Source organism: Onychostoma macrolepis, chromosome 01 (genome assembly GCF_012432095.1).
Source record: "Onychostoma macrolepis isolate SWU-2019 chromosome 01, ASM1243209v1, whole genome shotgun sequence".
NCBI classification, from domain to species: Eukaryota; Metazoa; Chordata; class Actinopteri; order Cypriniformes; family Cyprinidae; genus Onychostoma; species Onychostoma macrolepis.
Window position 1 is genome coordinate 41,789,671 of NC_081155.1, and position 72,089 is coordinate 41,861,759.

Here is a 72,089-nt window from a genome sequence, read left to right on the forward strand (position 1 = left end):
CATAATCAGAACACATTAAGTGTGTGTAAATGATAACAAAATTTTAATTTCAGAGATGAATAGTTCACACACACACACACACACACACACATCTCACCCTCACTCTCAGTTTGTTTCTTCATCAGAACAGATTTGTAGAAATGTAGCATTACATCACTTGCTCACCAATGGATCCTCTACGGTGAATGGGTGCCATCAGAATGAGAGTCCAAACAGCTGAGTAAAACATCACAATAATCCACAAGTAATCCACACCACTCCGGTCCACCAGTTAATGTCTAATGGCCAAAATACACAATTCATAATAAGACTTCCTCCAGTGAAAAAGTCCAGTGAAAAAATCTACTGTTGTCTCTCACATAAAAATCCACCAACATATTTGTTTAGAATTGTTCTCACTTGTACACTGTGTTTGATCTGTGCATATTTCATCTTTTTCACTAGAGAAAACCAAATTATTGATAGTGGACTTTTAGAGTATTTTAGCTGGAAACAATGGTTTGAAGTTAAAAATGTCTTAATGATATATTTGTTTTTTGACAAACACTTCACTTGTTATTCACTTGACAAGATGTTAATTGATGGAGTGGAGTGGTGTGGATGACTTGTGGATTATTGTGATGTATTATCAGCTGTTTGGACTCTCATTCTGACGGCACCCATTCATCGCAGAGGATCCATTGGTGAGCAAGTGATGTAATGCTACATTTCTCCAAATCTGATGAAGAAACAAACTCATCTACATTTCGGATGGCCTGAGGGTGAGTAACTTTTTAGCCATTTGTCATTTTTGGGTGAACTATTCCTTTAAGGCCAATGACATGAAGTAGAGAGTGAGGAACATTGTTTTGCCCTCTGAAAATAGCAGAGGAGTTTTGGGGGTGTATTGTGCATGAATATTTCACAAGCTAGAGGTCCATTCATTTCTTTTGACTTCTACTTGGGTTCAGCAATCTCCTCAGACCAAATCTACTGAGAAAACACCAGCACAACACAAACTGAATGAAAAGTACTACCAAAGCCATGAAATCAAGGGAGCACTGAGATGTATATGAAAAATGTGGTTGCAAAGTGCCATGACTTTTATTAGAGATTATGTCTTCCTAGATTTTCATATCTGATGCCTTATGAAGATGACAAATCATTCTCACACCCTCAGGAAGTGACTGTGAAAGAAATAGATGAACACTGATAGCAACTGCCTGGTGTCAATGCTAATGTCGTATCCATTCATCTACGTAGCTGACACCTTCTTCATGCAACACATTAACTCATTCATGTTAAATAATTAGGCAAATCTTAAATTCAAATCAGTTGCTTATCTATATCAACCTAGCAGCTTCTTTTGTATGAACACAGTATGAACACAGCATCAGAATGAGAGCTGATCTAAGTCTGGAGTGGAATTCACTAGTTGCCAGAAGGCTGCTCACAGGTTGGAAATAACAGCTAAACCTGAAGACGGGAACCTGAAGATTTATTTTCGGACATGATACATAGTAATACAATACTTTTACCTACCTTTGAGTAGCGTATTTAAACCTTATAGAAGGATGACTTTCACACATGCATGTTGATATTGTTGGTTTACGAGAAATCTCCATAGGCGTAATGGTTTTTATTTTCCATCGCCCTTCACCAACTACACCTAACACACCATTCAGTATGTTTTTAAGCCTTTTGAATTTCGGGGACATATGCAGTGTCCACATAAACCACCTTTACATTGTAATAACTCTGTCATACCCATGTCATTATACAAATTTGTGTCCCCATAAACCACCCAAACCAGTGCACACACACAAAACATATCCATGCCACATTTCAACCCCAAACCATTCAAATGTTTTGGGGTCCTTGATTCGTCAGAAATCTTTCCAATATGCTGATTTGGTGCTATATATATGTGTGTGCACACACACACACACACACACACACACACACACACACAATATATATATATAAACTTATATTAATATATTTAATTTACTTAAATGTATTTAACATAACAAAACAGGATACACACACACACACGCACACGTTTTAACAATTTATTTAAATCCACTCTAAAATACTCTACAGGGACATACATATTACATATGCAGTTAAATACATGTCCAAAAAAACATGGACCAGTGGCATACAATAGATCTTCACAATATCAAGCATATCACTCAGTTGTTATGGGTTTAAATAACAATGTCTCCGCCATACAGTCATGGCCAAAAATATCGGCTCCCTTGGTAAATATGATCAAAGAAGGCTGTGAAAATTAATCTGCATTGTTAATCCTTTTGATCTTTTTTTTTTTTTTAAATCACAACAATCTAACCTTTCATTGGATAATAAGAATTTCAAATGGAGGGAAATATCATTATGAAATAAATGTTTTTCTCAAATACACGTTGGACACAATTATTGGCACCCCTAGAAATTCTTATGAGTAAAATATTTCTGAAGTATATTCCCATTCATATTCACAATTTTGAGCACTTCAGGGTGATTATGAACATGAAATTATCCAGCCACGGCTTCCTGTTTCACAGAAATATAAATAGGAGGGAAAACAAAGCATAAATTCCCTTAATCATCCATCACAATGAGAAAAACCAAAGAATATATTTCTGATGTGCAGCAAAAGATAATTGAGCTTCACAAATTAGTGAAGTGGCTTTAAGAAAAGAGCTAGAGAAGTGAAAATTCCAATTTCCACCATCAGGGCAATAATTAAGAATTTCCAATCAAAATAAAATGTTATGAAACTGTCTGGAAGAGGACGTGTGTCTATATCGTCCTAATGCACAGTGAGGAGGAGAGTTTGAGTGGCTAAAGACTCTTCAAGGACCACAGCTGGAGAATTGCAGAAAATAGTTGAGTCTCGGGGTCACAGAACCTTTAAAAAAAAATTGTCAAACAGCACCTACATCACCACATGTTGTTTGGGACGGTTTCAAGAAAAATTCTCCTCGCTCATCCAAAAACAAACTCCAGCATATTCAATTATCAGACACGACTGGAACTTCAAATGGGACTGGCTTCTATGGTCAGATGAAACTAAAAAATGAGCTTTTTAGCAGCAAACACTCAAGATGGGTTTGGTGAACACAGGGATAAAAAGTACCCCATGTGTACAATGAAATATACTGCTGTATTTTTGATGTTGTGGGCCTATATTTCTGCTGGAGGTCCTGGACATCTTGTTTAGACACATGCCATCATGGATCAAATACCAACAGATAAAAAATCAATATGTGACTGACTCTGTTAGAAATCTTATAATGGGCCATGTTTGGATTTTCCAACCGTACAATAATCCAAACACAAACCTCAAAATCAACACAAAAATGGGTCACTGAGCACAAAACCAAGCTTCTGCTGGCCATTCCAGTCCTCTGACCTGAACCCTATAGAAAATGAGTGGCGTGAACTGAAGAGAAGAAGCACCAACATGGAGCTGGGAATCTAAAGGGTCTGGAGTGATTCTGGATGAAGGAATGGTCTCTGATCTCTTGTCAGGTGTCTCTAACCTCATCAGGCATTATATGAGAACATTTAGAGCTGTTAAACTGGCAAATGGAGGTTTCAAAAAGTATTGAATAAAAGGGTGCCGTTAAGTGGCCAATGTGTATTAGAGAAAAACATTTATTTCATAATGATATTTCCCCCCATTTTAAATTCTTATTATCCAATGAAAGGTTAGATTTTTGTGAATTTTTTAAATAAAAGATCAAAAGGATTAACAATGCAGATTAATTTTCACAGCCTTCTTCGATCATATTTACCAAGGGTGCTGATATTTTTGGCCATGACTGTATATGACGGCTACCTATGATAGCAGACAAAGCACAGTACTTTGCTTACCGTTTAGCCCTCTTTTTGGGCATCCCAAGTTGTTGAAGCCAGTCTGCGTGTGTCCTAAGCTGCCAAATATGGAAACAAGTAGTTGGCCTCGATAACCTATCTCTGAAATAGTATTTAAGAGTGGTTGATATTTAATGACTTTGATCATAAAAGCTTCCTCCATACTAGAGTCAAAGTTGCATGCCACCTCCAAAACAAACACCTTTCTACACTCCTCACACACACACACAAAATCAAATTTGTAAAATAAATAAATGTTTGTATTTGGAAAAAAAAAAAACTCTAAGTATACTTATTTATATGTCATTTTAGATATGTATGTTGTGTTTGTCACAAAATGATTTCCTTTTTCTTTTCGTTAAAGTTTGTAGTGAAATGTGACAGGTTTTGTGAGATTCACATGAATACAGTAATCATTCAGTGCCATGCTATATATCAAAGCACCACAGGATTAACATCCGATGCTATCGTTGTACCATGGCACCTCAATAGTACTTTTGTAAAGGGATGTTTATTGCTCCCAACTGGTGAACACGCTGGGATTCCATGAGCATAATACCTGTTCTCTGTAGCTCCACATTTGCTAATAGTAGCATTGAAACCACTGACTTATATGTGCTGACTCATGCACAACTACTCATCTCATATTCACATTCGGCAAATGCCGTAATCTGTCTTAAAAACACCCCAACTTGGGAGTAAGTGCACCTCGGAGATAAGCTTTTCCAATTCACCTTCTCTCAACCGGCCAGGTAAGTTCTCTGGTTTGCAGCTTAGACCGTGATATGAAATAAATCAGGCCTCAAAGCAAGAGGAATAAATTGCATTTTTCAAAACCTTTCCCTTATGGAAACAGATTTACTCTTTTTCTTTCTCCCTGAGCCCCCTTCTTCCGACTCCAAAGAAATAGTGCTCCATGGCGGCATGGCTAATCCTCCAACCAAAACATTGTGAAATTAGAAATTGGCGGGACACAAAGATTCCAGTGTGAACTCGGGAGCCGTTTGAAAGGGCTTGAATGACTAAGAGGTTGCCGGTGCACTTGACAGGAAACCCGTACCTATTGATCGCAGAGCAAAGTAGATTTCCTACCCTGCATTGTTGGCCTCTAAACCTACAGTAAAGCTATTTTTAGCTCTCGCTATCCTGGCCAACACAGAGATGAATGTTTTAAAAGCAGGCGTAGGGGAATCCATAAAGGGATCCCTGATTGATTTCTGCATAAAATCTGCAATGCCGTAGCATTTAATGCAACTCTAATGCAGTATAAACCAGAAAATGACATGAAGATTGACGCATCTGTTGCATGGATCGAAGCTTGAGTAGAAGCGGTTAAAGATGTTTGTTTTAGATCGCTGCATGTCTGCTGGTTTTGGATCCCAATTATACACTCAACATCTAGTGGCGACCCAATACAGTGTCAGATACACTTTCATAAAAAAAAAAAAAAAGGTTCCAGAGCTGTCATTCGGGAAGTACACTTTCACAGGGTACATTTTACGTACTTATAAGTATCTAAAGTGTACATATTAGTAGGCGATATAAATGATACATAATAGTAACTTTTGAAAAGGTACTGCCCCAGCTTTTACACCTTTATTTCTGTACAAAACTAAACAATAATGTACTTCTAAATCTAAAAAAACAAACAAACAAACAAAAAAACAAAACAACCTAACAACATGCTAAACTATTAATGTGACATACACTACCATTAAAAGGTTTTAAAAGAAGTCTCTTATGCTCACCAAAGCTGCTTTATTTGATCAAAATAAAGTAAAATCAGTAATGTTATGAAATGTGAACTAAACTGTTTTTTTTTTTTATTTGAAAATATGTTTTATAACTCATTCCTGTGATGGCAAAGCGGTTAAAGATAAGGTGCATTTTGCCTCAGGCCTGTTATAAGAAAATATAGTAAGGGTCTCTGTCATTAACCTTTGAAAGATTGCGCGTCTCAGTGGAACAACTTCTGCTCTGATAAATTGTGAAATAAAGTAGTTACTCGACTGCTGGCAGTATACAAATATAGATGTGTTTTATAGCTAACCTGGCATCAGTTACCTCCCCCACACTGTTTTCCCCCCCGAAAAACTCACGCTGAGTTAATGGGGTAATTTAATTACCTTTCCTGTAAACAACAACTTCCTCCACCGACAGCATCCACTAGATGGCACTGTGATCTTTTCCGAGCTCCCGCTCTTTTCTCCCTCTCCATCCTCCTCCTCCTCTTTTTTTTTTTTAATATAAAACAAAGTAATTGCCTGCGGCACAGTTCAGAAAGCTGCAGCTACAACTGACGCAGATCTTTCAGAGGCAGTCAATCATTATTCATCAGAAGAGCGTGCCTGTGTGCGTTATTTGTGCAGTCCTGTGCTCTAAATGCAACCTAATGCCGGCCGAGTGCGGGCTACAGGTGAGCTGTCAGTGTCTCCTCGGCACCATTCATCACGCAAGTCACCCGTTAATAACGGGAAGAAGAAAAATTCCACGGGTTTGTGATTCTTTTTACGTTCTCTACGTGAACGGCCGGGGCCGGAGGGCAGTACGCTTCCTCCTCGGCTCGACGCTAAGCAACTTTGCCGTCACTCGTGTTCGCTCACGTAAAGGCGACACCGTCGGGCTGACAGACGCTGACACTGGGCTAATTAACGGGATTGTCATTGCCGCATGATGCGGAGACAGACACGATGGTAGAAGGGAAGAGTCTGTGATGGAGAGGGAGGAAATGTGAACACGAGAGAGATTGGTAGAGCGCAACCCTGCTTCAGACAGAACGAGAGAGAGAGAGAGAGAGAGACTTGCAAGAGTGTGTAGGAAGGTCGCCGGCGCATGCGCACACGCACGCACGTCCAGACGGGGAGAGTTGCAGAGAGCTTTGCCAACACATCACTCTCTGTTTCAGCATCACCTCCGTGATCTTCCTCCATCTCTTCTAGTTTTTTTTTTTCCTGCAAATCCTGTTTCTCAAAACAAGCCAAAACGACTTCCTCTGCTACGATTGGGAGTTTTCCGAAAACTAGGTGGGCGACCATCTGGAAAACATGCACCATTGGACGAGTGAATTGACCTGTGTTTTGATCAGTGGGTCTCATCTGGTTTTTGCTTTAGGATCCCAATTTTACACTGGGCATCACATTGCGACCCAATACAATATACATTTTTTTTAAGGGTACAAGACTAAACTAAAATGTAAAATCTATGAATGACCCAACGGTATGCAGAATTATTAATATAACACACTACCATTCAGAAGTTGTTGAAAGAAGTCTCTTGTGCTCATGAAGACTGCATTTATATATGAATACAGCATTGCGAAATGTTTAACCTGGTCTCATAAAAATACGTACCTCTGCGCACTTTTTGTGCGACAGGGTTTTACGTACCTTGCTGCACGTTTCGCCGCAGTTTCAAATAGAAATGTCCACTGAGTGGCGCTAAAACACAGGTTCAATATGTGAACCCTGGCACGTTTTATTACGTAGATATTGGTACATATTGCTGTTTTTTTTTTATTACGTTGCTTCAGATACTTATTGCAGCGGTTCAGGATTCAAATATCCGGGGACTGTCGCTAAAGGTTAATGATCTATGGTGTTGGAAATATGCCCTACACCAAATCCAGCCCTAAACCTACGCAATAGTGTTAACAAATGCAAAACTGATATAAAAACTTAACAGCTGATGCAACTGTGCCATTTCAACTTCCTTTTAGGCAGATTTGAACTGCTTTGGCGAACCATAGTTACACGGGATTCGAACCGATGCTTCTCGTCTCTTAACGCCGGTTTCACACCGCAAGCGTGAGCGGCGCGTGAGCAGCGCGTATTTTTTTCGGCGCCCATGTTAACAAATGAGTGCATTCACACCGGCAGCAGGAGCAGCGCGTCAGCGTCAAGCAGGAGCGTCGCGTGAGCAGCGCTGCAGCGATGGTTTCGGCGCCGAGTCTATTTTTGCTGCGCCGCTCACGCTCAATTAAAGTGACAGCACACTTTTGATGGACAAAATAAATATTTCACACAAAACGTGCTAAAAATGCACAGAATAAGCATGTCTAGTGTGTTTTAAGACGAATTGGAGTATGTCAGGAAAGAAAATGAACAATTAAAAATATGTGTAGAATATTTACCCATTTTAACTTGTTTTTCATTTTTAATTGCCATAAGCAAATTATAACTTAAAGCATTTTATCAAACTCACAACGAACAATTCATCTTGCTCAGGATCTTAAGTTACAATGGAGTATATACAGTAGGCCTACATAATAAATTCATTATTCATTCATTATTGACAGCTTCTATAAGAAATGGAGATATGGGTAAAAGTATATATTATTAAAAAATAAATTAAAAATTAAAAAAACAGTATAAACAGCACTTTCTATATTTGAGTATGACTGAAACATCATGACAGGAGCTGTTTTTGTTGTTTACCATTTACAAGCGAATCCCCAAGACTTCAAAACTTTCATAAACAAAAAAGTTTATAACTGACCAACTTCTAAAAACAAATTTATCGTTGTCTTTGTAAAGAAATATGTCGCTTTGGAGCCGCTGCTGTGACGCTGAACAAACGTTTCCAGTGTGAATACTCTGGCGAGTCTGCAGCTGCAGTGACGCTGTAGTTACGCTGACGTGGCGCTGCCGCGAAGCTCACCCCTGATGTACACTGCACGCATCTGCGGCGCATTACAGCTCCGGCAAAGTTTTGTACCGTCCTCCACGCGGTGCAAACTCACACCAGGAGCATTTCAGAAGCGAAGCGGCAGGGTTCGCGTGACCACGTGTTTGCCAGTTTAATTGATAATTTTTGGAATTATCCTTGTAAAAAAGGATTATCGGTGTCATAACAATGTGTGTTTTTCAACTTTGAGGATGAAAATCATCCATTTCTGACCTCCTAGCAAGGATATAGTGATGTGAAATATGATCGGGAGTCTGCACAGGGTGTTTATTTTGAAATTGATAGGATTTTTTGACTTTTATTTTGCATTTGCTGTGCGGTTTAGACGCCGCGTGCGTCAAAAATAGACTAGACGCCTATATTGACCCCTGATGTACACTGCACGCATTTGCGGCACGTTACGACTCCGAAGAGGTTTTGTTCCGTCCTCCACACGGTGCCAACGTACACCAGAAGCGTTTCAGAAGCGAAGCGGCAGGATTCGCGAGACCACGTGATTTGCCTGTCCGACATTGTTTTTCTTTATTTTCTTTTTCTTTTCTTTTCTAAGATAGTTGGCTAAATGTTTATGTTTTGTCCGTTTAATTCCGTTTACTACTCATACAACTCCTGCAATTAAACTCCATGCCTTTTTTTTTTATTGTCCTTATAATTGTGTCATATAACAATGTGTGTTTTTCAACTTCGAGGATGAAACTCATCCATTTCTGACCTCCTAGCAAGGATATATAGTGATGTGAAATACGGTCGGGAGTCTGCACATGGTGTTTATTTTGAAAATGATAGGATTTTTTGACTTTTATTTTGCATTTGCTGTGCGGTTTAGACGCGGCATGCGTCAGAAATAGACTAGGCGCCTATATTTAGCGAAGCGGCGCGGAGAGCCGCTTCTGGGACGCTTTGAAACATGCCGCGGCGTCTGGTGTAAACACAAGCATTGACTAGAGTGGCCGCGATCAGCTCCGGTAGCCGCGTCGGAGCCGTAACGCGCCGCAGATGCGTGCAGTGTACATCAGGGGTCACGCTTGCGGTGTGAAACGGGCGTAAGTCCGTCCCCGAACTCCGTGAACTACCGAACAAACTTATCATCTATGAAAACCCATAGATATTAGATATGAAGCTGGACGTGTGCGATGCTAATGTTCAAAAGCATCGGTTTAGCTTTCATGTCACGCTAAAAAGTGCACCCAGGTACGTAAATGCCATGAGACCACGTGTTATAACAATTTAAAATGACAGTTTTCTATGTAATATACTTTAAAGTGTAATTTATTCCTGTGATGCAAAGCTGAATTTTCAGCATCATTACTCCACTCTTCAACCTTCAGTGTCACATAATCATTCAGAAATCATTCTAATGTGCTGATTTTTGCTTGTGCAGAATTTTGACAACATGTTTTTCATTAGAAACTGAATCAAAAAATTGTTTAAAAATTTTAATAACACAATTAACAATATTGCTCACAATATTATCAATAATATAAGAATAGTAATGCCAATAAAAAAACAAAAATATTAAAACAATAAATTTGATAATATTTAATCCTTTATTAAAACTTAAGAATTATTGATAATTTAATGAAATAATAAACAATTTAAAATGTAATAATTTATTCACAGTTAAGATTATGATTATAAACTGTAATCACAATAATATATTGAACAACAATAAATAATTATTAATAATATTAGTAATCATCCATAAGAATTTAACAATATTATTAATCATATGATTACTAATATATGAACAATATTCTCATCTTTTGTTTTGTGAAATGCTTCGCAAAGTATCGGTTCAAAAGAATGATTCATTCATCAACCAAAATTCTGCAATGCGACAGGAAACTTAAACGACAGGCGCGTTCCTTAGATAGTTATTTAGTACAGCTTGAGAGAAATGGCAGATTCAAATTATCTGTTACTTTGGAGACTGTCAAAAAAGTCCATTTTTGAAGCAATACTGCTTCACACAGCCAAATGTCTGTGATTTTATGAGGAGCAGTCCAAGCAAAAGAAAGGTCAAATACATAGAAAGACACCCACAAGATCAACACAGCAGGGAGGAAAGGAAAACAGCAAATCTGAATTGTAAAGCAACACGCAGAATTGCAGGTTTTAGGGTCTCAGAGCAACTTTACTTGCAAATTTCAGTATTTTCAGCTATGTTTGACTTCTAAAATGAACTGGGGAAAACAACACACACAAAGGAAACAAAACATGCCCACAGTCAACATTTCCTCAGTATAACCATGTAAGACATATAGACCGACCAAACAACATTATTAGACTAACCAATCTTTTCTCGAGGGGAACTTGTGACAGAATGAGTCATTCTACGGTGCAACGGACAAGTGATTTCATGATGAGAGAATTCATATAACCCATTTAGAAAAGCCAAAAGGCATGCTAAAGTTCATTTTCGAAACAAACAGACTATCAAAGATTAAAAGCTACCAAGAAAATTCAATACTCTGGTATAGAAAACTTTTCAAGTTTGGGATGAGAGGTTTGATGGATGTTGATCTCATCCTAGCCTTACAGTTACAAATTTTCCATGGTAACCCCCGACTTCGCTGATTGGTGGATCATGTTTTGAGATTGTGAGTAGTCTGATACTTAACATAGTACACTGTTAGACATTTCAAAGGGTTTTTACAATAACTTACTGGCAACACTGCTGCCAGTAAGTTACCGTAATTAAGATTTACAGTAGCAAACTGTATTTGATTTACAGTTGCAAACTGTACTGTTGTACAGTAAATTACTGAAAAAAAATCCAATTAATCAGTAGGGTACAACGGGGCAAAAGGCGCCTTTGATATTATTTTTCATCTAAACCACTAGATAGCACAAAAACATGTCGTGGCACTTTCCAAAACATTCGCTTTTCAAGATGAACGTGTATATCTGTCTGATCCTTGACACGATCATGCGCAGCAGTGCAAAGTTGATTCTGTGCTTACTTGATCTAATATTTTATGTTTTTTTTTTTTTTTTTTTAATGTTGTAGATTTAAGTAGCAAATGAGAATCGCTAAAATTAATGCATATATTTTGAGACAAATGTCTTCTTTATGATTTCCAGTTTTGTTTAAGATAATTAAAGCAACAGTTTTTAAACAACAACAGTATGGTAAAAAGTATGGTATTTGGGGTAAAAAGCGCCCCTGCTGTTGGGGCTAAAGGCACACAGTAATTAACATGATAATTAATAGATCACTGACTTTTCCATTTGTTGACATGACATGATTAGATTCAGATGGTAAATCATATATTATGTTGGGTGTCCATATTAGAGATAATCACCATGTTTAGAATGAAACCATCATATTTAAAAACATGATATTAATCATATCATATAATAAAATATAATTTGTTGTTACTACTGTAAATATATATTCAATTATTATTGGATGTCCTTCAATACTTTCAGAATCTTTACTTATTAAAATTATTTTGTTTCATTCATGATTTTGTCTGTATTTTAAAATATATATTTTTTATATTAACATATTTTATTGACAGTATATTTATTGAACAAAAAGATTTTATTTTTCAAAACAAGCAGAAAATAGTACAAACTTTGCTAACGTGATTGTTTTGAACAAGTATTAACTTAACTAATATTTGTATCAATACCGTGTGCCTTTTACCCCATGTGTGGGGTAAAAGGCCCCCCTTGCTACCTCATACATTTATAAGAATTTTAAACAAAATAAACAACTTGAATGATTTATTTTCACACAAAATCTGTTGCTCCATTAATGTTCAACACAGCGTATATATTTTTTTCTGCAATTATACATTTTAGGCGCAGTGAATAGCACATTTTTTTCTTAAGAGGGGCCCTGTTAGCCCTGTTGTACCCTATACTACTGTAATTCATTCATTTTAATATAGATTTGATAATTTTTTTTATATAGAATTAATTTTATTTTTACTCTACATAGGTACTACTGGCATTCTATTAAAACAGACACAATTAATTACAAATAATTACAAAATATAAAATTCTTTATTTAAAACATTGCATGTATAACACAGTGCAACTTCACCATTTTTGCTGTCTTAGGACGTTTTGCAGTGCATTATGTGGTGTCCTCTGGATTCATCCTCACAAAGAATCTTTAGGCAACAGAAACATAATGAGGAAAAAGACAAACAGCCAAAGAATACATAGCCATCTGCAAGACCCAGGTAAGCTGACAAAAGTAGTTTGAAATGACAGCACAGTTTACCATAGTAAAGTTTGTTACCGCCATGTTACTAGGTTAAACTGGTGTGCAAAAATCTGACACAAACATGCATGTAAGGGATAATCAACGGCTAGCTGTGCATTAGTGATGGAAATTTTGATTCTTTCAAGAGATTCGTTCATTTTCAGTTCGTTCACCAAAATGATTCGTTCAGATTCTTTCACTGATTTGTTCAGTGACCATTTCTTTATATTACATAAATACGCCAGCAAGTGGCGAAAAAGAGTGTATTATGTGTTATTATGTCTTAAATCAACGAACGTAGGCCTACTGTATTTGTTACAAAAAAACTGATTTGGCTTTATTAAAATATGTGCCTAATCTACTCATTAAATAAATGAATAAGTATAAATAAATGGTTCAGATGAACAAACCATAAGGTTTTCTTGCATAATTAACATTTTTTAATAGTTTGGTCAGACGTTTACACATTCATAAATCTGGGATTATGTTAAACGTGTCGTGGAGTTATGTTCTGTATGTTAAATATGAATATATAAACAAGCGTATGTGCACAGTATGCGCTTGCATCCGCTTTCTGCTGATTGCTGAACGAGACTGACTCAAATGACCGACCTACCCGGTACACATTCGTTCACGAACTACATGTACCAGTTCGTTTAATTCATTCACGAACGAGATATCTCTCTCGTTCAGCCTCAAAACAGCGACTCGGTCAGTGATGGGCGTGTTCGTTCAGTAACAACCATTCGTGAATGAAAAAAAAACAAAACAAAAAAAAACAGTTGTTGAATGATATGGCGAGCTCAGCTCCTGTAGTTTGGCATATTTACAGCAAAGAAATAAATTTACACTTTACCATTGTAATGAAAACTGAACCAGGTGTTTTAGACTTAGTTTTGTGGTATTTTTTGCACTTTGAACAATTCTCTCAAGATCTCTCTCGTTACTCGTTCAGTAGCCTACTCTGTACAGTAGTGAATTGTAAATTGTAAATAAAACCGGTAAATTGTTCAAAGTGCAAAACATACCACAAAACTAAGTCTAAAACACAGTATTGGGTCAGTTTTCATTACAATGGTAATATGTAAATTTCTTTCTTTGCTGCAAATAAGCCAAACTACACGAGCTGAGCTCTACCTGCGCGCCATCATTATCGTCCAACAACTGGTTCTTTATGTTCACGAACGAGATATACCAGTTCATTCAACCCGTCCACGAACGAGGCCTCTTTCTCTCTCGTTCAGACCCTAAAGCAATTCGGTTTGTGAAGGGCGTATTCGTTCACTACATTCAACAAATCACATGCTCCTTCACATCTCATACTGGAATGCTATTGGCTCAAGGTTTAGTCAGTCTTTAACAGGATGAAACAGTCAGCAGAGCTAACAGCGCCACGCTGCTCTGAAGGGAGGAATTTCAGTGAATGAGAAATATGAGTCAATAATCCGCATTACGTGAATGAGAACGATTTGTTCGCCAAAAAGATTCGTTCAAAAAGAACGATTCGTTCACGAAGGTAGCATCACTACTGTGCATTATACGATTTGAATGCAGGATGTGGAGGCAAAGAACCACCCAACGTGCAGCGATTTGATTTGCATTCAAATCGTTTAATGCACAGCTAGCCATTGATTATCCCATTTATGCCATGGTCATTTCCCAGCATTCACATAAAGATGTTAATAATATTTGCGCTGCAATATTTGACCGGAACGATAAAAATTATGGTTATTTTCGTCTGTATTACTATTCAACTGTAATAGGAAGCGCATTAATATAGAACATGATTAAACTGACCTGGAACTACCTGTGCAGTTAAACAAATTTAATCAACACCTGCTAGCCAATCAGAATCAAGTATTCAATATTCAAATATTTTTACCTTGCTTGCTGGTCTTATTCTCTCGTAAGGTGCATCGACACACAGCGCAGATGTTCTCCGGAACTCTTCAACTCTTGCGGGTTCATCCCCGGACAATAAAAACCCGCGACTCAATAAAAAACAATATAACCCATTATATATACTATCTACAGTGGATGCGGACAGTAAAGTGATGCCCCGGTATATTTCTGACGTACAGATGTACTCCAAGCACTCGCGCTGTTTCTGACACGAAGTACAAACGGATTTTCCAATCATTACAAGCAATGTAACACGTCCAGTGTAGTCAGTCCCAAGCTGTTGTGGAGTTGTAGACACGGTGTAAGTTAGAGCGAATCGTGTCAATCCAAATGTAAGAAATGAGGAAAATAAAACAACAAAGAATGGCTTCAAAGAGGCCGTTACAGCAAATACAGTAGTATACAGCAATTAAAAAAAATACGGTAAGTCTCTGTATGTGGAGTCTGACATCACAGAAAATTCCCATGATGCAAAGGGTATTACAGTTATTTACTGTAAAGGGAATTTGCAGTATTATACTGGGTGATATAGAGTAAATAACGGCAGAAATTACAGAAATGTCTAACAGTGTACTTAAGCTTTGCAATGCTAAATTTCTACTTTGAGAAAACTACTGTTGAGCATATCTCCTACAAGACCGGTTCCCCAAAAACATATGTCAGATGTCCTCTAGTAAGTAAGCAGTCATTTAACAGATGCTTTTCATTTTTATTTTGAAACAAACTCACTTTAGCTGCATCACATTAGCAGTGAAAGAGATGGCTCACAGGCTCAAATCATATGGAAGAGTCTCATAGCATGATAGAAAATGATTCCCGCTTGTGCTTTAGTAAAGAACTAACACCTATTAGACAAATTAACCAACCTTTCATCTCCTTGTTTGTGTGCATTACTTCACTCTCGTGAAGAGCGCTCGACCTTAAAGGGTGTTCAATCAAAGTGCTGCCCAATGGGGCTCACACTTGTCCGGCAGACCTTTAAGGTTTCTCACTTTGCATAAAGATTAGTAAGAAGTGAACTGTTCATTTGTGACCTGAAGATGAAGTGGATGTCAGCGTGGAAATGGTGATGCTTATATGCCGTTGTCTTTTTTGTCACACAGCCACGATTATGATAAACTACCTTGATCAGGTAATCCCAGAAGAAATTTTCATAACTCAGAAGTTGCCGTTCCATAGCTCAGGATACTTAATGTGTTATTGAAAAACTTTATCTCGGATCTTTCTTCTAGTTTCTTGGGAGAAATGAAAATAGATGCAAATTACACCATTACGGACAGTAAATATACAAAGCTTTAAAATGAAAGTGGATAGCAGTTCTGATAATTTGAGCTTGGAAGAATTGAGAAATATTCAAGTTTACAGTATATCGAGACCAATTTGTGTCACTGTTGTGATCTCTTCTGAAACTCTTATTAGGGCATTTTCCAACACAGGCACATTGGAAAGATTTCACAGTGGTGAAATGTCTGCAAAATGATATTATGTTGTTTCCTTCACATTTTGCAGCAACTTTGGAGTAAAATATCCAGAGAGTGAAAAAGTAAAAAGCTTGTTTGGTTTTAAAACACATTAATGTGAATCTGGCAGTGTTTTAAGATGATTGTTGTCTATATCGTGGCAGTTCGGAAGTGAAATGTCTGGTGAGTGGTGCAAAAAGGCTAATGCTATATCGCATTTAAAAATAATGCAACCACCTTCGACCTATACACTAAACCTAACCGACAGTGCTGACAAAAGAAAATATGACACAACTATTTATTTATTTATTGAAGCAACAATGCCATTTTAGCTTGCTTCCACAAGACTTTTGTATTGTGACTTGCTTTTCAAGGGACTCATGCCTGAATTTTCATTACAGTACCAGGTGGACTGCCGAGCAACTTTACTACTTCAAAAAGCCATATATATGGAGCTGTCCATGCACTCTCAGAATTTTTTTTTTTACAAAACAGTTTTTAAAAGGTATACCCCTTAAGGGTGCATAGTACCTTAAAGGTGCACACTAGTACCTAAATGGTACATATTAGTACCTTTTGAGAGTGTACAGCCCCAGTGAGAGCTTTTTTCTGTTTTTGCAAGTGTGTGATGCAAACTTAAAAATGTATTTGTTTACAAATAATGCACGATGAAAAAAGTGTTTTGAGGTCATAGTATTGCACAAATAAATGTTGATGGTGTGTAACTCCAATGTTCATTTCAGCCGGAAACTACAGTGAATTGTAGGTATGTGAATTGCAAAAATGTAAAGAGGCATGTTTTTCAATTGAGTCAATGTTGGCCTTTTCTTATAGGAGAAAATCCAAGCAAAAGGCTCCATTTCATTCCTGTCTAGGAGAAATAATGGAGATATTATAGATGTCATTCATAAATTGTACTTCCCCAAACAGTGGGAACCTCATATACACACTGAGATGACCACCATCCATCCAGGGTTTCCAATCAGTGTTACACACCCCAAAGGCATACATACACACAAAGTAATGGTGCGTTTTTAGACAACACTGACATATCGATCAAGACTCGACTGGAATGATACACATTTGTGCCACAACAGCTTGTTTAAAAATTATTGAACCCGTGTTGAAAGGATAATAGGACAAATGCCACATGCTGACCAATTACGGCTTTACAACAACCATCAAACTTCTGGCACCCAGGGGACCAACGCCGCTGTCTGTATGAAAAAAAAAAGACGTATGAATCAATGGCCAAATCTTTATTTACCAAGCTTCTGGAAAAGAGTGAACTGTCTGTCTTTCCTGCTCTTCTGTATGATGGATGTCCAGCATGTTTGAGATTACTTCTAATGAGACCTCCGTGTTAACATGCGTCTCATATTGTCATGCCGCTCAAGGGGGATTTAAAAAATGGCTGCTTTTTCTTGCGCAGCTAAATGCTCGCCATCCATTTCACACTGACAGTGACTGCTGCATGATGGCTGTGTGTTCTGAAAGCCATCATAGGCCGAAGAAAAAAATGTCAACTATGAATATTATATTTCTTTTAATACCAAAATGTAGTGACAACTATAGATCAATTTCGAATGCACTATTTTAATCACTATTAGTGAATGCACTTCTAAAGTGTCGTGTCTATTGTCAAACTCTACTGGAATCAGTTATAAACTCTGTTTACTTCATGTGAGGAATGCTATTTGTATGACATGCAAAGATTATGTCTAGGCAGATCATTCCAAATCCTTCCCTACCTTAAAAGGCAACTATGCAGGCACTATGCAGCAAGACAGCTTACTAGGTTTTTGAATTTTTGGACCTTACCACATATTTAATTTTTGCCAAGGCTACATCTATTTGATCAAAATTACACAAAAAGCATTAATATTGTGAAATATTTTTAGCATTTGAATTATGTTTTGTATGTATATTTGTTTTTGAATGTATTTCATAATGCAATTTATTCTTATGATGCAAAGACGCAAAAAAAAAAATCATTCTAATATGCTGATTTGCTGCTTAATATTTTATTTTATTATTTTATTTTTTTTGATAACATTTGTTAACATTATAACATAATGTCTTTACTGTCATATATATATATATATATATATATATACGCACACACACACACACACACACACACACACATGTTCGATTTTGTGAAAAGTGGGGACATCCCATAGGCTTAATGGTTTTTATAGTGTACTTACTGTATGTGCTATTGCCCTACACCAACCCTACACCTAAACCTACCCCTTACAAGAGACTGTGCATTTCAACTTTCCCCAAAAAAACCTCACTCTGTATGATTTATAAGCGTTTTGAAAAGTGGGGACATGGGTCAATGTCCTGAAAAGTCACCTTCACCTTGTAATACCTATGTCATACCATTGTCATTATACAAATCTATGTCCTGAGTTTTCACAAAAAGGCACACACACACACACACACACACACACACACACACAGACACACACATACACACACACCCACACACCCACACACAACCTTTTGTGAAAGCAAAGTGATCTGTTTTTGTCAAGGCTTGTTATTTCACCATTATCTTTACTAACAATTTTCATACAAGCAAAGCAAATGCCAGCATTTGACAGCTCAGTTTGGCTCGCTGTCGCCTCAAAGAAACACAAAGAAACATGAATCAAATAACTGCTCTTACTCTTTCTGCTTTTCTGTCATTCTTGGGTCACTTCTTTTTCGAACAACTTTTCTTTCCCTATCTCACACGTCAGCAGAGTTACAATTAAAAATGTCATAGTGTAACGTGAACCCTCAATGTTAGCAAACATAGTTTTGTTTCTTTAAAGGAATGACACTTCATTAAGCTAGTCTCTTATAAAGCCTCGGTTTTTAGGTTAATTAGCATTGGAAGCTCTGATGCTTCTCTGATTTTTTCCCCTTTAACTCACCAGAGGAGCTCTTGTGTTTAATTAGGGCTGTGTGGTACGCCAATAAACAATGTATTAGGAGACTAGGAGACAGCAGATAAGTGCCTGAGTCATTACCTAGGGTTCATAAGCTGTCTTGATGTACAGTCGTAATTGCAGCAATGTGGCCCCATTTGCGACGGGTGATCTCTTTGCAGATCTTAAAGAGTTTATATTGGTTTATTGTTTGTGGTTTAGAGAGCAACCTTCCGTTGTCAGCGGGTATACTTTATTAGACATTAGCGGTGACTCGTCTTCCACCTGTTTGAATCACCTTTTGCCTGTAGGTGGATTCAGTAAACAATGAAAATCCCCCAAAGGCTTCTTTCCATCTGTTTTTAATGGATTTAATGAGATACTAGTCCTTAAAATGTGGAAAATGAACACAATGCAATTGGTTCAAGTAACTAACCCTAAGTTTAAGCGATAGTAAAAATGATGCTTGCTTTAATAAAGTGGGGGGGTAAAATTGATCCCCTGCTGATTTTGTACGTTTGTCCACTGACATAGAAATGATCAGTCTATAATTTTAATGGTAGGTTTATTTTAACAGTGAGAGACAGAATAACAACAACAAAAATCCAGAAAAACGCATTTCAGAAAAAGTTATAAATTGATTTGCATTTCAATGAGTGAAATGAGTATTTGATCAATCAGCAATATTTTTGGCTCCCAGGTGTCCAGTTAAGGAGCTGAGATTAGGAGCGTTCTCTTAAAGGGAGTGCTCCTAATCTCAGTTTGTTATCTGTATAAAAGACACCTGTCCACAGAAGCAATCAATCAATCAATCAATCAGATTCCAAACTCTACACCATGGCCAAGACCAAAGAGCTGTCCAAGGATGTCAGGTGCAAGATTGTAGACCTACACAAGGCTGGACTGGGCTACGAGACCATCGCCAAGCAGCTTGGTGAGAAGGTGACAACAGTTGGTGTGATTATTCGCCATTATTTGGGACCATAGTCACCAAAAAAAAAAAATGGTAACACACTATGCCTTGAAGGACTGAAATCCCACAGCGCCCGCAAGGTCCCCCTGCTCAAGAAAGCACATGTACAGGCCCGTCTGAAGTTTGCCAGTGAACGTCTGAATGATTCAGAGGAGAACTGGGTGAAAGTGTTGTGGTCAGACGAAACCAAAATTGAGCTCTCTGGCATTAACTCAACTCGCCGTGTTTGGAGGAGGAGGAATGCTGCCTATGATATGCCACTAAGAACAACATCCCCACCGTCAAACATGGAGGTGGAAACATTGTGCTTTGAGGGTGTTTTTCTGCTAAGGGGACAGGACAACTGCACCGCATCAAAGGGACGATGGACAATGGATGGATTAATCTCATAGAAAATCTGTGGAGGGAGCTGAAGGTTCGAGTTGCCAAACGTCAGCCTCGAAACCTTAATGACTTGGAGAGGATCTGCAAAGAGGAGTGGGACAAAATCCCTCCTGAGATGTGTGCAAACTTGGTGGCCAGCTACAAGAAATGTCTGACCTCTGTGATTGCCAACAAGGGTTTTGCCACTAAGTACTAAATTCTGTTTTGCGAAGGGGTCAGATACTTATTTCACTCATTAAAATGCAAATCAATTTATAACTTTTTTGAAATGCGTTTTTTTCTGGATTTTATTGTTGTTATTTTGTTGATATTTTGTCTCTCACTGTTAAAATAAACCTACCATTCAAATTATAGACTGATCATTTCTTTGTCAGCAGGCAAACATACAAAATCAGCAGGGGATCAAATAATTTTTTTCCCTATGTCTCCCAAATCATTAGTCAAGACCTTCTCTTGGGTTTTAACATGGCACATTTAACATGGTCTTGTTTTATATGGCACATTTCATGGAATTAACGTTCTACAAACACAAATTCAGTTTCAGGGAAAGATCACTATTCTAACCAATTCATATTAATGAACATTTTTTTTTTTTTAGATATCTCCAGCACACCATGATGCCATTATTTGAGCGCTATTAAGCCATCAGGTGACTTGGCTTTTAGCTTTGACCTGACATTCAGCTAATGTGATGAGTAAATGAAAATGTACTTAATGGAAGCACTACCTGGAAATCTATGTAAGTATATCAAGGTAACACTAAGCACACATTAAGCCCTCGTATATATACAGGTGCTGGTCATATAATTAGAATATCATCGAAAAGTTGATTTATTTCACTAATTCCATTCAAAAAGTGAAACTTGTATATTATATTCATTCATTACACACAGACTGATATATTTCAAATGTGTATTTCTTTTAATTTTGATGATTAGAGCTTACAGCTCATGAAAGTCAAAAATCAGTATCTCAAAATATTAGAATATTTACATTTGAGTTTGAATAAATGACCATCCCTACAGTATAAATTCTGGGTATCTCTTGTTCTTTGAAACCACAATAATGGGGAAGACTGCTGACTTGGCAATGATCCAGAAGACGAACATTGACACCCTCCACAAAGAGGGTAAGTCACAGAAGGTCATTACTGAAAGGTGTGGCTGTTTACAGAGTGCTGTATCAAAGCATATTAAATGCAAAGTTGACTGGAAGGAAGAATTTAGGTAGGAAAAGGTGCACAAGCAACAGGGATGACCGCAAGCTTGAGAATACAGTCAAGCAAAGCCGATTCAAACACTTGGGAGAGCTTCACAAGGAGAGAACTGAAGCTGGAGTCAGTGCATCAAGAGTCACCACGCTCAGACGTCTTCAGGAAAAGGGCTACCAAGCCACTTCTGAACCAGAGACAACGTCAGAAGCATCTTACCTGGGCTGTGGAGAAAAAGAACTGGACTGTTGCTCAGTGGTCCAAAGTCCTCTTTTCAGATAAAAGTAAATTTTACATTTCATTTGGAAATCAAGGTCCCAGAGTCTGAAGGAAGAGTGGAGAGGCACAGAATCCATGTTGCTTGAACTCCAGTGTGAAGTTTCCACAATTAGTGATGATTTGGGCTGCAATGTCATCTGCTGGTGTTGGTCCACTGTGTTTTCTGAAGTCCACAGTCAACGCAGCCATCTACCAGGAGATTTTAGAGCACTTCATGCTTCCTTCTGTTGACAAGCTTTATGGAGATGTTGATTTAATTTTCCAGCAGGACTTGGCACCTGCCCACACTGCCAAAGGTACCAAAAGCTGGTTCAATGACCATAGTGTTACTGTGCTTGATTGGCCAGCAAACTCTCCTGACCTGAACCCCATAGAGAATCTGTGGGGTATTGTCAAGAGGAAGATGAGAGACACCAGACCCAACAATGCAGATGAGCTGAAGGCCACTATCAGAGTAACCTGGGCTCTCATAACACCTGAGCAGTGCCACAGACTGATCGACTCCATGCCACGCCGCATTGCTGCAGTAATTCAGGCAAAAGGAGCCCCAACTAAGTATTGAGTGCTGTACATGCTCATACTTTTCATTTTCATACTTTTCAGTTGGCCAAGATTTCTAAAAATCCTTTCTTTGTATTGGTCTTAAGTAATATTCTAATATTTTGAGATACTGATTTTTGACTTTCATGAGCTGTAAGCTCTAATCATCAAAATTAAAAGAAATAAACATTTGAAATATATCAGTCTGTGTGTAATGAATGATTATAATATACAAGTTTCACTTTTTGAATGGAATTAGTGAAATAAATCAACTTTTGATGATATTCTAATCATATGACCAGCACCTGTATATACTGTATATATATATATATATATACTGCATACACACACACACACAACTTTATTTTTGTTAATAAAGACAATGTCTATTTGAAAATTTGTTTCTATGTTTTCGGAGATGTGAGCTTCAGCCGCCATTCAGTCATAAACCCGCAGAGAGCAGCCTCGCCTCGCCTCAGCCAGATCTTCTGGAATTTGCTGCTGGCTCTGATGTATCTATAATGGTTAATGATATATAATTTGTTTTGAGTAAATCTAATGGGCAGTCTTTGGTCTCATTAATCTATTATTTGTTCCAGAGCAAATAGTTTTGGCTGAGGGCCTTTCACCTTTCATGTAAATTTAATGCTGTATATCAGATCGTTGCCTTTGTACTTTTGACTGAATTGCATAGCAACTTTTATGTTGGCTGTTGTTGTTTATTAAACATTATTTTTCAATAAATAACATTTTATATAAATAATAGTAATAATAGTATTTAATATTGGGAAACGGTGTGTGTCTTTGTGATGATGATTACATTATTCTGCCATTAGATGGTGACAAGAGTCAGCAGTAAAGGCTTTTATATTGAAAGAGACTGAAATGCTGTTATAAACAAGGAAGTTATTTTTACTTATTTTCAACAACAGCTTGTAAGACGGTCAACAAATGCACTAAGCAGTACTGTCGTTTGAAATCACCCTTAACAGAGTGACCAAGCCGTTTAAATAGTCTACGAAAAAAAAAAAAAAAACCTCTCTTTGAAATTTGAATCTGTAGTGGAAGAAAGTAGTTCTGCACAAAAGAGGGTTTTTAAAGACACTCTGTTGTTGTTTCTTATGTATTTACATACTCAAACTGTTGTATAAATGCAGTATCACATTCATAGCCCTGCGATATTTAGTTTTTTTTGTTTGTATAATTTTAAATGAACGTGTTTGGGAGAGATTTGGGAGAGTTTCCACAGAAATTATGATTTTTTTTTTTTTTTTTTTTTTTTACATGGAGCTCATTTTCAGAAATGTGCACTTTAAAAACAGTTTTCAAACGTTTGCATTTTCAGACTGCCAAAACGTCATTGACTTACCAAACTTGTCAAAATGCACAACATTTTCATGTTTTTAGTTAGAAATGGTGTCGTGTAAATATCCTCTTAAGATACTTGACCAAGCAGAAGTCTATCAACTGAAACTGTATAGCTAGTGCCCACTTCTCTTTCCTTCAGTAATTCAGTTAGGATGACTGTGCAAGTTATGTCACCTACTCAATATTCATGATATAAGCTGATGAGATTTATAATGTGTCCTCCTCATTTTTATTTTTCAGATTTGTTCCCACACCCCTGCATGCAGCACACCCTGAAAAAAAAAATGTCTTTGTGGCATAGGATCCACTCAGGCAGATGGCCATTTTAAAACGTCAAATGAAACTGAAATAAGATCGATGTATTTAATACATTAGAAAAGGCCTTTTAAAGTAAATTTCCATATAACATGGCTCATATATCTTTAAGTAAGGCTTTTACTTTTCTTATGTGCCTTTAACCAAGCCATAGTAGCTTTAGGCCCCATTTTGGATTCAGACGGAGTGGATAATCCAAAATATTTTGGAGGCCATTATTTGCCATTTGTCATTTTTACCTATGTTTGAAGTACCAGTGAAGCTTTTTCACTTTCCTCTCCAGCTGTCAGCTGCATTGAGACAGCTTTTAGCAAGCCAAAGAGAATGTTCTCTGTCAGCCATTGAATACTGCAACCCTCCATATTTAGATTTGCCATTCAAAATGATAGAGGTGTCACATAAAGAGAGGTCTGACTGTGTCAGTGCATTTATAAAAGGTGTCAAACATGCTGGTTTGAATCCAACGTTTAAGTGCTTTTCCTTTCTCTGCCTTCAATGCCCGCCAGCTGGAGAAGAAGAAAAAGAAAGGGAGAAATATTAAATGCCATTGCTGCATCTGTCAAAACCATCACAAACAACATCAGCTGTGATGTCCAAGATCATTTTCGTTACGGCGTGACCTGTTGAACGGTCATCTAAAGCCAATAGAAATAAGCCCCTCCCACTGGTTATTCTTAGTGTTTGTTTGTTTCTCTCTCTCTGTGTTTTCGGGGCCCCACAAGGGGCCATTTTGAGACGAGATCGGCTCAAGGAAAAGAAGCACAAAGGAGAGAGGTATAGAGAGTGATGCTGCCAACCTCTCAACAGGGTGCAATCACTTTACCTGTCAACCCCTCCGCATGTCATCTTTCATTTTCCGGCTCGAGGGACAAGAGAAAGCGTATAACAGCATTCACAGACACCCAGATGTTCCATTGGCGAGTATCTGGCACGTCGCTTTCCTGCCTTTTTATTTCCTGTTTCTGAATGATGACCGAGTCGTGTAGGAGTTGACAAAAAAGTAGCAAAAGATTATTAAAAAAAAAAAAAGAAAAAAACGGCAAGCATTTAGCATTTTGCTGTGGCTGCAAATAAAGGATGAATTATTCATTTGAACTGTCAATGATGCTCTTATTCGGCATGCAGAATGGAAACCGTACTAAAAGGAATTGACTTGAACTCTGTGGATTACTTTGCTAAGGGAATAGTTCATCCAAATGCCAATCCTGCAATTAAAGATGGTTATATGCACTAAACTAAACTAGTAAGAAAATCTAATTCCAATTATTTCCTAATCTAACCTGCATATTATCTTAATTCTTCCACAGACAAAACAGTGCATTTTATTTTTACATTTTCATTTTAAACAGTCTGGGTTTTTAGTAATTGTATGTGTTTTTTTTTTCATTTTTATAATATTTCTTTATTTTTATTTATGTGTCTATTTACACTAGTCAACATTTGAAGTGGATCAAAACCTTACATCAAAGTTTTGTCTTCTTGAACTTATGCTATATACAAACACACACACACACACACACATATATACACATATACATACACATACACACTGTAATAGTAGCCCTGATAGTAGTATATAAATGATACAGTATATAAAAATTTGAGCTTGACAAATTTTGTTACTATAAACTAGCATGAAGTTTCTTCAAAAATTCACCTTTTGTTTTCGCCAAAACATTTGTTTTTCCTGTTGAACTATTCTTTTCTGTCCTTGCTCTGACCTGACAAATTGGCATGGAATGATATAGATGAGTTTGGTCACAGGCCAGAATGGCAGCGCCATATAAATCTACTGCTGAAACATCTGAATCCTTCATGGGAGGAATCAGTGAAGGTCCGTATCTAAAATAAGAGCACCACTGTGAAGGCTTGAGGCGAGATGATGCTTATGTGACACAACACAACAGTTTCTTCCATTGATTCTAAATGACCCAACACTCATAAGTCTTGCTCAACTGCAGCGTTCCACTTGATCTAGCACCACTACAATACTGTTGATTGTGTCGCACTGATGAAACCACAGTGGCCACTCTCACCCGTAGATCATTTGTCCTCTGAGGAACGATGGATAGATGGCTCTGTATTGACCTGGGGGCAAAGTCAAAAGGCAAGACCATTACATTTTCAATCCCCATTCTCGAATTAGCCCGCCCATCCTCCATTTTGAACGGGAAGTCTTCCTTTGTTGTTGCCTCCAGCTCATCTAAATGCCTCCTCCACCCATGCAACATAAACACAGATGCTAAGTTAAGATTTATTGCCGGTAGATATTTAATGGCGGTGCGTGTAAATTAAGGCTCTCATCCTGTTAATCTAGTTCACCATGCAGTGATAAAAGTGATGCAGTGCACCAGTGCAACCAAATCTAGACTGTTAGCTTGTCTACTCATTGCATTGGTTTTATTTTAGTGACAGAAGACATTTAACCTTCAGATAATGCTAATCGTCAACCTAAAGAGGTCAAACTAAATGTTAAAGGGATAGTTCACCTAAAGATGAAATTTTGGTCATCCTTTACTCACCTTCATGTCGTTGCAAACCTATTTTGAAAAATGTCTCAAAAAAAAAAAAAAAAAAATCAATTATTTTGATGTTTTCCTTTCTGTACAATGAAATTCAATGGGGTTCAGTGATGTTTGGACCCAAGTGTTTCTTAAAATATCAGGTTTGGAACAACATGAGGGGGAGTAAATGATGATAAATTAAATTAAAGTTGATCAAATGAATGAATAAGTAAGCAAGTAAATAAATAAGTCATAATTTGTATACAAAAATAAATATAATACAGAGCAGCCATTTTGTGAAAAAAAAAACTATATATATATATATATATATATATATATATATATATATATTTTTTTTTTTTTTTTTTTTCTAAAAATAGATTCATATTTCAAAAAAATAAAAATAAAGAGCAGTGTTGCTATTGTTAGCTATAATAATAATAATAATAATAATAAATATAAATTAGGAATGATGTCTTGGCAACTAACTGAAATTTAGATTAGAAGTTTAAATTTAAAAATATAAGACCTAAAATTATTAAAACTGAAATAAAAATAAAGCTCTCTCTCTCTCTCTCTCTCTCTATATATATATATATATAATTACAAATATGTAAAATAAAAAAAATAAAAAATATTTTAAATAAAATGTTTAAAAATAGTAAAATAACACTGCTAAAGAGAAGTGTTTTATCAGTACTTTGGGAACAAGTGTATGACAAATACACTAAGATGTGTAAAAATCAAGATAATTGAATTTGATTATTTGCACCAGTGATGTAAAATAGTCCAAATCATGTCAAAATGTTAAAAACTTTAAAACTTTGCTAACAAGGGTGCACAAAAAAACATTACGTTTTTAGTTTTCCAAACTTTCTGAGGAACCCATTAAATTGCATGACATTGATTAAACTGAATGATGCCAGACAACTTTCTTTTGACAACACAGAAGCCAAGAAAAACTAATTAGCAAGAACAAAAAGGATAGCCTGCCTCCGAATCCCCCTCTACACTGATGACAATCAATGAAAAGAGCGGCAGTGGTCCAGACGCAGATTATGAAGAACAAAACACTTATTTTGATGTTGCTCAGGGTGTTATTTTTCTTCATTTGTCAACAAAGTCTTCTACCTTCAATTCCCCAGCAATTGTCTCTCCATAATAATACAGACAGATATGTGGTTATATCCAGTGGTGTGGAGGTGCCTGGAGAAGTGGGCATACTCTTAATTTATGCCCCCAATTTTTTTTTTTAAACTGCCCGACAAAGGATGAATGACCTGTATCATAAACAGTGACATGTAAAACTAGTCTTGCATATTTAGTTCACTATTGTAATATTTGCACACTGTCACTTAACTTCTGCTGCTTGAGTAAGGATCATTATGAAAATAATATTATCCACAGAAGAGGTGCAGATTTAGCAATAAATAATTAAAATAAATAAATACATAAATATAAATAGACTGCAGCAACTGACAATTTGTCAGAACCTCTAGTAAATTGCATGCTATGTTGCTATGTTTAGTTGTCTGTTCAGATTTGTGATCTCTATTTGAAACAAACAAAACGTCTCGGGTTACTTCACTGTAACCCTGTTCCCTGAAAAAGCGGGAACGAGATGCTGCATTTCAATAACGCTAATGAGAACATTCTTTGTTCGACCGGTTGTGAAGCACGTGTGTCAAACACGCCAGGAATTGGCTTAAAGCGGTGGTTTACTGTTTTTTCTAGGCTTGATTGTGTTTATGGGGTGCAGTCTAACATGTGTTCATGCTTCGTTTTTTTAAAAATGCATTATTTTTCATATAATTTACCTATATTCCACACCGCTCTGTCCCTTCTCTGACAAACGCCTCGATTATTTCCTGTTTTTATGAAGCCCCTCCCTCAGAAATACGTGATGGGCTCTGATTGGTTAGCTGGCTCAGTGTGTTGTGATTCACTAAACCGCCGAGCGTGCGTCTAAATGTCCCGCCCCTCAGCTCAGCGACATGTGCTCCGGTTGTATTGTAAACAATGGTGTTGTCTATATTGCTTATCAATTTGAGCCCGATTGAGACGCAGAGGATATTAGTGAAGAGGATCGCGCAGAACCTGTGCATGCATGGCTCTTAATGGTATGTTTGTTTGTTGTCTCATACTTTTAGATACGCTGTTATTATGCTACTGCTTATGTTAGCTTTTAATTTACGGATTTATTCAGATTAAAGCTTTAATACAGTACGGCAACCGCACACGCGTCCATGTATAACGCTTCTCATTGCTATGGGAAAATTTCCTGTAGCTCAAATAGTAGAGCATGGCGCTAGCAACGCCAAGATCATGGGTTCGATTCCCAGGGAAAGCAAGAGCTGATAAAATGTAAAAACTGTAACTTCAATGCAATGTAAGTCGCTTTGGATAAAAGCGTCTGCTAAATGCATAAATGTAAATGTAAATGTAAAATGTATAATTGGAACAGTTTGTTGGAGCTGATCTGACGATCTGAATGAGAGAGAGAGAGAGAGAGAGAGAGAGATGCAGAGCAGGGTGACGCGAGGAACAGTATTAAGAACGCTGTTTTAGAACATTAATTTTGAAACTTGTGAATCCATTAGAATCGTTAGAAGACAGAATCGCGATTCATATATGAATAGATTTTTACGTGCACCCCTAGTTTTCTCTTCCTCTTCTCTAAAGCAGCACAGCATGGCCTCGCCCCCTTCCTTACATGTTTCCGAGGGCGGGGTTTATCTGGGTCTGTGACGTATCAGACCCGGGAAGTAATTCGTTGGGAAGTAATTCATTGCCACACTGTAGAATCTAACAAATTTGTGCGGAGAGGACCAACCTGCCACATCACAAACTTGCTGCAAGGGGACACCTCTTGCCAAAGCCTTTGAAGATGCAATCCCCCTGGTTGAATAGGCCCTTACACCTAGAGGCGAAGCTTGACCCATGCGCCTCATAGGCTAGGGCAATAGCATCCCTCACCCAATGTGACATAGTCTGTCGAGTGGCAGCTGCCCCCCGGTTGCGACCTCCATAACATACGAAAAGCTGCTCCGACTTACCCCACTGGTTAGTGCAGTGGACGTAAACATGGAGAGCACGTACTGGACACAGTAAGTTAAGTTTCTCCTGCTCCGGTATCGTGAACGGCGGAGGGCAGAAGACTTCGAGAACGACCGGATTTATGGTCGAGAATGGAACCTTCGGAAGATAACTAGGGTGAGGATGCAAAATAGCTTTTACCAGCCCTGGGGCAAAATCTAGGCAGGATGGTGAGACTGACAGAGCCTGCAAATCCCCAATTCTCTTCAGAGAAGTAATAGCTGTTAGAAAAACCATCTTTAGGGTCAGAAACCTGACAGGCGCTGACTCTAGTGGTTCGAAAGGGGTGTGCACTAAGCCCTCAAGCACTATAGTGTAGGGTTTGATTACATAAATATAATTTAATTTAGCTCAAAGGGAATCATTTATGATTTGAACAGAATCACTGTTTTGCGGCTGATCACTGAGTCGGCAGCGATTCACTGAACGAGCCGTATAACATTAATTCTGCACTGGATATTCAAATCCAAAATATAGTGAAAACACTATTAATAAGCACAGTAACAAGATCGACAGATTAAGACATTAACTTGTAAGCACAAAACACAAGATACTTCTCTTTTCAATATAAATACGACTTTATTTATATAAACCTAAGACATAAACTAATCTAACACATGAACACAAGCAGTCACACATTCACACGTTGCAGAAAGAGAGAAAGGAGGAATTTAGAGAATGACAATGTGAAATCCCAAGTTTATAGCACTATGTGCTATTGCATAGACCTGAACAACCATCAATCACTTAATTAACCCTCGCATTGAGTTTCTCAATGAGGCTAAATTTTATATTAAATGCACCAGTTCAGTTAGAATCTGGAGTTGTTTTACTTGCGTTGCCTTTATGTTACAGGGATTCCCTTCTGTCTTCGTCGTCGTTACAGGAAAGGGGTTTTCCCGAGTTGGTGATTGGCTGGAAGTTCAGTAGTCTTTGAAGTGATGTCTTGGGAAGCCAATGGTTGGGCGTTGGCTGAGGATGGTCTTGGAGTCCGTTGCTGGTTGAAGTTTGAAGCGGGTGCAGTCGGAGCTGGACTTTGCGGCAAACTTAACTTTTGAACACGAGACTCAACGGAAAGAAAAGAAACTAAAGTAAAAGAATAAAATGAGTAACGAGACTAGGTGGTTTTTCTTCTCATCGTGGTGTTAAGTAGCAACTGGCCTGTAGGCCAGAGCACGCTCAAAGAGCGCTAAAACAGCGTCAAAACGCGGTGGCGAGAAGAAGAGGAGAAGGGAGAAGGGACGAAAAAGAAAGATTTGATGCTGTCCTGAGGTTTTAAACTCGGCTTTTGGGACACATCCCATCTGGTGTCTTGACCAATTAGATAGGCTATTATCTTAGCTAGGGTTGTTCCTTCCATCATAAATCAGCATGTTATCTGGTCACATGGTCTGAATTTTACACACTCTTGCAAAGTATACTTTGGATGTGATTTCTATAACCAGAATATGATACATTTGACAAAGAATCAGTTGGAAGAAACGTTTCAAGCTAGAATTGTCAAGCTCATACATACCAAACACGAATAAACCTTAAAGTCATTCAATAGTTATTAAAAAGACATACATAATATGTGCTTAAAACATGATAGTCTAATGTGTGGGTTACATACATAATATAGTGTTATGCCTAGAAATGTCCTTCTAGGATGATTTTATATGCATGTGAAAAAGAAAGTTTCTGTATAGTTCTGTGGAGACCAAAAGACATGTTCTTTGGACAGAGGAATTTCAGTCTCAGTCTTTGTCTTGTATGTGTGGGGGAAAAGTCAATCTAAAGAAGCTCGTGATTTCTCTTGTGGAACACATGTGATGGCCATCTCTTTGACCATTAATCTTGACTATTTACCCCAAATTTGACGATCTCCTTCCTGCGTTGGACTTATAAGTGTTCTTTTGTCTTAATGTTGCGAGCTGTTCTGTGAAAGAGGCTTGTTGGTAAGGCTTGCTCCAGACTCATGGCGCTAGGAATCTAATTTACGATGTTGTCCTGTTTTCTTGGGCCTCTCCGGAATTTTGGCTCCTCATGTTTCGATGTTCTGATTGAATCTTAGTTTTGTCTGACTCGTTCTGATGCTACAATAGCTAGGTCCCATGAAGGAACTGTCACTCTAGTGGGCGGCCTCAACCGCTTAGCTCCTCGAATGAAGCGGGCAACTAGAGGGTGTTTCCCCACCGAAAGCCCATCAATCAGAGCATGGCAAGCCGAAAAGGAGGCCACGTAAGTTCTGAGAGTATTAGGACATGTGCCTGAGGACAGTTTTTCTTGCAGAAACTCCAGTACTAAAACAATCTGGCAGTGAACTGGATCTGCATGGTGTGTCGTACACCAACTTTCGAAAACGCACCATTTGATGGCATAAGTTCTTCTAGTGGAGGGAGCCCTAGTGCTTAGAATAGTCTCTATTACATTGACTGGAAGGCCAGCATCTCTTAGTAGGTCCCCCTCAGGGGCCAGGCGTGAAGGTACCAGAGCTCAGGCCGGGGATGAAATATTGTCCCCTGTGCCTCAGAGAGAAGGTCCCTCCTCACCGGAATCGCCCACGGCGAGCTGTCGAGGAGAGATATTAGATCTGAGAACCATATTCTGGTCAGCCAACGGGGCGCTATCAGTAAGAGGCGAGAACCCTGTTGATGGACCTTGGCCAGGACTCCCGGGAACAGAGCAATCGGAGGAAATGCATAAAATCACAGTCTGGGCCACACATGGGCCATTGCGTCCAGACCCAGGGGAGTTGGATGAGTCAGAGAGAAGTAGAGGGGACATTGTGCTGTCTCCTGTGAAGCAAAGAGGTCCACCTCTGCTTCGTAAAATCTTTCCCAGATTTGACTGACTACTTCGGGGTGGAGTTTCCATTCCCCGTGTATCACAGCTTGTCCGGACAGCAAGTCTGCTCCCACATTCATATGTCCAGGAATGTAAATCGCCCTGAGGGACAGGAACTTGTTCTGTGCCCAAAGCAGAATCTGCTGCGCTAGCTTGTTCAAGCGGCGCGACCGCAGTCCGCCCTGACGATTTATGTAAGAGACTACAGCCGTGTTGTCCACCTGCACTAGGACATGGTAGCCTCTTCCAACTGCTTGAGTTACCACCTCGAGTAACTCCTCATATGCTTTATCATCGCCTGAGGTGCGCTCAGAGGTAGCACTCTCGAACTCCGCATAGGCAAGAGATTAAGTATCCTCTGCCCGTTCTGAAGAAGTGCCAGGGCGCGCTTCAGAAACGGACACGAGGACCTCCCGATCCGGCGAGAGCGTGAGAGAAAGGGGCGGACCCATCTCACGCGCCTCGGCCAGATCGACACGCGACCCCCAAGATCTTAACGAGGGAGTGGCGGCTTGCTCGTCCCTAAAGAAAGCAAGCCACGTGTTAAGCACTTTGATTGATAAGAGATCGCAGTTCTCGCATTCTCCCTCGAGCCCGAGGGCAGCGTGCTCAGACCCCAAACACTCAAAGCAATATCTACGTCGATCATTGTCGGAGATGAGCCTCTGACAAGGAGGCATGCATCTCTTATTTGACTCTGACATACTGTAAGTAATGCTTACTTTCTCTTTATTATACTTTTTATTTTTTTTTTGAAACAGGGAGATTCTTTCTCTCTCACACACACACACACACACACACAATGCGGTCCTTGAAGACAAAGAAACCTGAGGATGTGTCTGTGTCACGTCTATTTATAACCTCGCAGGTGCATGTGATCATGACGTCACCAACCAAGGTTATTTAAGCCAATTCTTGGCGTGTTTGACACACGTGCTTCACAACCGGTCGAACAAAGAATGTTCTCATTAGCGTTATTGAAATGCAGCATCAAGAGTAGCTTTTGATAGCGAACATTGTGATTCTCAATCATTTCAGAAGTGAGTGGGACAGAAATGTCAAATATAATAACTTTTTTGTCTAATTGACAGGTTTTATTACGATTATTACTATTTATTAATTATTACCTCTTGCTTTTAATTGGCTGAGAAATCAACAGAGGTGGGTAGTAACGAGTTACATTTACTTCGTTACATTTACTTGAGTACATTTTTTGGGTAACTAATACTTTTAAAGTATATTTAAAAATGGGTACTTTTACTCTTACTCAAGTACATTTTTAGTGAAAAACGGTACTTTTACTTCGTTACTGTGGGCGACGCCCTCTCGTTATTTTATCTTAATGCAATACAAGTTAAAAATCCTTCAATTTATTCCAAACGCGCCGTCTACTTTTTCTGGGCAATGAGCGATGCCCGTCATGAATGATTCATTCTTTTGAGTCAATTCTGTTCAAGGCTTGATCAAACCAGTTGGCAAACCAGTGAATCGGTTCGCGAATCAGTTTGAATGATTCGTTCAGTTCCCTGCCGCACGCGCTGAGTCGTCTGAAGCGGTTCTCACTCAGAGTTGTAATATCAAGAGCGTTGAAGACGTGGCTTTGGATCTACAGTCAATTGAAAGCAAATCTGCAAAGGCTATGGTTTGTTAGCTATGAAGATCTTTATTAGACGAACATCGCGTGTGCTGTCGGTTCCACAGGTATAGATTCGATTACAGTACACGATACCACTATGACATTACAGTTTGTTGTACATGTACCTTACACATTAAAAACAACATATAATTTATTCATTAAATAAGCTGTCACAGAGTATGAAATAAACACCCGCCAAACCCGCGTTAGTTCCAGGAGGAATGCCTTGCCTAGACACAATTAATATTGATATTTTCACAATATTTACGCTTGCAGAAATAAAGGCTACATTTGTTTACATTTTGCAGAACAGACGGAATAAGTGCATTTGTTTCGTTATGTTCAGATGTTCTGTAGCAGTCATGTGAGGAGTTTTCACTCTTCTCCGTGTCAGAGGTTATATACATATATACATTTATTATACATAATTAATATACTTTAAAATTATTTAATTTAATTCAGTGATGCAAATCAGAATTTTTATCAGCTGTTACTCCAGTTTTCAGAGTCATATGATCCTTCAGAAATTATTAAAATATATTGATTTATTACCAGTTGTTGAAAAAAACTCCTTTGCTGGTCTTAAGCTGGTCGGACCAGCACATGACCAGCATAAACCAGCAAAGGACCAGCTTAAATCAGCTCAAACCAGCATCCCATGCTTCAAAACATACCTTACCAGCATATGCTGTTTTTTTCAAAAGAGAACAGTTTTGCTGCTTAATATTTTTTGGAACCTGTGACATTTTGTTCAGGATTCTTTATGAATAGAAAGCTAAAAAGAACAGAATTGATAATAAATCAGGCTGATAAAAATTCAGATTTGCATCACTGAAAAACAAAAAAACAAAAGCATTAAAAGTATTTTAAACGGCAGTGTGTGTGTGTATATATATATATATATATATATATATATACACATTTTATCTAAATATCTATATATCTAAATAAAAGTATACTATATGCAGTATATGATCCAAAGTAACTAGTAACTAACTACTTGAGTAGTTTTTTATCCGATACTTTTTTACTCTTACTCAAGTAACTATTCAGACTATTACTTTTACTTTTACTTGAGTAAATATTTCTTAAAGTACTTTTACTTTTACTTGAGTACAGTTTTTGGGTACTCTACCCACCTCTGGAAATCAAATACACTGCTTGACAATAACCAATAATTTATAATATTTTTCCTGTATTTTCCTAATGAAAATTTTATGATTTGTTTAGCCTATATACTACATTTTTTCCCCATTTTTTTAAATCACAGAATAAGGCAGAATATATATTTTATAGCCTAGTAGCCTATCTATTGCCAAGTGTAATAAATGCTATCAATTAGCACTGCATTATTCAGAATCAGATCGTGACTCGTAAGTTAGTAGCTACTTCAATGAGGCTGATTCGGACTTTCTGCGCGAGAGCACCATCCGGCTTCGAGTAGCCTATAAATGAAACATACACTGCATCAGAGTGTTTACGTCTCGTTCCTGACCGCATCACTGCCTTTACTGGATGTTTTTAGGGAATATTTGCATTTATTCACATGCAATTGGATTAGTTACTCATATGCTGGACTGGCATGATTTGGCTAGAGCAGCAACACGGTCTCACTCCCAACTCGTCACATATTGACGCTTGGTCAGGACCCTTTGGCCCACGTCGCTTTTTGATGCACAGGGTACCACTTTAGCGTAATTTTTCGACGTGCAGGGTCCTCCGTTGCTTTAAATAAGAAACCCTTAGCATCAATATGCCAACGCAAAAGGCTTATCGTCATGATTAAATTATATATTGGGCAATAATATTGCCATTATTGCATATATGTTGGGGTGTGCTGTCTCTGGCTACATCCGAAAACTGAAAAATTCTGCCTTCGGAGGCAGCATTCCAAGGCAGGAAGGCATCAAGGCACGTCCGAATCCAAAGTTAGTTTCACTTCCTGTCTCCTGAGATGCCTTCATCTGATAGATTTTTGAAGGCAGCATAGATGTATCCTTCGCTGCCTTTGATGTCCCACAATCCTGTGCGTTCCATTCCGAAGTCGGTTGAACTAAAAAATAAAGATGGCGGCTGGAAATTTGGTGGTTAGTTTGTTTGTAAATGTATATTTCTGATAAAATTTTTGCACTTTTGATGTTATTTCTAGCGAGAAATTAGTATTATAGTAATTAAATATTTGTTTATCACCAAAACTTGTTCTGTTTTGTTGTAGATCGTTAAACTGTTACGCTGCCTCAGAAGCCTGTCCGAAATCAGTTTCGTGAGGTGCCTTCATGTATAAACGCTGCCTGCAAAGTCATTGCCTCATAAGGCAGCAAGGCAGATGCCTAAGTTTTCGGATGCAGCCTCTGTGTGCGAATTCAAAAAATGCCGGCAGAAGAAGCCTTACGTTAGCAATTGGCTCGTGTGTCTTGTGACCGATTGCGTTATGCTGTTGTGAAATGCCATTGGCTCTTGAGTGTCTCGTGACCGTGACCGATTGCGTCATGCTACGGGAGTATCTTTTTGAATGAGATGTGAGCGTGTTAACAGAGCGGGATCATTTTCAGCGATTAAAACCTTATGTTTTACTCTCTTCTTCGCATAAAGATATCGTATGGCTTGGAATTCAACACGACATGCTTGTAATACTTTTATACTACATTTACATTTAGTCATTTTGCAGACGCTTTTATCCAAAGCGACTTACAATTGGGGAATACATAAGACGAAGTGCTTGCAACACCAAGTCTCAGGCATTGTTCAAATAAATACAAACTACCAAAGGAAGGAATAAGTAAAGAGAATTTTTTTTTTTTTAAGTTTAGGATGAAGTCAAGTGCCGTCGAAAGAGATGAGTTTTCAGTTGTTGCTTGAAGATTGACAGGGATCCAGCATTCCGGATAGGGGTGGGAAGATCATTCCACCAGCCAGGAATGATGAACGAGAATGTTCTGGAGAGTGATTTTGAGCCTCTCTGTGATGGTACCACGAGGCGTCGCTCACTAGCAGATCTCAGATTTCTGGAGGGGATGTAGTTTGTTAATAGAGAGTGCAAGTAAACGGGTGCTGAGCCAGTGGTTGTTCTATATGCAAGCATCAGTGTCTTGAACTTGATGCGAGCCGCGACTGGTAGCCAGTGCAGGGAGATAAAAGAGGTGTAACATGGGCTCTTTTGGGCTCGTTGAAGACCAGTCGTGCCGCTGCATTCTGAATCATTTGTAGAGGTTTGACTGTGTTTGACGGAAGTCCAGCCAGAAGAGCATTGCAATAGTCCAGCCTAGAAATGACAAGGGCCTGGACAAGAAGTTGTGCAGCATGCTCTGTCAGAAAGGGCCTGATCTTTCTGATGTTGTATAGTGCGAACCTGCAAGATCGAGCAGTCTTTGCAATGTGGTCTTTGAAGGTCAGCTGATCATCAAAGATTACACCAAGATTTCTGACCGAAGTTGATGGGGTTATTGTTGATGAACCTAACTGGATCGTGAAGTCATGCTGTAGAGTCGGAGTGGCAGGGAGGACAAGAAGCTCAGTCTTTGCCAGGTTGAGCTGCAGGTGATGTTCTTTCATCCATGCCGAGATGTCCGCCAGGCAGCCTGAGATCCGTGCAGCTACCGTTGGATCATCTGGTTGAAAAGAGAGATAGAGCTGTGTGTCATCAGCGTAGCAATGGTATGAGAATCCATGTGCCTGGATGATGGGACCCAGTGATGTAGTGTATGTGGAGAAGAGGAGGGGTCCAAGAACTGATCCCTGAGGAACCCCAGTGACCAGTTGATGTGCTTTGGATACCTCCCCTCCCCAGGCCACCCTGAAAGACCTACCAGTGAGATAGGATTCAAACCAGCGAAGTGGAATGCCAGTGATGCCCAGTGATGAGAGGGTGGACAGGAGTATCTGATGATTGACAGTGTCAAACGCGGCAGATAGATCCAGCAGAATGAGGACTGATGATTTGGAATGGGCTTTTTCAATTCGCAGGGCTTCAGTGACCGAGAGAAGCGCAGTCTCAGTTGAATGGCCCCTCCTGAAACCTGACTGTTTAGCATCCAGTTTGTCGTTCTGTGAAAGAAACAGTGAGACTTGGTTGAAGACAACTCGTTCAAGTGTTTTCGCTATGAACGGAAGGAGAGAGACAGGTCTGTAGTTTTCTATAAGAGAAGTGTTATACTGCTTGTTTATTGCTATAAATACCTGTGAATGTAATTTTATTTGCCTGTTACATGTTTTATATTGTTCAGAAGTGGGTAGGTTTAGGGTAGGGGTGGGGTTACGTGCTCCAATTAAAGCATAAATTTATATAAAATTATTTATATTTAATACAAATGCATGAAAACCATTAAATTAAGACAAACAACTGAAAACAATGGAGGACACTGTGCGTCGGAAAAATTACGCTAAAGGGGTACCTTGAGCGTCAAAAAGCGACGCCAAGGAGTCCTGACCAAGCGTCAATATATGACGAGTTGGGAGTGAGACCGTGTTGAGTGCAGGACGCGCATCAGAGGAGATTTAGAAATGGGTATACGGAATGCCGACTGATAAAGAAGTGGGTATACACCACTGGTTATATCAGTCTTGGTTATAATCACTGGACTAGAACAACAAGTGGCTCTCTATTACATATGTCATACTACTTCCTCATTGTGCACAGATGCTACCATAGACTCAGTGTGGAACAGAGAAAGATGACACACCATCATTTACATCACAATTATTGATGTGAAAATTCACATTCCCCCTTTTTTGAGGTTTCAAAATGTGTTTTCTGAATTCTGAAGGATCATCTGACACTGAAGACTGAAGTAATGCTACTGAAAATTCAGCTTTGCATCACAAGAATAAAGTACACTTTAAAATATATCCAGATAGAAAACAATTACTTTGAATTGTAATAATGTTTCAAAATAATGTTATGTGCACCAACAAATATTGCACAACAGGACCAGGACTGTACAAAACTTGAAATTCAGTACAGCTAAAAGTGCTGTGGTTGTTTATTCTGTTTATCATGTTCAGGACTGGGTGGACCTTCCGCTCTGTTGCCTGTCCATGAAGACCTTGAAAATCCTTCCTAAGCCTGGGTTTTCAGAGCCAAAAAGGCATCACAAATCCTTCTCAGTCACATTCTTGCCGATTTGGTCCGGCAGCCCATAAACTCGCTTACACATGATTACAAAGAGTGCTACTCAGAAAAAAAAAACATTTTTGGCGAGTATGTATTTATTAAAAGGTAAACATACCTTTAATCATCAAAGCAATATGGGGAAGAAATGCATAATTTGAAATATATACAAAAGCCAAGTAGTATGGCTGCATGCAATAAAAAAAAAAATAAAAAAATATTCAAATGCGATGAAGGTTCTTTCATCTGTAAAGCATTTAATAAAAAAAAAAAAAAAAAAATAATAATAAATAATAATCTCTCTCTATTTCCATACAATTAAAGTCAATGGGGTTCATTGTTGTTTGGATTCCAGTGTTCCTCAATAACTAACTAACTACATGCATACACATGTATGTGTCTTTGGAACCAACTGTCCAATCAATCAATCAATCAATCAGAATAATATATATATATATATATATATATATACATACATACATATATGCTTATATATTGTGCTACATATGTCACCCACATAAACGTCCAATTACAGTAACTATGCATTATTTTATTTACTTTTTCTGTTCAAAAACACACAAACAAATAAATGGACAAAACAAAATAAGATTCAAAATTTCCCCTTTCTCTATACAAATAAATTCAAACGGTTTCAGTGTTGTTTGGACTCCAGTGTTTATCAATCAATCAATCAATCAATCAATCAGAATTGCCAATTCCAGTGATTACACATTATTCTCTTATTTTTTATTGTATTTATTATTATTAACCTTACTATACAAAAGTAAGCCAATATTCGGACTACACAAGAAGATTATTAACAATTAGATATTTTTAACCAGTTAAATGCCCTAAAATGCCTCACACTGTGATATACGTTTTCGGTCATGCAGCCCAGGAAATGTACACATTTGCACTGTTTGTTTTATTGGTTCATTTTCTTTGCTAATGAATCAATTTGCTGGATCACCCACATATTCCCTCTCCCATATTCAGAGGCCCACGGCTAGACAGACTGCACTCGACTGTTCTCTCGAGACTAGACGGGGTGAGTTCACTCAAGCGATGCTTTGCCATATGCCACTACAGTGTGCAAGCCGTCAGCTCTTTTAATTCACCACAATCTTCAAGACGATATTCATCTTCGGCACAGAACTTATTAAGAAGCTTTTTCCATGATAACTTTGCCCAGGATTTGGGGCGAAGAGATAGTTTCTTCTGTTGCTAAGTGGCATTCTTAATCGTCTCAAGCTGAGACTGAACGCTCCTCTAGAATCAACAAGATATGCAGAATCCAATTTGATTTAATTCATTATCCACTCCAGCGGCCACTAATCGAGAACAATTGATTCTGCACGGAGACTAAAAGGGAGGCATGTGTGATGCTTGTAAGCATGCGAACGCGGCGGGCTGGAGTTGTGCGAGCCGGATCGCTAAAAATGATTGGTTATTTGAGTCATGCGGTGCAGGCAAGAGCAAGCTGGAAACAACACGAAGAGAAGCACTAAGCGAGCAGACCACATGGATGAGATCAGATCAGTGTTTTCACTCCCAAGGCGTCATATACTGAAGCATCTCGCTGCAGAAGCCAAAGGAACCCCTTGGCGTTTTTATGTGGATGCAGCCAATAGCCTCACTGCTGTCAATGAAAAGCCTTTGGAGTCAATCCAGTAATGCAAAAGAAAGAGATGGAGGTACTGTATGGAGAATTTCAACTAGAGGCTCTTTTGTTTTCCGAAGGGCTGATTTTTATTAAAACGAACAGATTTGAACTTTTTGTTTTCTTTTCCTTTTTGTTATCTAAAAGTCCCATTAAAATTGTTTTGGAAAGTCTTTGATGACTTTCATGTATAGATTTTGTTTTTACTCTTGTTCCAGATCTTCAATCGCAAATTTGGAAAACTAGAAGTAAAAATATGATTTACTAAACATTATATAACTAAATATATTAAATAAAACACATGCACACACACATGCATGCACATGCACACATACACACATACACACACGCACACAGTTTTAGTGTCATTTAGGGCCAGAAGAAAAGGTTTTTGGTGTTTGAGTTTTATTTTTTTATTATTATTAATTTATTTATTTTTAATTTGATGTCATTTATTCATTTTTTACTATCTATTTAAAATTTTACTTTTTTTTCTGTTGATTATCTATCCATTTACAGCAAGCATTTATTATTGTATGCAGTAAAGACATTTATAATCCTACCACAAAACATTTTACACACACACACGTACACACACACACACACACACACACACACACACACTCACTTGTTTCACTATCCTTGTGGGGACATTCATAGGCGTAATGGTTTTTATACTGTACTTACTGTATGTGCTATTGCCCTACACCAACCCTACACCTAAACCTACCCCTTACAGGAGACTTTGTACATTTTTAGATTTTCAAAAAACTTAATTCTGTGTGATTTATTAGCTTGTTTACCCGTGGGGACCTCAATTTAGGAGTCTGTATGTATTCAGGTTTAAGTCCCCACCTGAATAGAAAAACAAGTACACACACACACACACACACACACACACACATATATATATATATATATATATATATATATATCAAAAAATCCTTAAAGAAAGGATGATGGTTTCCACAAAAATAATAAGCAGCACAACTGTTAAATAAATAGACTAATCAGCTATAATTTTTATAATTTAAGCAGGAATAAAATGTTTTATTTATTTATTTATTCATTTATTTTTGATAAAAAAAGCATAAAACACTTCTTTTAAAAACGTTATAACATCTTTTGAACTTTTGAATACAACAGTTCATAGCATAAATATAAAATAAAAGCATACATATATACATTCTTTTAAAATATAATATATACATATATATGAATAGGCCTATATAAATGCTATAATTTAGTCAATTATATATATAAAATCCTTTAAAAAGGATGATGGTTTCCACAAAATAATAAGTAGCACAACTGTTTTCTACATTGATAATAAATAGAAAAATCAGCTTTGCATATCAGGAATAAAATGTTTTAAAATATATTCCAATAGAAAACTTTTCTTTTAAATTGTACATTTCTCACATTATTACTGTTTTTGTTTTATTTTCGATAAAAAAGCTTATAAAAATCTTTTGAACTTTTGAACCCAATTCATAGCATAAAATCTAAAATATAAGCATAAATATATACATTTAAAAATATATAATATATACATTTACTGTACATTAATATATAAATGCTATAATTTAGTCAGGTTCTGCAAAAGGTAGAAAATAAAATGTAATTTTATTTCATAAAATGTTACAAAATACAGTAAGTCTATATATCAAAAATATTCCATATAAATATCTATGAACAGAAAACTGAAATTAACTACACCACATCGCACATCGCTTTGGTAGTCACATCATTATTACCAGGAGTGAATCCTGCAGCAGTACAGTAGAATGTGTTTGTCACTCCTGTAAACAGCTGAACTCCTGCAAGTGTAAAATGACGTTAATCACTTAAAAGAGTGATGACTGTATTTAGCTTCCACATGTGAGTGACGTAGCCTATATGAATAAAATCACATCACAACACTCTCATCCCTGCATATGAATTGCTGTCTAGGCCCATGTTCTTTTACAGACGTCACCCTGAGAAATAATGCCAAGAGGTTCTTATGAAAAATGGCTTGTATTCAAGCCGTACTTCAATTTCTGATACATTAGGAGTGAGAACATGCTGACCAAAGAGAAGGAAACATCATACACCTACATAAAGAGTTTGTTCTCTCTTTAAATTCCCTTTTTAAGTCTCTCTCTCACATACACATGTCGGCGATTTTAACGTCCTTTGTACTGAAAATGAAAGCAGAATAGGACTGTATTGAGTATTACAGAGCTCGCAAGATAAATCTCGCACGAGTTCAGACAGCAAAACGGGACATAATTTTCTCTCTCTTTACTTTACTGGAGGAAGAAAAAGTTGCACAAAAACTTGCTCACTCTTAGTGGTTTCTTTATGTTTTTGCTAAGATCAGTTGTTCTTGGACGGACGCTTGTTTGGATTTCAAGAGCATCAGACTGTTTATCAATCAAATGTACAGCAAAAAGCACTTTTCAGAGCCGTCGTTGTACCTGCCTGGAATGATTCAGCAGCACAAGGATGTTTGACCCTGTGGAGAATGATAATATTGATGGCAACTTAATTCCCAATGAATGGAGGAAATTCTGCAGAGCTGCAGTGAACCTCAGGTTAATGTGACCTGTTACTCAGACCGGGCAATTTTCACAGATCAAGAGCTCTCTTTATAGTTTTAAAACAAAGAAATTGATTTTTAATCAAATTTGGCCAAGAAAAGCATAAAACACTTCTTTTAAAAACGTTATAACATCTTTTGAACTTTTGAATACAACAGTTCATAGCATAAATATAAAATAAAAGCATACATATATACATTCTTTTAAAATATAATATATACATATATATGAATAGGCCTATATAAATGCTATAATTTAGTCAATTATATATATAAAATCCTTTAAAAAGGATGATGGTTTCCACAAAATAATAAGTAGCACAACTGTTTTCTACATTGATAATAAATAGAAAAATCAGCTTTGCATATCAGGAATAAAATGTTTTAAAATATATTCCAATAGAAAACTTTTCTTTTAAATTGTACATTTCTCACATTATTACTGTTTTTGTTTTATTTTCGATAAAAAGCTTATAAAAATCTTTTGAACTTTTGAACCCAATTCATAGCATAAAATCTAAAATATAAGCATAAATATATACATTTTAAAAAATATATAATATATACATTTACTGTACATTAATATATAAATGCTATAATTTAGTCAGGTTCTGCAAAAGGTAGAAAATAAAATGTAATTTTATTTCATAAAATGTTACAAAATACAGTAAGTCTATATATCAAAAATATTCCATATAAATATCTATGAACAGAAAACTGAAATTAACTACACCACATCGCACATCGTTTTGGTAGTCACATCATTATTACCAGGAGTGAATCCTGCAGCAGTACAGTAGAATGTGTTTGTCACTCCTGTAAACAGCTGAACTCCTGCAAGTGTAAAATGACGTTAATCACTTAAAAGAGTGATGACTGTATTTAGCTTCCACATGTGAGTGACGTAGCCTATATGAATAAAATCACATCACAACACTCTCATCCCTGCATATGAATTGCTGTCTAGGCCCATGTTCTTTTACAGACGTCACCCTGAGAAATAATGCCAAGAGGTTCTTATGAAAAATGGCTTGTATTCAAGCCGTACTTCAATTTCTGATACATTAGGAGTGAGAACATGCTGACCAAAGAGAAGGAAACATCATACACCTACATAAAGAGTTTGTTCTCTCTTTAAATTCCTTTTAAGTCTCTCTCACATACACATGTCGGCGATTTTAACGTCCTTTGTACTGAAAATGAAAGCAGAATAGGACTGTATTGAGTATTACAGAGCTCGCAAGATAAATCTCGCACGAGTTCAGACAGCAAAACGGGACATAATTTTCTCTCTCTTTACTTTACTGGAGGAAGAAAAAGTTGCACAAAAACTTGCTCACTCTTAGTGGTTTCTTTATGTTTTTGCTAAGATCAGTTGTTCTTGGACGGACGCTTGTTTGGATTTCAAGAGCATCAGACTGTTTATCAATCAAATGTACAGCAAAAAGCACTTTTCCGAGCCGTCGTTGTACCTGCCTGGAATGATTCAGCAGCACAAGGATGTTTGACCCTGTGGAGAATGATAATATTGATGGCAACTTAATTCCCAATGAATGGAGGAAATTCTGCAGAGCTGCAGTGAACCTCAGGTTAATGTGACCTGTTACTCAGACCGGGCAATTTTCACAGATCAAGAGCTCTCTTTATAGTTTTAAAACAAAGAAATTGATTTTTAATCAAATTTGGCCAAGAAAAAGAAGAAAATTGTAATTTTCAAGTTATGAAATACTGCTGTCACTATGAAAAACATTTCACTTGAATACATGAGTTTGACTTCTGTTTAAAATAGCTTAATAAATTATATACAATTGCTGGTCAATACTTTAACAAAACAGGAGGCAACTGAAGTAATCTGATGATTTAAAACCATTATTATTAGTCTACTGATTTCACCCATGCCATGACTTTACACATTATTCAAAAGTTAGAAACTTTTGAAAGTTGGGTTTTTTTGACCGGCACAGGGTTTCCATGGCAACGTAAAATTTTGAAAGATCAGGGTATTTTTGAATAGTAATTTCTAGGCCTTGCAGAGTACAAATTTATTTCTAAACTAAAATGAGCATTTACAGTAGAATATATCATCATGCAGTTATAAATTCTCCTTTGTGAGTGAAATCTCTATAAATTGATTTAAAATGATTCCTACATAAAACAGAAACATATCTGGTAATGTCAAACAAATAGAAAAATCATGAAACACCATTGTATTGTCATTATTGTTATAGTAAGTATGTGAGCAAATTAATAAATAAATAACCCTAACAGTCAAAAACCATGCAATAATGTTTGTCATCTCTATTATCTAAGCCAACTTTAGTGAACATTAGACAAAAAAATCTGAGTAGCAAAACATGAACTAGTTAACATGACTAAACTAAACTGGTGAGTGGAGATTCAAATCTATGCAGCCCATTTCCGGCAATTACAAAACAAAAACAAAAAAAAGGTAATTGGGACTTTTTATCTCACAATTCATTACTTTTTTTTCTCAGAACTGCGTGATATTGTGAGATACAAACTCAAGTTTGATTGATTCCTAAAGTTGATCACTTTTCCATCCATATGCAGTTTTATCTACAAAACCATTAAACTAATTAAAACAAGTGATGAAGCCAAACATAAAGTGTTGAATCTCAAAATGTGGCACTTTGATGTCGCGCAGGCCAGAGCGAAAACAGAGAAACATCTTGACATCTGTTATGAGGATTGAAGAGTCTGGCCAATCATCCATTGATCAGACGACTGGTGTCCTTTCTGTACCTGGGCCACAAATTGTTCTTTCCCCACAGCCTGGCAGTATCATCAACAACAGCTGCTGCCCTAAAGAATGAATCATGGTGAACCAATAAACCTGACTGACCCACATGCACCTACCCATAATTCCACTCCACTACAACACACTTTAATCTTTATAACAGACTGATATGTGCTCAGTGTCCTGGGATCTTTATCGGATTTTTTAAATTGCATTACGCCTCATAATATAGTTTCTGTTCTTATGTATCTACTTATACCCAGTTTGCACTGCACACCGAGTCGATATGTAAATTTGCTGTTCGATACCCATTTACACAGCATCCCATGATCACCAGTTACATCACAAGTAAAGACAACCAGGTGAAGGCAAATGGATTTTGTATTTATGAATATAAGCATTATGGATTTGTTGTGTCACCTTATATGGCACGTAATATAACGGAACCTATTACAAACGTTAGCCTGACAAATATAAACGTCTTTCGAATGACCAAAAATATCGATATATTCTTGAACGAAGGGTGCTTAATTAATTAATACAAGTGGATCTCGTCTGCAGAGTGCATAATTACCAGAGAAATATGCAGCCTAATTGGTTCATTAGCATTTTTACGTAATCTGTGATCCATTATGTGCCAGCAGTTCTTGTTAAGAGCGGGTTATAAATGTCTTAGCGTCTCTGTCTTTAGCGCTGGCTGGAAGTTTCGTATAAACAGTGCCCACCGAGCCAATTTAGACAACACTGTGATCTCTCTGTCCACATTTGTTTTGCACTCTGCTCTCTCATTGCGGCCATAAAGTACATCACCGTTATGGGACCGTGCTTTGGCCATCCATATCTTTGATAGAACAGCTGTTTCTGCGTTTCGGCGTAGCACATTACTTTTGCCGCTGAAAAATCGAATAGAGACAAAGGAGAAATAGAAGTGTATAACCTGTCTGAACTGTCCAATTTGGAGTTAATGCACCCACGTTTTGATGTGCACTGGCAGAACAACAAGTCATTTAGTTGTTTTGGTCCACTACACACACTGTTCCCTGCCTGCTAGTTGGCCCCACGGGTAGATCCGAGTCTGAAGGCAATATTCTTTCATGTGAACAAACTCTCTCGCTAAATCTTTTAGTAAGTCATATTTTATAAGGGTATAGGGATTTTTTGGGGAAAGCTGATCCTGATGAGAAAATGCTTGTAGTGATGCTGTGATCTTCTGATTATACTCCTGGAGATTGGTTACTGTGACAAAAACAATATGAAAGCAATGCACACTGCAAACAATCATATTCTCATTCTGGGAAGTATCTGGGAAAATCCAACCAAATCAAATCAATAAACAAACCTTAATGATAATAATAATAATAATAATAATAATAATAATATTTTTGTGACATTATTAAAAATATTTTTTGGCATTATTTTCATATTTTCATTGCTGTAATGCATTTGCCTTTTTATTTTTATTTGAAATTATAATTCCTATATTCTCATTACTGTAATTCAGTATTTTAATATGCTATAAGTACGAGCTTTTCTTTTTTTTTTCTTATTAATAATTGTTATTATATAAATAAATAAGAAAAATAATAATAATTGTATTTATAACTTTTTGAGCTGAGTTTATATTACATTAATAGAGAATAAAGTTTTATGCATTCTTTATTTCTCCTTAAATAATAATAAAATATAAAATACAAATATTTATTTAATAACAACACTAATAATGATGACAATACTTATATAAATAACAATTTTAATAAAATTTTAATTTATATATATATATATATATATATATATATATGTGTGTGTGTGTGTGTGTGTGTGTGTGTGTGTAATTGTAATTGTCATTGTAATGCAAATTTATTTGACTGATTGATTGATTGATTGATTGATTGATTGATGTGAAATATAACCTGGATATTTTTGTGACAGTATTTTAGTTTTAGATTTAGTCTTTTTTCTTTTTTTTAAATCTTGGTAACAATAAAAATACCAAAAGATACTTAAAACTATATAAATTAAATTAAAAAGCAAAATTGTATGACATTTTAAAACTGCATGCTTTTAATGGCACTGGATTTAATAAGGTTTCAAACTAGTGAAAACAAACTGTCCGTGGAACAAATCACACAAAATACATGCCTTTAAATATTTAGCAATATTAAGATTTAATATTATGATCAAACATCAATATCAAAGGTATCTAGTTTTGAGGATGCTCAGACGTTTCATTTCATAACAAGATACTAATTACAAATATGATTTTTTTCTTGCATTGACACCTTTAACAAATTACCCAGGGTGTCTTCAAATGCTAAAGGAATTCCCTGCATGAGACTCAAACAATGAAGTATGTACCTCAATTATTCAAATGAATATCTTAAATTGAAAGATAATCAGATGCTCATTATAGTAATTTTGTCATTACCTCTATATTGCAATTAGAGTCTTGCAGAGGCCTCCACTGAACCTGGATGACTCAAAGACAACACTGATGAGTAATTCCATTCTTTCATATGGTGCATGTGCTAAAATCAGCTAGAACTGTTTGAAGGGATGCTGATATATGTCCATTTCACTCTCCTGTCCACACCACTGGTCATCAAAGTGAAGGTGTCTGGCCTCAGTCCAATCTCACATCTTTAAGATAATGTCTGTGTTGGGTGAGTAAGTTAGTTTCATCGATCTACTCTGTATCAGTTATTAATCTCTAAGATTGCAGTATGTGAGGATGAAATCAGTATTTGGAAATGCTATAACAGCTGGAATCCAACCCTGACTCAAAATCCATATTCAACAATCTCACTTTCCAGAGTACTACTACAGTGAATGTTTATCCTACAGGCACATATCTTCCAAAGGAAGTTTGTATGATATTTTGTGTGTTTTGTTTGTTTGTATCCATATTTATATCCTATGACATAGTTAAGCAATATCACAACAGCAACAAGTGCAATATCACACAAGTGCTGTTTTTTTTTTTTTTACTCAAAATAGCACAAGTGCAAATGTGATATTGATTTTATACAATTCAATAAATAAGAAGTTAATATTGTGTTATATTTTAGACACAAAATTGTCTGTTTCTGTTCAGTTTTGCCAATGCATATATTGAAGCCAGAAAAACTGTTGTGTATCTCCAAGCAACAAACAGCAGTGATTCGTTACTGAATGAATCTATGTTTAGAATGAATCTTGTGAACCGATGATTCGGTGAACCAATCAGAAATAGAGACATTTTACTTAATTCCTCAATGAATCAGCCATTTGAACGAATCGAATGAATGAATCACTCAATGACTTACTCATTAAGACACTTACAACCACATACTGCCAGTTTTAGTTTCTCATTTAGAAGAAAAAAAGAAAGAAAAAAAACTAAAAAACTCACCCTCATGTATGACCTGTACAGTATGTTCTTTCCTTTAGGGAACATAAAAGAAGATACTTAGAAGAATGTTGGTAACCAAATTGTTGGTTTCCATTGTATGTACAAAAAACATCCATTGTATGAACAAGACATTTCTCAAATTATGATCCACTATTTATGTTAGGCTGCTGTAGCCTAATGTTAAATTCTAGAATTAATAAATTCAATGTTAAATCAAACTAAATATTTCTTTCTAAAATTACCATTTGTAATGTTTATTTGATGCTTTATTATTTAACACAATAATGGCTTTAAATGATCTTTTGAGGGTCATTTCTCAGCCAAATGTTAAGTACAATTAATTTGGGATTAATTTAATTAATGGCCACATTGTGTAATAGAGTAACTAGTATTTTAGCATTAGAAATGGTATTTTCTTGTGAAGTATATTTTACAAAAAGAAAAATATTATTATTTTTTTTTTCTTCAAAATTAAATGTTTATTGCAATGTATTGCTTGTAGTTTTTTTGTCCCAAACATAGAAGGGTGCTTTACCCTATATATAATTTTCATAATATTCAAATCCTTTTACAACAGAAATTTATATTTTAGTAACATTAAAAGTACTATTCAAAGTAATTATATATGTAAAAAAACAAAACAAAAAAAACAAATACATATGATCATTTTAGGGACGGTCTTTAGCTGCTTTAAATATGCTAAATCTGTTTGTTTATTCTTTTGGGACAAAATAAAATGAAAAAGTGCCTTTTACCACCTTGTTAACCAGTTGTGCCCTATCAGGTGACAGATCAAACGAGGTTCACTGTCTGCACTCTCATCGGTCGTCGCCACATCGCTGTATATTTGCATAAAGTTGAACTCAGCTCAACTCTGTCGCATCGGTGACAGTCTCTGTCGTTCATATCGACTCAAATCAACAACTCCCACCACAAATCGCTGTCAGTGTGAACGACGCTTAAGGCAGCATCCTGACTGGAATGATAAAAAAAAAAAATACAAAAATAAAAACCTTGTCAGTGACTGATTAATGGCAGCAACTCTGTTAACGGTCACTCACATGGGCCACACACATAACACTCACTCTTACCATGTTGCTAAGCTAATAAATTATATTTATAATCTCCATTTCCCATGACTCCATCTGCCATCTTCAGTTTGGTGCAGTGCATTCTTGGATTGACTCATGCATATATAGCTATTTTAGTATAATTTTCAAACAGCATTTGCTTCATGAAAGTTCATATGATGGCAAAAAACTGAAGATTTCTCAACCTGTCAGAAAGACAGCTCTGAGTGATGCTGTTTGACATACATATCCACACATAACCCAGACACCGTTCATTTCCAATCGCTGTCTGAGTACAAGTTCACTCTTCTATATTTTATGTGATGGGATGGCGGCAAGGCAAAACACATCTCTCGCGCCATATCCAGGCTGTGACCTCACTTAAAATGCATCTTTAATGCACAAATCCTCCCATTTGCAAAAATTCCCTTGTGCACTAATTTGTAGTTTCACTGAGAGAACATACATCAATAATAGGTTTGGGAATATTCTTTATATATATATATATAAAGTGTATGATTGATTATGCAAACATACTCAATGGCTATTTTGGTGAAATTATGGTTTGCCTCATTAAAAGAAGAAGAAGAAGAATTTTATATTTATATTTATATAATTTTATTACCTATATCAGACAGCACTAATACAACAAGCTTTAATATAACAAGGTAAATTAAAGCTTTTAAAGCTGATTTTTATTTTTTTGCATGGGCAGACTTACAGTTACTCATTTACACACAGTTTACTTGTATATAACATTCACCAACATGTACAACCCAGTGTTCAAAAATATATATTAAATGACATTATTTTGCATCTCATGAATACAGAATGTGTTTAAAATGACTCGATATATGTAGACATGCATGTTCACACTGACTCATAAACATGCACTCGTAAACAATCACTTCCAGTTCAGTTTAATTTAAGGAGAAGGAACCAGGAGTGCTTAACCAAGACTTACGATCTTAATTAAAGCCCTCCCATAAAGCTCATTAATGCCATGTACACAGTTCTTATATAATGGCTAGCTGTAGCATTAATCATTTTAAGAGCACTATCAGTCTGCCATTTGGCCTTTTCTACAATACGCTTTACCTCACAATGCACTTACACAGTCGAGAAGTCAAGCATGAATATAATGACATCAAGTGTCTTTCTGCCGCAATACAGTGAAAGCGTTCGCACAAGTGTTCTTGTCAGGTTGTTCATTAATTCTCTCGTCATATCGCCCCCAAATCCCCACCTCCACCCCAGCACACCCTATTAAAATAAATCTTTGTGTGTTATCTCAGAACAAAGCACATCTCAGATCATTAATCACCAGTGGTGAGGCCACAACAACTGCTAATCTAAAACCTGTTCTTTGCCTCGACTTCCCTCTGCTGCCATACACCTGGGAGCTTCACGCAGCAATCTTACATCCCTAGACAGTGGAAAGAGAGTGGGAGAATTACACAGAGAACAAGAGAGAAAAATGGGAGGCTATAACGGACAAAAAAAGTATTTGAGCGGATAAAAGATTAAAAATAGTAATGCCAAAAGCTATTCATTTTTAATAAGAGTTAGTAATCTGAGGCCACATGAGCAGCAGTGACCATCGGTGTTAAAGGAATAGTTCATTCAAAAAATAAGAACTTGCTGAAAATGTATTCATTGCCAGGCTATCCATGTAGATGTGTTTGTTTCTTCATCAGAACAGATTCGGAGAAATTTAGCATTGTATCACTTGCTCACCAAAGGATCCTCTGCAGTGAATGGGTGCCGTCAGAATGAGAGTCCAAACAGTTGATAAAAACATCACAATAATCCACAAGTAATCCATACTACTCCAGTTCATCAATTGTAAAATGAAAACAGCTGCATGTTTGTAAGAAACAAATCCTTTTTTTTTTTTTTTTATGTCTAACCTTTCCTTCTGGGTAATATTCCATAATCCATAATAATGCTTCTTCCAGTGAAAAAAAGTCATCTCGTCTGAATCAGGAGAGAAACATGCACAGATCAAGCACCGTTTACAAGCAAAAACAATTCTAAACAAATACGTTAGCAAATTTTGATGTGAGAGGACAACAGGGGATGGACTTTTTCACTGGAGGAAATGTTATTATGGATTATGTATTTTGGCCATAAACAACAGTTTGAAGTTTGATTGTGGATTATTGTGAAGTTTTTATCAGCTGTTTAGTCTCTCATTCTGACGGCACCCATTCACTGCAGAGGATCCTTATTCATGCAAATGATGGAATGCTACAATTTCTCTAAAATTGCTCCCATGAACTGGCAAACTCTACAGTACATCTTGGATGGCCTGAGGGTGAGTGAAGTTTTAGTAAACCTTCATTTTTTTGTGTACTACTCCGTTAAGAAAGACATTCAAATAATGAATCCAATTCAAACTTCAATAGCACTGTTCAAAAACTATGGGAGTCAATAGCTACCAGCAACTGTTTGGTTACCAACAGTCTTCAAAATATCTTATTTTGTGTTCAACTGAAGAAAGAAAGTCATACATGTTTGGAACAACATTCATTTTAATTTTTGGGTGAACTATTCCTTTAAAGGTCCTAAAACACACTTAATTTTCTTTAGTCAAACAATGTTGTTACTTTAAGGGGTCAAATATGACCCTGAAAAAAGTCCGTAAAAATACAGTACAATATACCTTAATAATTTGAAGGAATTTTCCATATTTGGTTTTTACAGGTGTTTTTCTGTATTTTTTAAATTACGCTTTGCATTGTGGGAACAAGAAGCTCAGTCGATTATCGGCGCGAAAACAGTGCTTGAGCAGGCGCCATTTTTCACGGAGATAGTATCGGTCAAAATATCATTTTAAAGCCGGATTTCGGGTTTGGGGAACTGTTCTTACACTTCCGTGGTAAATTCGTTTTTGTTAAATGTAACAAACTGTAACTTTAAATTAGTTGCTGTCTAGCTTGTTTGGTAAATGAATGGCGGAGCCATCATATTCAACATTTTCAGCACACCGTCACATCTTACTCGACAACGTGGAGGTAAGTTACTTGTTACAGTGTTCTCACTTTTAGTTTTGTAATTAAAAGTTAATTAACTTTTTAATTGCTGTTGCGGTGTATTTGTTACTGAGCGTGTCGTAAAGCATCGGCATATTAAGGTTACTGAGGTGATGTTAAGCAGCTGTAAGAACATTACATCTGAGGTACAACTGTGTTTAGAGGGCTTTATGCTTTCAACAGGAGATGGCAGAGTAATTGTCAAGAAAAAAGACACCATTTACAACTTTTTTTTTTCTTTTTTTTTCTAAAGATTAAGATAAGACTGGGTGAAGATCTGACATCGCATAATTCTTCAAGGATAACGCCTTTTCTGCCAAACGAGGTAGGTTTAGACTTTTTATTGTCTTGTTTATGTTAAACACACACACAAGTAACGTAATTTGGTGACGTTACTGGCACGCTGTCTGTGAATACACATGTCATGCACGCGCAGAGAATTCCGCATTATTATTATTATTATATATATATTTTGTTTTTTTTTCAGTAGCGCACCGAGTTCTCTCTCGCACTTACATGGACAAAAGCACACAAAATTATGTAAAAATGACCATTTTTGGCGAGTGACAGTCTTAAGTTAATGCCACAGAAACGTGGTATAAGGACATCGTTAAAATGGTCCATGCGACATCAGTGGTTCAACTGTAATTTTATGAAGCTATGAGAATACTTTTTGTGCGCAAAGAAAACAAAAATAACTTTATTCAATGATTTATTCTCTTCTGGGAGAGTCTGCTGCCATTAACGAGAGTACCACAACGCATGCGTGTGCGTTCATTTGCCAGTAAACAAAGTGCAGCGTCAGCACCACCGTGGGTCAGAGAGCTCTCGAGTTTCATCAGAAATATCTTAATTTGTGTTCTGAAGATGAACGAAGGTCTTACGGATTTGGAATGACATGAGGGTGAATAATTAATGATAGAATTATAATTTTTGGGTGAACTACCTCTTTAAATATATCGTAAAACATTGTTGACAAGATCACATGACAAATGCAATTGGAGACCACTGGAAATGCAAGTTTAGCATTTTATAAACAATGTTTGAACTGGAAAGTATTTGGAATAGCAGCTGATAATTCAATCTCAACCTGTTCTGCATGTTACTCTGTACTTCACTTTCACTCATTTAGTTTCTTGTCATTTCCAGTCTTCCTGTGAAGAAATTCTGAACGAGGGTCAAAGGTTGAGATGATGGGAACCTACGCTTCCAAGACTTTGAGAATCCATGTACAATTTTAGCTTTTTTCAAATCTCAACATGGAACTTGGACTGAACATGCAGAATTTTTTTTTAAAAAGTAGTTTCCACACACTGGCACATGACAAGAGATACTAAAAGCACACAAATTTAGTTTAGTATAGTTTCACATTGAAATGTGAGGCATGAGTGCATGAATCTTTGTTTTTTTATTTTCAAATGCTGTACAAGAAAGTGTTTTTTGCAGTACCATGTCAATTGTAGATGCAGATAATTTAGCATGAATTAGAGGTTAGTAATCTAATTTAAAGGGTTAGTTCACCAAAAATGTTATATGAAAAATCTTGTTCCAATCCTGTTAGACTTTTGTTCATTTTTGGAACACTAATGAATATCCTTTTTAATGAAATCTGACAGCTATACCTTATTGGACCTTGAAATGGTAGTTGTATATGGTAGTTGGCAGTGGAAGGACAGAAAGCACAGATATTTAATTAAAAATAATCTGTTTGTGTTCCAAAGATGAATGAAAATCTTATGGATTTGGAACAGTATGAGGGTGAGTAACTGATGACCGAATTCACATTTTTGGGTGAACTGTCCTTTTAAAGAATATTGTGTTCTTCTATAGGTTAAATGGTGTAAAGACTGGAACATTTCACTTGACTATTGACTGTAAATCTATAGCAATTGTTATTAATGACAGCCCTGTCTTTGTATTAATTTTTTTACCCCATGTATTTGAAAATATTTTGAATCTTGACTGTTTCACAATGAAGTTTATCTTTGTGATCACTATTTGGTGCAACACCAATATTGTACAAGTCAAGTACCTGCTCATGTTTTCTTTTTTCTGCATGTTGCTGTTTAAAACTAAAAAGTGTTCCACAATACAAGCATTTTCAGTGGTGCTTTATACATTGTTAAATTAATTGATGTAATAATATTTTTGTCTTCACCTGTTTAAGGCAAATAAAAGCTACTGAACACACTTTTAAGAATGTTTACATGAGATAAAAATAAACCATGTTCAATTCGTATATATTGTGCTTGATTTATTTGCTACTAAAGACAGGCCTATGCTATAATTTCTTTAGAAATTTCTGCATTAAGGATTGTCCGTTTATGGTACAGAAGAAAATGTAAATCTACAGAATTTTCCGTTTAATGTTGAAGGAAATGTCCGAAAATATAACAGAAAATGTCCTGGTAATTTTCTGCCAGTACATTATCTGTTTTTTTACGGAATTTTTTTTTTTTACAGTGTGTATCTGACTTATAGTCACATGCTAATTCACCCTATTAAACACTATGGCAGGTATACATAAATATGATCATTGTGACAACCTATATGATACAAGAACTAGTTTTAATGTCAAAATGTAAACACACGTGCACACAGTGAATAATCTATTATTACGGTTATATGCACACCATTAAATGTAAATGCATTGAGAAACTGAATAATGAGCACACGACCAACAATGTGATAATATTAAAAAAAGTTCCATTTTATGCAAACATGCAGTGACGCAATGCGGCAACTACCAATAGGAGTGAGGGAAATCAGCGCTAATGTTATTCATCCCCTTTGAGAAACTGTAGTGGAGTGCAGGAGCAAGACTATGAGCAATTTCCCTGTTCGCTATGATTTGTCTCTGCCCACATATAGTGATATATATAAAAAAAAAAAAAAAGTGATACATGGAAAATTGTGAATATCATTCATCTTGTTCATGATATGATGTATTATGCACTCCTGCAATTTATATACAAACACCTTTTCTCCCCCAGAATGTTCGGTTTTAGCAGCAAGAAAACTGATTCCTTGTCAAAAAAGAATGACATCTTATTTTTATTGGCAATACATTGGCCTCTTTGTTGACCTCTTGTCATAAAACTAGTCTGAATGGGGATTGTAAATTACAGAGGTCAGAGACGTGTTACCACACATGCTCTGGCATGCTCTCAGCTGTCATGATCATGTGCACGGCACAAGGTCAATAACAGAAATTTTATAAGTATATACTATTCTCTACTCTCTTTGACTTTATATTATGCATCATCTCTGGATATTGCCTCATTTTGACAACTGAAACATAGCAAACAGAAGAAATTAAATGGGCAGATGAGGTAAAACAAGTTTTTTTATTTGTTTTTTGGTTAAGAAATTATGAAAGGGTGCTTTAAATGAACAAAAATAACAGGAAAGACACTTATGTTACAAATAATAATAATAATATTTTATATTTTATATATATATATATATATATATATATATATGTGTATGTGTGTGTGTGTGTGTGTGTGTGTGTATAAATGATGTTGGACTTTCTATTCATCAAAGAATCCTGAAATATAAAACGTATCACAGTTTCCTATTATTAAGCAGCATGACTGTTTTCAGCATTGATAGTCAGAAATGTTTCAGTAAATCATCATATTAGAATGATTTCTGGAGGATCATGTGCAACCTGGTCTCATAAAAATACGTACCTCTGCGCACTTTTTGTGCGACAGGGTTTTACGTACCTTGCTGCACGTTTCGCCGCAGTTTCAAATAGAAATGTCCACTGAGTGGCGCTAAAACACAGGTTCAATATGTGAACCCTGGCACATTTTTATTATGTAGATATTGGTACGTATTGCTGTTTTTTTATTACGTTGCTTCAGATACGTATTGCGGCGGATCAGAATTCAAATATCCGGGGACTGTCGCTAAAGGTTAATGCTCTATCGTGTTGGAAATATGCCCTACACCAAATCCAGCCCTAAACCTACCCGATAGTGTTAACAAATGCAAAACTGATATAAAAACGTATTAGCTGATGCAACTGTGCCATTTGAACTTCCTTTTACACAGATTTTAACTGCTTTGTTGAACCGTAGTTACACAGGATTCGAACCGGTGCTTCTCGTCTCTTAAGTCTGTCTCCGTACTCCGTGAGCTACTGAACAAACTTATCATCTATGAAAACCCATAGATATGAAGCTGGATGTGTGCGATGCTAACGTTCAAAAGCATCAGTTTTCATATTCTTCAAGTAAGTGTGTGAAAATTACGCTTTATTAATCGCAACTCTGTAAATTTGTGTGAAAGTGTTCATTTATTTTGGAAACTGCAGTGATATGTACTTATTGGCACGTATTTCATGTCACGCTAAAAAGTGCACCCAGGTACGTAAATGCCATGAGACCAGGTAGATCATGTGACACTGAAGAGTTTTTTTAATGATGCTGAAAATTCAGCTTTAATTGCATCACAGGAATAAATTACATTTTACAATATATTTAAATAGAAAGCAGTTATTTCAAATTGTAATAATGTTTTACAATATTACTCTTGTTACTATATTTGTATTCAAATAAACACAGCCTTGGTGAGCATACAAGACTTTTTTTCAAAAACTTAAAAAAAATCTTACCGACCCCAAACTTTTGAATGGTATAGTATTTCTATACTATAAAGATTTTCCACTAACACTTGACATAAGTTGTTCAAAATGCAATCACTACACTTCTTTTTATTAAATGTTTTGCTATGAAAGTGTGCATGTTTTTTTTTTTTCTCTATATAATAAATATTTCACTTTTTATTGCTTAGCATCTAATGCAATCACATTCTGACATTATGTATAAAGTGTCTAAACATTTTTTGAAGCCATTTGTCTGGTATGAAAATCCTTTTTTTTTTTTTTGCTAATGGTGTTTTGAAAGTTTGAAAGCAGGACACAAAAATGACAGCAAAAGTGCATTGTGAGTCATGGATTCAGGTGTTAAAATTTGGTGCTTTACTGGATTTGGTGTTTATCAATGTGCCGTTTCTTTGTGTTACACCTTCACTACGTATACATTACATGATTTCTCACCTAAAACAAGAACTTTATTCAGTTAAATTTCTATAGTCCTTTTATCTTGTGTTTTTCATAAAATGTGATGCCAAAGGGCAGAAAAGGAGGCACATGAATATTCTATAGAAATAGTGCATTTGCATCTTCTGGGAATAAGAGATTCACTAGATATTGCTAATTATTAATTTAAATGATTATGCTCCAGGAACATCAGTAGTCCAGAACTGGGGCTGGCAATGGCAATGCTTATTTGAAGGTGGGTACTGTGGTAAGTAGCCCAATTTCACTGATAAGTCAGCAGTGAGAACATGAGAGGCTGGCAGAAGAGAGGCTTTAGAAATATGAGAGAAATAAACAGTATGAAAATCTGTTTGAAAGGAATAAAATCACAGGCACATCAGCATCTTTCACAGTAAACCTGCAGAATTGGAGCCCGAACAGGACTGGTGTAGAGTAGAACATGGGAATAGTGTTGCTTTTGAGGAGGGCTGGTTCTTTCATGTACCAGAGAGAAGAAAGCTTTTCCTTGATAATATTCCTTTCAGTATTTTGGATAATATATATTAATCCATACTTGGGCACAGTTTATGGATGGATGGATGGTAAAAATGATAACTATAATGCAAAATAAGGAGAAAATATACTGAGAAAAGAAATACAATATAACAGGTGCAACAATAACAACAACATCATCAAATAATAAATAATAAATAATTCTAATAAATATCCCTAACAATTACATTTATGTATGTATGCATGTATTTATTTATATAATTGTCATTCTTCAATTGCTCTAAAATGTAGAAGATAGTGCTAATACAGAAATGTCCAAACTTGTCACCGGAACTGTATTTAATCTGTCATTGTCAACAGAAGTAACTTGTTCTGTTTCTTCATATGTGCAAAGCTGAGAATGATCACTTCAGTGTATTAAGATTCATAGCTAGTACTCAAGGTGGGACACAGTCTAGGGTCGTAAATAACTGCTATAGCACCTATATACGAGGTGAGGTACTTGACTATTGACACCAGTAAGGAGGGTGGATTCATTTTAGGGGTCTGTGATTAATGGCATCGTTCAGTCATTGTTTAATTGAACATTAAAATGCACATATTTCGACCTTCTGTCTGCAAATCCTGCCTGGATTTCCGCTGAACCCAAACAATGACACAACTTGCCTGCAATTTTAAGTGATTATAATCTTAAGTGTATGTGAGCAACATTTGATGAAACAGTCAGAAGTCTTTTAAATATAGAACAAATACAATTCCAAGTAATCACTTCACATAAAGAGCTTCTTTGGGATGTCTGGATGTCCAAAACTGTGAGTAAGTTTCTGTGAGGGTTTGATCTCAACAAGACTCGCAGAATGTTTGCCAATTGTCTAAATAGCCTGCACCATTATTATACATATAGCACTCAGACAACCGCTGATTGAGCAATAGATCTTAAAAACTGCCATAGATTGGATTTATTGAGGATGGACATGGGGACCAAATCATATTACTGGAGTACACACAGCAATTGAAAATTATTTTTAGTAATCACCAATGGCCTCTACCAGACATTGTTAGTATTGATATGGAGAACAATTCTGAAATATCCATATTTAGCATTAGCCAACACAAGCGAGAAGATACAGAACTCGACAAAGAAATGCCACTGAAATATATCACTGGTGTATTATTAGAAAATGTTTTCAGTTTTGTTTGATTTCTCAGTTGTTTCACCAAGAAAGCGACAAGATTAAATGGTGTTATAACTGAAATAAACCTGAAATGAATGAATATAATATTAGATAAAAAGCTTCAATTATAAATAGGTCTATTGCCTAGAAAACTAAGTAAAATAAAAAAGTTGAATTAATACAATTATTAAAACTAAAACAAAAAAAATAATAATTATATATATATATTTAAAGGTACTGTGTATAGAAATACTCAAGAATTATTAAAGATATATTAATGCCCTTTAGGATATTGGGGCTTAATAAACTTTTCTTTTAGCATCTTCATTTTTAAGGCCCTATATATTCTTTTTCCAAAGTTTGCAAGCCTATGACTAAAGAAGTATTAAAGATGTCGCTATATGATTTTAGATCGCAGTTCTTAATAAACTTTTTTTTTTTTTTTAATTTTAATTTTCAAGGCCCTTCATTCAATCCCAAATATATGGGGGTCTCAATGAGGCTCTATATTCAGATTGTTGAATATTATACATTTTTAGTGGATAAAAAACAAATGTTGTTCTCTTTGTATACAGCTGATACTTATGGTATTTAAAGGGGGATGTCTGAAGAAGTATGCTAAGAAGTAATGCTGAAATTAGAGATGTATCTTGTTTCCCTCTATCAAAAAATTGTATAGACCCTTTTTGTGCCGACGTCACGATTATGTCACAGTGCTAGCTGGAGGCAAAACAAAGAGAAAATTGGAGGCGGCCAATTCAAACCAGCACAGATTCTGCTACACAAGAAGCTTAAAATATCATCTTGTTGTGATGTTGGGTGCCAGAATCGACGTAATACAGGCTCCAATTTGAAATTTTAACGCATACCTGCTGCCACTGCCAGACAAAAAACCGACGTAAAGGTACTGTAATGTCACCGTAGACTTAACTTACATCATTTACAGGATGTATATAATCTAAAATAACTATTTGGCCATTAAATGTTACATACATCTTCAAATAATATATCCATCACATTGAATGTTTAACTTTTTGTATTTTGGCCCAGTTCGCTCTCATGTAGCTGTAAAAGTAGTTGCCTGCTGAAATTGAAATCTATATATATATATATACATATATATGCGCATCTTCATGACTAGATAGACACAGGTGAGTTTCTCTTTACTAAACCTTAGGTTTCTCTATAGATGTGAGTCACTCAAGCGGAGGTGATCCTGTCAGATCGTCCATCCTTTGAGTGACTTATTTAACTTATTTAAATAACAATCACGCTCCTGCACAGTGAGTGATCTTACATATGCAGGTAAAATCGGATTTTCTCCACTAATTGTTAAAAAAAAAAAAAATTAAAAAACTTCATAGCTAGCGTTAGTGAAGTGGTCAGCGGAATCTTTCTGCCTCCACCTAAACTCCTCCCACAGAAAAACGTCACAATGTTTACTGAAAGAAAAAGGACACATCTACTGGAAAACACTGATGGACCTGATGGAATGAGACATTCAAGTCTTAAATGATGCCTTAAATACTTAGTAAAGTCATATGTGTCTTCTATAGAGTTTCAGAAGGATCTCACTAAATGCCTCAAATTCTGACACTAAAAAGTGCAATAAAAAGTCAGAGAACTCAAAATGAACACAACTCTCTCATTAAATTCTTCCATGACCAAATGATCGGAGCTGCTATCTACATTAATGTTACAGGTCAGTGTTCTCAGTTGTCTTATTTTATTTCTCTTAAGGAGAAACATCAAGGTACTTAAATGAAGCATAGTTGTTTGATATCAGAGATCTACTAATACTCGCCTGTGTTCACTGAGCTGTTTAATCCCAGTTTATTTCATTATTTTCTATCGTTTAATCCTATTGCTGTGCTTTACGGTTTAAAAGTTTAAACTTAAAATCCTTTAAAATGCATTAACGAAGAAAACTCAGCCTCCATCTATAAAGTTCAACAGCTGCCTTTCATAAATGAAACATTCACATCCTATTAATGACAATATTCTATCAATTCTAAATTCTGTTTGGATGAATAATGAATCTCACACGCAGTCAACCTTGCTATTCGTAGGCAGTTTTCTTCAGGTTGTCAGAAACGGCTTCTTTTAAATGTGTAAAACTTGTTTTTAATGCATACTACCAATAATGGCTTGTGGTTTTTCTCATTTGTGGCATGTAGCCTTGGGTATTTTTTGTTCTGACAACCTCTACCAGCGTTTCAGAGGGATCTGAAGCCTTTGAATTCATCCCTTGAAATCTTTAGATCCTCCTCTGTTGTAGATGCTAGGGTGATCTTTCTAGATTCTTTGACAGAGCCATTATATGCAACCTTTTTTGCCGCAGTTGTATAAGAAATCTCAGCATTCAAAGAGGTTCTATAGACTATAGAGTTATCGGTTGCACTTTATTTTACAGTACGTGTACTTACATGTACTTAAAGTGTGCATACCTAAGAAAGTACTGGTAATATAAGGTAACTACATGGGGTATGGTTAGGTTTAGGGGTAGGTTCAGGGTTAGTACCTATAGATATTACCCAGTTATTGTAATTACTTCAATAAGCACATAGTGTGTACATGGGGAACAGGACTGTAAAATAAAGTGCTACCGAGTTATCTTCAAATGCTTGTTTCATTAAATATGATACTTACCAGGTATCAAGCAATAAACACATCAACTTTAATTACTGTAAGTTGCTCAACAAGATTATCTTCAAACTGTTGCTCTGCCATGACAGTAGTTAACCGCAAAGAAAAAAACAAACACCGATTGCGTCAATGGTAAAAATACAACATGTGTTGAGCTTCAGCGTGCAAAGAAAATATATAAATAAAACAAATAATAAAATGTTCAGCACATAATACTACTTTACGTTTACTTACTTTCTTCCCGATTTTTCTTGGGTGTTTAGAGATTTTCTCTCCAGAGACAACACATCCACAGACCGCCCACAGTCTGTACAGTCTACCACTTTCTCTACCTAACAAACACAGACCTGAGTGGCTGAATTTAAATAACTTCTGGGAGTTTGGACACAGTGTTTCATGGTGGGCTGATATTAAAGACAAAGTTGTATCTTCAATTTATCAGGTTGATACAATGAGCGATTTTAACTAAAAATAATTATAATATAATTATAATAAATGTCTTTACTTTCACTTTTGTTCAATATGTATGTTGCTAAATAAAATTATAAATTTCTTTCAAAATAAATAAAAATCAAAATAAATAATACTGTAAACATACTGTAAAATACTGTAAAAAATGTGTAGGATTTTTACTCAGAAATCGTTAATAAATTTAACAAATAATTACAAAGGAACACAAACACATAGTAACACATTGAATTGAACGTGAAAAAAAAATGCTCTAATAATCTCCATTTTTTAAATAAGCTATGTATGGTGGTTTATTATTATGCTTTATTCTATTTCTATTTCTAAAAACAAACCACATTGTGGTCCTTCACTATGCATGTCATTTAGACTGTTTTTTTTTCATGTCTAAGTGGGTGGTTGTTCGCCAGAACAAACTGCAGAATGGACCGAATTAGCCGTTCGTCACAAGTCAACATACAAAAGACGAACATCAATTTTTGAGCTGAAAGAGCGGTAACAGCAAAAGCAATGAAGATATCCATCTTACAAATGACAGGAAACCAACACAATGTAAGACAGGAGGAATGCAAAGACATGGAAAGGCATGAAAGACTGAGAATGAAAGACAGAGACGGTGGGAGGGAAGGCAAGCTGGAATGAAAGTGAAAAAGAAAAACATCTGTCTCTCTGTGGGAGGTGCGTAACAGATGCAAAGCTACATGTATGGATGACTGTAGACCCTCTGGTCATACATAAATAAAAAGCAGTTAGGGTGCTGTTTCTTTGCTTGTGGCAACACGAAGCCACCGTAGGGGTTCCTGCAGCCCAGCTAACAAATCACAGTTCGTTTCATCAGCATCCCATGTCCTTTACGAGCACTGCCTCCCACGCGCGCCAACAGGAAATGCACACAGCGCAGCATTAAGGAGGCCACTGTGGCCTTCATTGTAGCCGTTGTCTCTTTGAAAGACATGGTCCCTGAGAGCACTCGCACTGCCTCATTCTGACAAGACACGCGGGGAAGCTCGACTGAATGCCAAAACACGCTATCATGCAGGAACGAGAGGTGAGGGGGACGCAGCAGAGCACTGGCTAGATCTTAATTGCATGAGCCAGACTGGCAGAGACAGAGGTGTTTGTGTGCTACTCGTGTGTGAAAAGACTGGCAGATCTTCTCTCCGTTTTTTAGAGAGTTTTAAAGACAATCTGAAATCAAAATCCACCGCATTTACTTTCTTTAAGACCCATCAAAACTGGAGCGTTGTGGCTTTTAAGTTGTAAATAAAACATAGATTTGTGGAGTAAGTTTTACAAGAAAATACAATTATACTTCAAGATGCAAATGGATCATTATCTACTTAATTCAATTTTTAATTTTTTAAATTTAATTATTAATTTTTGATTTCTCTTTTTTGATCATTACATACATCAGAATATACTGTAAACGGGCAGAAAAAAGTCACCATGTTAGTTTACAAATAAAAGCAGGCTAATTTTATATCAACAAACCCCTATGTACTCCATAAAAACCTTCTGAATACTGAAAGGAATAAAACTGTAAAGTTTGGTTATAAGTGGAACTGAAATTGAGATTTTTGGCTCAGTGCAATAATAATAATAAAAAAAAAAAAATTAAAAACAGCTTTTAAAGATATGTATTTGAAATCTACAGACACAAATATATAAAGTGCAATAAAACAAACACTTAAAAGTCTGAAACAACACATTATAAAAGCTAAATAGCTCAACATCTCAAAATTAGAATGAAAATGCTTTTGCATGTACTTTCTTCCCTGAAGTGATGTTATATGTAAAGTTGTCGTCTTTCTCATCCAAAAAAAATAATAATTCAGATGCTTCATCTTGCAGTCATGGGTGTTTACAAGTTTATGTCCAATCAAATGCTCTCTAGAATGGGAAAATATATATCATACTGTTCTCTGAGATCCACTTATAATGTTACCAAGACTTTTTTAAAAAAAAAACAAAAAAAAAATCATCATAATTCAAAACGAATAGATTTGACCCCCCCTCATAAGAACGCTCCATTTGAATAGACGTGGCATATTATAGACCCGGAAGTAAACGTCCAGTGCTATGATTGGCTAATAGTTGTGTATGCTTGACAGTCTATATATTTCACAGACAGATGCTGCTGTGATTGAGGTTAAAACGCATGACTACTCCTATCAAATGAAAGCAATAGTGATCACACTTGTGTGTTGCGACATTACTGTCGGATCAAATATAGTCAGCATATCATCGTCTTTTAGTTTCAATCTTTCTGAAAACCCCACGTCGAATTGTCCGTTCTTTGTAAATGAATCCACGGTGAAATTAACAAAGGACAAGTTCTTACTGATGCGGTCTGGAACGTCATTAAAAATAAAGTTCATCCACTCTTTCTTAACACTGGTATCAAAAGGAGGTCAATGCAAACACTTTTTCCACAACTTGGCACCGCAGAGCGTCTTGTTGTCTTTGGAGCATCTTTATTGTTTTGTTTCTGCGTAGACCTGCACATTCGGCATGTTCTTGTAAACACTACATGCGTGAATCAATGGGCGGGGCTAAACAGACAGCGATGTAGAAGCAGGCGTTGATCTTCTTCTGCGGAGGCAGAGTTTATTATATAATAGAGTCGTACATTACACAAGCTGTCGTTTTGGCAGACTGCCTTCAATATAAGCTGTTTTTAGATTAACAAGAAAGTTTTGAGTTCTGAAACTTACAGGATGTTTTTTTTTTTTTTTTTTAATATATATAGTATATCAAAAGATCAAGGACCCCTTTAAAGAGTTAATTCAACACAAAATGAAAATTCCCATTTACTCCCCCTCATGTCCAATCCTGTATGACTTATTTTCTTCTGTGGAAGATATCTTGAAGAATGTTGGTAACAGTTTCAGGTTCATACAATGAATCAATGGAAATCATGGCATCCAAAATCATTTTTCATGATCCAATCAATTCCTGATTAATAACATTAGGTTCTGTCCGTCATTGCTTCTTTTAATAAATATCCTGTTTCGTATGAAAGTATGGCAAGTTAAAGAAGTAAAACAGGATTTTTTGATTATCCTTTTAATGTTCCTGCTCAAAGAAGCCCAAAAATGTGTCTGTTTAATTGCTAATTCTAACACAGACCGCAAAAGAAAATTACACTGGCAAAACAAAACGACAGTCCATTTAATTAAGAATTGCAGCTGAAAATTCAAAGAATTCCACTGTGTGCATCTTTTATTCTTTAGTTGTTTCCAACATTTAAAGCCGACTGTAGTCATCTGAAAACTTTGATCAATGAGCCATTCTAGTAGTTTACACAAATGAGACGCTACCAGACAAATAATTCTGTGCATGTTTTAGAGAGAAATGTTTAACAATCTTTGACTTGTCACAAATGTTCCACGATGATGAACGCATGATGTTAATATACGTTTGTTCCTTGTTACTGAATTTAAATAATTTGGTCTCATTTTGAGAAATTATGTTTGCAAAGCACATAGGAGGTCGCCAGTGAAGTGTGAAACTCACAGAGACACTGATTGAGCTGAGAGAATTTGTCTCACTGTGGCTGAATTACAAATGAATGTGAAAAAAAAAAAAAAAAAAAGTGTATTTGTTGGATTAAAATGTCCACACACACACACACACACACGCATACACACACACACACAAATCTGCTCTGCAAATTCCTGGGGGTTCTAATTTCGCAGACTGCAAAACATTGCTAGAAGAAGACTGCATAAACATCTTTATTTTATTATTCAAAATGATTTTACATTACTTTAAGGGGGTCTTTTCAAGTTTCACGCATTTGCAAGAGAATACAGACAAAATGTGTTTGTGACTAATTCTATAGTGGCATCTTTGAAGATAAAACTAAATATGGTGGATAAGAGAGACTTTATTCTTCAAGAATATGAAGATATTCACATACCAGGTTATTTACCTTAAAGGTTGTTTCTAATTGATTCGATGAGCTGCATTATAATCAAGCAATTTTATTCCATTAAATATCCCCAAGGTTATGAAAACGATACTTAGAGTATAAAACTTTTCTGCTTGAAAGAGTATAGAAACTTCTGTTCAAAAGATTGAGGTCAGTAGGACTTTTACTGACTTTTAAAGGATCAAAAAATCCTGGAAAAAATGTATTACGGTTTTCACAAAATATTAACTGTTTTCAACATTGATAATAATAAGAAATGTTTCTTGAGTATGAAATCAGTATATTATAATGATTTCTGAAGGATCATGTGACACTGAAGACTAGAGTAAGGATGCTGAAAATTCAGCTTTGATCACAGGAATAAATGATCTTTTAAAATATATTAAAATAGAAAGCAGTTATTTCAAATTGTAATAATATTTCAAAAGATATTGCTGTTTTTTTATGATCAAATAAATGCAGCTTTGTTTTTTTATTTATTTTCACTCCATTTTCTTAGATTCAAAAATAAAAGCAAATAAAAATATAAATATCAATGCTACCATTAGTTTGTCCCATTAATTCAGTTAATTTGCTAAAAAGCTAACATTAATCCCTAACTATGTATCTCATGAGTGTGACAATGGTTGCACTTCCATGGGTTTAATTGGAAAATTAGACTTTTCTGAGATACAGTGATTTAAATTAGAAATGCTAAAAAGCCAAATACAACACTGACATCAGTACGGATGGACTTCATATATGCATTCTCCACAATATGACTACTTTATATGCTTGTCTTCCTGAACAAACAAAAGTGACACACCACACCATGACTATATGACCCGGGTTTCACAAGCCGCTGGTTTCCTCTTCCTCATCTGCACTAAGGTCAGAGTTTGATGTTCTCTATATGCACAATAGTTGACCACATGCACAATTACATCTATCACAGTAGAGTCTCTTCGCTCTGTGTATCATTAGTTGTTTCCTGTCTCTCCACCTCCCCGACAGCAGTATCCTTTGTGTGAGGAGGTTACGATTGACTGAGCAAGTTAATAAGAACATTCAGACTTGGCTCCGCGAAGCGCCTCTCCAGTCAGCAGAGGTTTCACACCTGTCTGTTACGCAAAGCCCCAGAAGGGTCTCAGTATGTATTGGATGAGAAGCTAGCAAGGTTTTAGACAGCTTTGGAGAAAAGCCCTCCGAGTAACTTTATGCAGTGAACAGAAAGACCTGACCAGACAGATGGCTTTCGGATTCATATTTCAACCTGAGGTACAATTACTTTCTTTCCCTGCTCTATATTATACATACAGTAGCAAAGATCAGTGATAAAAGGGTTAATTTCCACACAATCGTGTCCAGGTTGCACATCTACCCAAAAGCAAAAAACAAATATAAAAGGAATTATTCTTTGCATGAAGAAAATTATAGGCTTATTTTTTTAGGACCATTAAGATTATTTGCATTATTTTCATGACAATTAAGCACATTCGGCACACCACACCAACTTCTCATTAACATTAATCCTCTGGACATTTTACTTCTATAGTGATGCTCATTAGATTCTAAGCACCCTAATAAAACAGTGCTTGATTTAAATCAGCATAAATTAAAAGAAATGCTGGTATGCATAAATAAAAACAAAAAATATCACCATTAATTATATAGTTTAATGACAATGTTTACTATTTTTTTTTTTTTTTTTTCAAAATTGGTAAACAAAACAAAGATTACTAGAGTACATTTTCAAAAAATAAAGTAAAATAAAATAAATATATATATATATATATATATATATATAATTTAAATATATCATTTAATACACATTTTTAATAATTTAATACACAAAGTGTTTCATATAAATTTCATGAACATAATTATCATTTTCAGAATGTCTTTGTATTTGTAACGCCTTTTTTTATTGACCCAGACATGCATAATTTTAAATCATTCTAATTAATTTTATATCAAAACTGATTTATTCTCAAACTTAGTCTCAAAATAGTAGGGCCTACTGTAAGGTACACAATGTAATAGCACAGTATTACCGTTTATCTATAGTGTCGAAAAAATGCCAGTCTTACTATGGTGCTTTTTATAAGTATAGGTCATTTTCTCATAAATGCATTCTAAAAGATTCATGTTTTGAAACATCTTATGCATTGAGCGACTAGGAGGTAATTTTTCAACCTTGTTTGTGCTCTGTTTTGAGAACAGTTCAGCAACTGATGACAGCACTGCTAAAAGCTACTTCAGCTGGAAAAAGTACTTATGCTGTTGCCCGGAGCCTTCAAGGCCGGTCAGCGTAACGCCAGTTTTGAAGGAAAGGGATCAGAATTCAAAGAGTTGAATGCTTTTCTTTTTCGCAGAGCAACTAAGAAAGAACATTTTCTTTTCATCTGTTGAAAAATAAATTCGAACAAGCTGTAATACGGTCCAATCATTTGCCCTTTGCGTCAGGTCCATAATGTATACTAGCCACATACAGTAAGAGCAGGGTAACCTTGAAAAGACTGGCTCGAGCAAATCACTCCCGCAGCGCTTTCATATCAATGCAGAAGTTTGTGTTCTGACCTAGATGTTTTATCATCTGTTTTTGAGAATGCTGCTGTTTCTTCGTCGCTCTCGCTGGGATTAGGAGTCCTAAAGCATGATGCACTATACCTGAGAGAACCAATCTAAGCCGCCAAATATTTCACTCTCTGTTGCCTTGCTACTTTCGCATTAATTATATACACAGCACAGACATCCCTAATTGGATCATGGACTTTGAAATATTCAGATTTCTCTCCCTTTCATTGCAGTCCTCTTACCTTGGAGCCAGTAGTTAAGATGTGAAAAAAAAAAAGAGGCCTCTATGCATCCTTTCGCTCGCTGCCGCTTCTGGTCCAGTTGCTAGGCAACGGCAAGCTGGTTTCCCTGGCTGCATCGCATCTTCAATCAGTGACAAGGGAGGCATAGACGAATAACAGGAGTTAACCTTGAGAGACTACAGTAAAGAAAGTGAGAACGCCACCCCGACGGCCCGTTCCCAGGGAAAATCGCAAATGATCCTGAACACTTTCCCCCTTTTGTTTCTCGGGCGAAATTTCGCTTTCTTTTGAAATGTGGATTTAAGGATACAGATGCATCGCGTGTCAAATGAAGTGGGCGAGAGATGAAAGATTCAGCAGATATTATAAATAGATGGAGAAACTTGCATGGATTTGCTGGAAATTGGATCGAAGTATCAGAGAAGGGGGAAAGGGAACATTGTGATCTTTCTGAAGCAACAAAAGGAGTGCATTAGAATGTGCCTCATACACTTCAACACCCTTCATATTAAATAAATACTCTGGATTAAAATAAGCACATTTCTGATTTATTAACTCACCCTCGTGTTGCTTCAAAGCTGCTTGTTGTTGTTTTTTTCTGTGGAAGACAAAAGCAGACATTATAGAAAATCATCAAGCAGCTCTTTTCCATATAATAACATGGTTTCAGAGTATATAGAACTAATAATTTGAATATTTCACTATAGTTTTAAATAATAATTAAAATGTTTCGAAATGTTTTTTTTTTCTGTGACCTTGTGTGTATTGTTTATTATAAAATAAAACCATTAATAAATGTTTTTAGTAATTGAAATAAAGCAGAAATAAAATAAATTAAAATATAAATATTAGATGAATAAATATGAAAATTAAAAATGCTGCCTTGCTAGACAGCTGGAATTAAGCTCAATTACTAAATTACTAAAACAAATACAAATTTAAATATGTATACAAAATAAAACAAAAATGCAAAAACAATTATTAAAATATTATTATTATTAAAAATAGTTAAATAAAATATTAATAAACACTGTAACACTATGTAAATAAATATTACTAAAATTACATTTATTTATTTAAGCCCCATACCTCTCAAATTATAGCTAAATAGATTATATAATAAAATAAATGAAGACAAATAAAATGACAAAACCATATAACAAAATTACTAAAACCTAAAATGTAAATATATAAACAGAAGCTCATTCATAACATTAATAAATATTAAATAATATATGCATGATATCTCCATTCTGTCACCGATGTAGTTTTGGTTCTTTGCCACTGTCGCCTCTGGCTTGCTTAGATGGGACACATCATTTCCAGCGATATCGTCATGATTGCACAGATACTATTTAAACTGAACTGAATTGGATGATGTCATCACTGAATTCAACAACAAAATGCCTTTAACTCAAAATTGAGTGTTTAATCTTGTCATTTTACATTATTGACACTATTTTCCTATTTGATACTGTGAAGTGCTTTGACACAATCTGTATTGTTAAAAGCGCTATATAAATAACGGTGACTTGACTTGACATAGATACATCTAAGTCTCATACCTCTTATATTAAAGCTACAAAAATATGTAATGTATGTGTGTGTATACAATACATACATTCACACTGAGTATTCAGCTTTTTCCATCAACTTTATCTGTATTAAAAACCTCTTAATTGCTGCAATGATTTCTGCAGTTCAGGTTGAGTTTTCTGGGTCAGCT

The 72,089-nt window shown here is 36.2% G+C and overlaps 1 long non-coding RNA gene across 1 annotated transcript; it reads left to right on the forward strand.

Moving 5' to 3' along the window:
* The first annotated feature begins 12,650 nt into the window (after nucleotides 1–12,650).
* LOC131544213 (uncharacterized) lies at nucleotides 12,651–25,174 on the forward strand. The gene is made up of 3 exons (XR_009272065.1): nucleotides 12,651–12,740; nucleotides 21,002–21,142; nucleotides 24,041–25,174. It is a non-coding gene; the product is annotated as an uncharacterized LOC131544213 (long non-coding RNA).
* The last annotated feature ends 46,915 nt before the right edge of the window (nucleotides 25,175–72,089 follow it).